This window comes from Arachis hypogaea, chromosome 18, assembly GCF_003086295.3.
Source record: "Arachis hypogaea cultivar Tifrunner chromosome 18, arahy.Tifrunner.gnm2.J5K5, whole genome shotgun sequence".
Taxonomy (NCBI): Eukaryota; Viridiplantae; Streptophyta; class Magnoliopsida; order Fabales; family Fabaceae; genus Arachis; species Arachis hypogaea.
In genome coordinates this window covers 9,526,243-9,598,331 of record NC_092053.1, presented here as the reverse complement: position 1 = coordinate 9,598,331, position 72,089 = coordinate 9,526,243, and the positions used below count along the sequence as shown (strand labels likewise).

At 32.5% G+C, this 72,089-nt stretch overlaps 4 protein-coding genes, 1 long non-coding RNA gene and 1 other non-coding gene across 7 annotated transcripts; 3 read left to right on the top strand and 3 right to left on the bottom strand.

Annotated features, from left to right (window-relative positions):
• Positions 1 to 15,940: 15,940 nt before the first annotated feature.
• Positions 15,941 to 18,938, bottom strand: LOC140181229 (uncharacterized). Its single transcript, XM_072224753.1, has 3 exons — positions 17,821 to 18,938; positions 16,448 to 17,095; positions 15,941 to 16,124 (listed from the first exon to the last, which is right to left on the bottom strand). The coding sequence occupies exons 1-3, from the start codon at positions 18,936 to 18,938 to the stop codon at positions 15,941 to 15,943; spliced, it is 1,950 nt and encodes a 649-aa protein (XP_072080854.1).
• An 18,926-nt stretch (positions 18,939 to 37,864) lies between these two features.
• LOC114925869 (uncharacterized) lies at positions 37,865 to 38,962 on the bottom strand. Its single transcript, XR_003815706.2, has 2 exons — positions 38,885 to 38,962; positions 37,865 to 38,182 (listed from the first exon to the last, which is right to left on the bottom strand). It is a non-coding gene; the product is annotated as an uncharacterized lncRNA (long non-coding RNA).
• Positions 38,963 to 50,089: 11,127 nt separating this feature from the next.
• On the top strand, positions 50,090 to 50,162 carry TRNAA-AGC (transfer RNA alanine (anticodon AGC)). The gene has a single exon. It is a non-coding gene; the product is annotated as a tRNA-Ala (tRNA).
• A 559-nt stretch (positions 50,163 to 50,721) lies between these two features.
• On the bottom strand, positions 50,722 to 59,316 carry LOC112769000 (diacylglycerol kinase 5). Of its 2 annotated transcripts, XR_011876700.1 has the most exons (15): positions 59,086 to 59,316; positions 58,659 to 58,917; positions 58,255 to 58,377; positions 57,989 to 58,117; positions 57,435 to 57,520; positions 56,893 to 57,016; positions 56,431 to 56,479; positions 56,030 to 56,112; positions 55,775 to 55,842; positions 55,556 to 55,630; positions 55,031 to 55,118; positions 54,586 to 54,702; positions 54,129 to 54,425; positions 53,504 to 53,627; positions 50,722 to 51,491 (listed from the first exon to the last, which is right to left on the bottom strand). XR_011876700.1 is itself a non-coding variant. In XM_025813386.3 (14 exons), exons 2-14 carry the CDS (start codon positions 58,860 to 58,862, stop codon positions 53,598 to 53,600), a joined length of 1,473 nt encoding a protein of 490 aa, XP_025669171.1. In that variant the 5' UTR covers positions 58,863 to 58,917; positions 59,086 to 59,316; the 3' UTR covers positions 53,313 to 53,597. The 2 variants fall into 2 exon arrangements, 1 of the variants encoding a protein (XP_025669171.1); XM_025813386.3 differs by lacking the exon at positions 50,722 to 51,491 and having other exon boundaries at positions 53,313 to 53,627.
• On the top strand, positions 50,723 to 53,518 carry LOC112769001 (protein THYLAKOID FORMATION1, chloroplastic). The gene is made up of 5 exons (XM_025813387.3): positions 50,723 to 51,320; positions 51,752 to 52,019; positions 52,464 to 52,677; positions 52,809 to 52,924; positions 53,123 to 53,518. The coding sequence occupies exons 1-5, from the start codon at positions 51,110 to 51,112 to the stop codon at positions 53,241 to 53,243; spliced, it is 930 nt and encodes a 309-aa protein (XP_025669172.1). The 5' UTR covers positions 50,723 to 51,109; the 3' UTR covers positions 53,244 to 53,518.
• Positions 59,317 to 65,515: 6,199 nt separating the features above from the next.
• Positions 65,516 to 67,009, top strand: LOC112772633 (coumaroyl-CoA:anthocyanidin 3-O-glucoside-6''-O-coumaroyltransferase 2). Its single transcript, XM_025817600.3, has one exon. The coding sequence runs from the start codon at positions 65,516 to 65,518 to the stop codon at positions 67,007 to 67,009; it is 1,494 nt and encodes a 497-aa protein (XP_025673385.2).
• The last annotated feature ends 5,080 nt before the right edge of the window (positions 67,010 to 72,089 follow it).

Sequence of the window (72,089 nt, the reverse complement as noted above, 5' to 3'; positions counted from 1 at the left end):
ACAAAACTCCTTAGAAATAATTGTCCAATCAAATAAGAATAACAGATTAGAAAAAAAAAAGAATGCTTTGATTCTTAGATTTAGACTCACTACTAACCAAAAAGAAATACTATATAAAAAATAATTATAGAAATTAATTATTGTAATATCAATTTACCACTATGAACGTTAGTATCATATTTATAGCAATTAGAATTATAAATTTATGTTTAATTTTTTATATAATTATAATTAAGATATTTTTAAATTAGTATAAATATGTATTATTTATTAAATGCTAATTGTAATATAATTCTAATAAAAATATTTTTTTAAATAAATTTAGAAGAGAGAATAGTGCTTTTATTTTGAAAAGAAAATAAATTCATGAGGAATTGACACCTTACTTTCATTAGTTAGGAAAAAATCCAATTTTAGTATATTAAGTAGTTTATTTTATATAATTATAATAAAGGTATTTTCCTAAATTAGTATAATCATACATTATTCATTAAATGCTAATTGTAATATAATTATAATAAATATATTTTTCTAAAAATAATTTTAGAAGAGAGAATAGTGCTTTCATTACATGAGAATAGTACTTTCTAAAAATAAAGATATTTTTTCTAAATTAGTATAATCATGCATTATTCATTAAATGCTAATTGTAATATAATTATAATAAAAATATTTTTTTAAAAATAATTTTAGAAAAGAGAATAGTACTTTTATTACATGAGAATATATAGTACTTTCTAAAAATAAAGATATTTTCTTAAATTAGTATAATTATGCATTATTACTTAAATGCTAATTATAAAATAAACTTTAAAAAAAAATAGTACATTCATTTTAGCAGGAAAATAAATTTATAAGAAATCGACACTTCACTTTTATTAGTCGAAAAAAAATCCAATTTTAATATATTAAGTAGATAAATAAAAACCTTAATTGATTACACTTCTATTTTTGTTTATTTATTATAATGTCATGATTGACTCATCCCTTAAAATAGCGCATTAATTTGAAGACTCGATCGCACCGAATATATAATGTATCATTCTTGAGTTTTTCACCCACCGTCACTTATTCAAAATTCTATATCCGTATTGATGAGTTTTATTATGTATATCTCAATTATATCTTTTAATTGATTATTTCTATAAATAAAAGGTTTAATTGACTACATTCTGATTTTTCTAAAAATATATACTTGGCAATCATTTCATTTTTAAATGGATTTATATGAGAGAACTAATTTAAAAAACAGGCACTAAAATACATCAAATCATCCAATTTTGTGTGCTGCTTTACCTAGTTATTTAAATCTTTAAACCAACAATGATAGATTGATTATATCTCAAATTCATCTCATATTTCATCTTTTTTATAAATAAAATCTATAATTAATTAAATTATATCTTTTTAATTTTTTATGATTGAATCATTCTTAAATATAGAACGTGTACTTTAATTTTGTCTCTTAAATGCACTCCATATATAAAATATTCATCATGTACCATTCTCAGAATGTGACATTTTCAGCTGCGCCGCTTTGATAGCAAAAAATATTACGACTTCATATACTTAATAATAAAATAAGAATTTTTAACTCGAAACCGTATCGCTGTTTTTTTTAAAAAACCAAAAAAATACTTTATCTTAAAAACAGACAGCCATATACATATGTATAGAAGTTCTTACATAAGTAGTTTGTATGATTATATTATACATATAGAATGTACAATTCCCATCCCTCTTTTAAAATACAATATTGATGGCGAGAAAAAAATAAATAATAATTAAACTAATATAACAACAAAATCGTATAAACAAAATTGTGATTAAACTCTTCATAAGCCTCTTCATTCGTCTTCTGAAAAGATAAAGCTGTAGGAGGGTGAGAACCTAACCACACGGGCTCACCTCGGAGTTTCAGAATTGTCATAAGAAGATATTTAATAAGAAAATCGTTTTCAAACTCAGTTATTATCGTTGTCTTATGAATCCTTTGAAAACCGATAGTGTAACTATCAAAAATTCAAAATCAAATTAAAAAAAATACTCCCTTTTCAGATAAAAAAATCTTAAAAGTTTCCTAACAATATAAATAACCAACCTATTCCAAACATAGGTTCAATAAGTCTATGCTGAACCAGCTTGATATTTCATACTTTACTAAACCACAACAGAAACCAATCACGGCCTCCGACCAATCACATAATCAATCACGGCATCAAGCCCAAATAACTCAATCAACATCCAATTCACCACAACTCAACGAATTTCAGTCACAAACACAAGTAATGAAGTTCAAACACAATCAAGAGCAATTACATCAAGTATAGAAATTAGTAATTAAACAGAATTATTCACATAGGCAAATCAATTATAATATGCACACCTAAACAATGTCACATAGATGCATATGATGAATGTCTGTCCTATGTACACTACTAGAAAACTAGTTATTACAGACGGATATTTCCGACGGATTTTATCCCACGGAAATACAGACAAAATTTCAGAAGAATTTTTTGTCGGAAAACAAAAAAATGAATTAGCATAAATTACAGACGGAAAAAGAAATCCGTCTATAATTCTGTCGAAAAAATTAATTTTTTTCGTGGAAAATAGTTACAGACGGAAAATCCGTCTGTAATTAAATAGACAAAAACACTGAGTTTTATTAAATTATTACAGACGGAAAATCCGTCTGTAATTTAAAATTTTCCGCCGGAAAAAAAACACTTAAACCTAATCTAACCTCTCTCTTTCTCGGGCTCCATTCACAAATAACTTAAACCTAATCTACTCCCCATTCGCAATGCCTCCGTCGAAGAACCCCTACCCCCCTCTTTCTCGAGCTCCATTCGCAATGCCTCCGTCGAAGATCGCAATGCCTCCGTCGAAGAACCCCTAACCACGACGAAGAACCCCTAACCCTCCTTTGAGTTTCTTCGCTCTTCTCTCGCCACTCTCACCCTCAAGCTCACTGAGTCTCACCACTCTCACGGCTGGTCTCGCCGTCGACCTCTCTCTATCTCTCCGGAATATCGCTTCTCTCGCGGGCGTTTCAGACTCAAGGTCGTCACGCTCTGTTTCCGCTGCTGCTCTGTCACCGTCGCTGCTCTATCATGCTCTGTCACAAGTGAATCAATGGAATTCGACCCGATCCCAATCGGTTCCTGCTCCAAAGAGAACCACAGCATCTACCAGCAATTGTTTAAATTACGCCGATTCAGGTATGCATTATTTAAATTACGCCGATAAACTTTAGGGCTCAATTTTTCTACGCCAGTTTAGCTAGGTTTATCATACTCTGCTTTTGTGGCTCAATTGTTTAATGGTTCCAACTATTATATAAAGCAAAACAAAAAGTATACAAAATTAATTGAAGCAAAAAAGCTTGATTGAAGACACTGTGATAGTCAAGTCCAAATAAAGAGAATGTGACTAGTAATGAATAAATTAAAGTTGCATGATATTTCGTTAAATGTTAAAATATTTTTTAAATATATATAAGGCAATTTTGAACTATATAGTTTGCACATTTGTTTGAACTTCTGCAGCAAAGCATTGCCGTATGGAGTTACTCATGCAGCAAAGGTTAGTGGCTTGCCCATGGTTTCTTGATCAAGTCCTCCTTTAGCAAAATTCTTAGTGTCTTATTTTTATATCTGTAGTGTAAGTACCGCTGGATCAGCTTTAGAGCATATGAAGATGACTCATGAGGCTGTAAATGAGAAAGAGTCCAAGCATATTTCTGCAACAGTGTTACTAATCAGGTATCTAGTGAATTGATTGTGAGAAACTAAGTGTTTTTTTTATATTTTTTTAGTTCCCCTTTCATGTGAGAAATTACCTGATAGCTATTTTAAATTTTAGCTCTACAAAATTGAAGCTAGGAAGCTCAGCAAGAAAGGCCGGTGGCCAGAGATGAGTGTAACAGAAGGTAAATTATAATATAGACATCTTCAGAGAGAACGTGGTAAGTGTTATTATAGGCATGAACATTGAGTTTTGAGGTAGAGAGGAGAATGAATATGCCATGCGGCAATACTCTGTAAGTTTTGTTTTGATATATTTTTTTTTAATTTTATTTTTAGATAAAAGGATATTCGTTTTCCATAGATGGCATAATAAGGTGCCTACAGGATTCTAAAGTTATGAGGACAGTGAAAGACGTTTCCATAATAGCTGCCAGTGTTAAGAGTTTCAAGTAAAGCTTGAAGACTGTTCTTGTTGAAATTGAATAAGCTTAATGAGAGAATGACTTGGAAATAGCAAGAAGCTAGTTTCTTATTCACCTGAATCACCTGAAAGGCAGAAGATTTTACAGCAAGAACAGGAAAGGCTACTTCAATCACAAACGTTGCTCAATATGAAATATATACTGATGGATGCCACTCTAAGACAAAGAGAAGAGGTTCGTCTCTGAAAATTCTTGGTCTAGATGAAATTAATATGAAATATATACTGTCTTTCTGTTATTCATGTTTGGATTTGCATTCTGTAAATATAGGTACTTGCTAAACAGGATTTGCATTCATGTTTGATGTAAATGTGAGTCTATGTTTTTGTTCTTTTATTTCTCAAATCACAGTCAATGATTTTGATAAATTAATTCTGTGCAATTTCTGGTATGTAAGTAGAAAACTGATACCTAAATATACTTTTCATTTTTCATTAATACAAGTTTAAATTATATATAGCATTATATAGTTTGTGAAAATATACTTGTTCAAAATAGAAGGACATAGTTCCACACATATATGCCATGCTTAGGAAGATTGCACATATACTTGTTCAAAATATACTTGTTCATTTTTTTTCTCTGCAGAGGCACCCGCACCACAGCTCGACGGCAAGTCTCGCAACGATACTTTCGATCTTGACTTTGAAGAATGACTTCAAGCAGTTAGAAGGTACAACTTTAGTTCTTCTCAATTCTGACTCATCTTTTCAACCGCTATGAGGTGCAAAAGGGCGTTGTCTATGTGTTTGTTTGTTTGAATCTTTGTCTCTGGTTTCTTCTGTTCAAACCTGAAACAACAGCAGATAGGCCATTTTTGGCGTTTGTTTCTTCTGACTATTTTTGAGCTTTTAACATGAATCAATGTTAACAGCCACAACAGATTGTTCTATTTTATATTCACCAGATTTTGCGGACATGTCTTTGACTTCTTCTATGGCAATCAAAATCTATTGCTCAATGATATCAAAGGTTATTTATTAGAATAATCTTTATAAACTGTGACGTGTATAATGTAACTTCTTATATACAAAATTTATCACAGCTATCTTCTTTCCAACAATATAGCGGAGGGGGAGGAAGAAAGAAAAGGAAAAAGGAAAAACCATGGACTCAGTGGAATTAAAATGCTAAAATGTCAGAATTTTATATATATAATTTTGGATTGAATTTTACACACGTTCCAGTTTTTGCTAATCTCTTTTTGACACTTTTTTTGTTGGCATTATGCTTTATTTATTTATATATTTTTTGCTGTTGTAAAGATTAATTTTTTATTCAGAAATTGAATACTGCTGAGTACTTCTGTGACAGATTCAATCTCAAGCTGCACACTGCTGGGATCATTGCTGCCAGTTTCGGATTGGCGAATCTTTTCTCCAGGCCCGGTGGAGGGTTCATATCTGATGCAGTTTCAAAGAGGTTTGGAATGAGGGGTAGGCTCTGGGCCTTATGGCTTTGCCAAACATTCGCTGGTGTCCTCTGCATAATTCTTGGGCTTGTTGGATCTTTGAGTGTTTCTGTTGTTGTTATGATCATATTCTCTGTGTTTGTTCTAGCTACTTGTGGCATGACCTTTGGAATTGTTCCTTTTGTCTCAAGACGGTTTGTGTTCTTCTTATTCTTTTATTCTCTTTAGAGTTATCTTTAGTTCCATTGAATTGCTTTCCATTTTCTCCAGAGTGTTCTTTTAGTCAAGTTCAGACTCATTGACACAAAGAGGACAAAAATAGAAGTAAAAAAAAAAGTGGAATAGGATAGCTTAGAATTCAGCTGTCTCTCTGCTCCAAGTGACAGTCAGTGAGGTTAGCAAGCACACCCTGATTCTCAAAAAATTCTGTGTGATTTGTTTATCTATAGTGGTTGGATTAGGTCTTTTCTTGGGTCTTCTGATTGTGATTTTCCTATCAGAACACTTGCAAGGGGGTATTGATAATTGGTCAATGTCTGATCTATCTGCAGAGAAAATTTCTAATATAGAGGCTGATTGCTATTGGTGCTTGTCAAAATTACTGGATGGTATGTAAGACCATTACACGTTTGCTCAACCAGGAATTCAGAGGCTTGTTTTTAAGTTGAAGGAATTGGTCAAGAGGATTGATGGTAAGCTTTTCTTCGGGCTCATTAATTTTTCCATAATATCTGTGTATAATTACACGAACTTAATGCCTCATCATCGCACGTGGTTTGTATCTGTATTATTTCACCATGCCTCTAAAATAGTAATACAATCTGATATGTCCTAGTGAAACTTTTGAACCGTGCCAGAGCCTGTTTCAAGCCACATGGAGCTTCAAGGACTAGAATTTCTTCAGTTTGCTTTCTGCTGATTCAACTGCCTTCTAATCCGCGAGGTTTACTCCGAGAACTACTATTTTGTCTTTATAAGTGCTTATTGATTATGAAAAGCTTCATAAATGAATCTTAAAGTGATTTAATATCAAGTCCCAAGCACTTCGAAGTCTGATGGTGAAAAACTAAAATTAATAAACTACACAAATTTTGCATGATTTAACGATTTTGCCTAATCTGATATCTGATTTATGTAACCAGATACCCTTCCAACTTGTCACACGTCTCTGGGACACGTATCTAGTCGAAGGAGACGCCTTACCAGATTTCCTTCTGTATATATTTGCCAGTTTTCTTCTAACGGTGAGCAGCAATATGGGGTAGTTTTCTGTGTTCCCTTGAGACAAAAGAAAAAGAATCATTTGTTCATTGAAACAGTGAACAGGCTCTCTGTCCCTTTCCCTTTTGTTGTTTTGTGAAAGAGAGGAAGGGGTGAGAGAGAAGGGGATTGATGATTGTGCTTCTTATAATATAAATTGTAAAATAGATGTCAAGTAAATCTGGAAGTCTTCCAACAGCGTATATGCAAATCAAGACTGTTGATATAAGCCGTTTCTATTGGAAAAAAATGTTCATATATAACTTGTTCAAAAGGATTAACTTAAGTTGTTAAAACAAACACAAGTTCTTAAAATAACAACTATCATATAATAAAGTGTTTTCTTTTCTTTTCTTTTGTTTTTCTTTTTGTTCAGGAAATAGAAGCAAGTAAAGGTTGGAGAACATGGAAAGAGTACCAAATGAAAGTGAGATGTGAATGATAGACTTATGATGGCTGAACGTGCATTCACTGACAGAGATGGCCTCTTAGGAATGACATGGCATAAGCATTTGGTGAGTATATAGTTTTTTACTCTAATAAGCAAGTGTTTTCTAGGCCAGTTCCCTCATTCTTCTTCTGACTTATAATATCACATAGTCTCATTAACAAATGCCATGTGAACATTAGATGAATTCTACTGTTTTGAATGAAACCAGGGTTGATGAAATTGAAGAAACCAAGCAAGCAAAGCAGAGAAGAAACATCAAACATGGCTGCTACTGTTGGAATCACAGAACCACAAGGAGATCCAGAAAGTGTATTTGTCAATGGCTCTGAGCAAGTCACCATTATGCAATCTAAAAGTAATAGGATCAATATAAAATCTTGTTTGTTTAAATTGTTGAAAATGAGGGAACTAGTGGTGTCAATGAGTAATGTAAATAGTTATAGTTCTGTCAATGGTTTATTTTTTTGGGTATCTTTTTATTGAGATAGTGAGATATTGGTCAATGATGTTGAAAATAACATCCAATTTTATAGGTATCATGTAATGAATATTATGTTTATCTATATGATTTTTGGCCTCTTTTTTTTCAATTTACAGTGTGTTTGATGGAGGAAATTTAAAAAATAAACCTAAAGTATTCATTTTGCAATGGAAAAATTTAAAAAAATTTCTATTTTACTTTACCGACGGATTTACAGACGGATTTTCTGTCTGTAATCATAGTCTGAGATGATTTTCCAATGTTCAAATTACAGACGAAAAATCCGTCGGAAAATCTGTCTGTAATTACAGATGGAAAATCCGTCTGAAAATCTGTCTGTAATTATAGACGGAAAATCCATCGGAAAATCCGTCTGTAATTACAGACGGAAAATCCGTCGGAAAGTTTGTCGCCTTTGGGAAATGGACAGAAAATTTACAGAGGGAAAATCCGTCAGTAACTCGTAAAAATCCGTCTGTAATTTTCCGACGAAAAAAAATCTGTCGGTAAATAATTTCCGACGGGACTTTTACAGAGGGACAAAATCCGTCGGTAATTTCGTTGGTAACCAAAAATCCGTCTGTAATAAAGACTAAATCCGTCTGTAAATCTGTCTGTATTAATCCATTTTCTAGTTGTGGTAGCTAACCATATTGGACAGTCCTCTATACACGCATCCCAAAGCTCAATAATATCCATAGAAAAAATCCAAGCTCATCCATGAGGAGAGACAAAGTCCCAAGCTCAAATTCATATTTTTGCATGCCCATGCGAGAACTCAGGGAGTTATATTACCCAGTCACATCTTACGTACAGAGCGTCAACAATTTGTTTCAATTTTGCAAGTCTCATTTACTTTTTAGTTCATTTTCATCATCAATTCATATCTCATTTTCAAATTCATTCAAAAATCATACTTTAAAACCAATCCTCATCATCCTTCCTCTCATTCCGTTCATCAACAATCCCAATTCAAAACATAATTCATTCATTTCTAAGTAAATCAAATTTAAAACGTAACCATTTTCTTAATAACTCGAAATCAAACCATATAACCCTTAAATAGAAATCTTTTAAGTAACCATCCAAACAAAATCTCTAATTTTTTATAAAATTTCGATAACATTCCCTCTAAAACTCGGACTCTGCCCGACTTTTCAAATCCCATTCAAACATTCCTCAAACTTTTTTAAATCATTTCCAAAATCAAACCAATTTCAATATCTCAAATCATTTTCAATTCGCAAAAATCATTCCCGATAGATCAACAATCCAAATCCAATGTCTCAAATCCTTTTCAATACATCAAACTCATTTTCAATATCAAGACATTTCCAAATCTCAAAAAAACAAATTCGGCAACCACTAATTTAACAAAAATCAATCAGAAACCCAAATTATTCAATCTTCTCAAACAATCAATAATTCAACCACACAAACAATTACAATCGTCCAAAGTAACTCAAACCAATCCCTTAGACTTACGAATTCACAAAGATATACATTTCGTATTAATATCGATTTATAATAATTCTCAAAAATAAAATGAGTTTAAGTAAAGCACCTCTACCTCGATTAACCAAACTCAGGAATCAAACCCGACAACCCACTTATTCCGAATTAACAGCAACAATGGCAATGGCATTAGAACCAGCAGGAAACGGAAGAAACACACCGATAGTACTAAAACAAAGATATATTGACAGATGAAATTAGAACTTGGCAGGGATCAACAAAATTGGAATAAAACAAAGGTAAAAGCATGGTAGGTTCAAGAATTACAGAATTGAGACCAAGACAAGAAGGATGGTGATGTTGGTGGCTTTGATGGCGGTAGAGGCTCCGGTAGCAACTCTAGCAGTTCTCTAGTATCATTAATACTGTTCGGTAGGTCGGTTACCGGACGGTTCGGGTTAGGATCTGTTGTGAAGGAAGGGGCTCGTCGGGTCACAGTCTTCCAGTCCAGGGGGTGCGAGTTCCCGAGCACTTCGTGTGAGAAAAAAGGGGGGTGCCACCTGCAAAGACACTCCGACGCTCTTGTCAGAATATGTGCAGGCGGAATGAGGGTGGTGTAGGGATGTAACGTACCTTGGGGGAAGAGCCAGTCTTCCCCTTATATACATGTCAGTAGTGGGCCCCTCTGGAGGGCAGGCCCATATTTTCAAGGACGCTGTCCCATAGCTGCGGGAGAGCCGTACGGGACGCGTGTCTGGGTCGGTTGAGAGGCGCGTAGTCGGGCCGGGTGGAGCTCGGGTCGGGTTGACCCGCGGGAATCCTGGGCCGTAACAGTGCCCCCGATGCGTCAGTGATGGTCGTGAGGCGATCGGTGGCGTGTGATGTCCTTGTTCGTGCGTTGTCGCCGAGTCGGCTGACCGTGGGAGAGGCGCGTCTCTTGTGCGCGTGTCTCTTGGTCTGCTGAGGCGTTCATTCGCCGCTTCGTTCTTCGAGCTGAGCATTAAATGCTCATAATGAGTTAAAACCCCGTGCGTAAAGACCATTTTGCCCCTGTCTCTTTTCGCGCTCCTTGTGGTGGTTTTTAAACAGTTTCTTTCTCTTTTCCTCCTACCCTTGCTATTTTCACTTTCCTCTCTCCCTGATATCCAAAATTCCTTGTTCGAGCCCTCTCGTGCCTCCTTTTTTCTCTCAAGTTCCTACAACTAATTCAGGTAATTTTTGCTTCCTATTCCCTTGTGTTTACGCTATGTTTTACTGCTGCGTAGTTGTTATTTGCGATTGTTGCATGCTTGGTTTACTTTTGCCGAATGACCTTCCAATGGTGGGGTAGACGAATTAAGGGAGGGGTACCATTCCTGGGTAGGTTTTAGGTGATTTGCGTGATAGGCGTAGCTTTTAACCGTATTCGGCCATGATTTGAGTTTGAAAAGGTGTAGTTTTTGGGTTTCTATGGACTCCCGACCTCATAGTCGAACGGAGTGGTACCCCGCTGTAGGTATGCCTCGCATCGTTTCCCGGTCTTCTGGATCTGGCACGGCCTACAACCCGTACGCCTGGGTGACTGACGATATAAGGAGCTCGCCCAACCAAATGGATTTGGAGGAGTTGACCGAGTTTCGGCGAGCCGGCTACTTATGTGGGGGATGGACGAGGAGGCCAACTATGAGACCATTGTTCCCGCCCCCCACGAGCGTATTTATGAGCTTAACTTCCACTCTCCTCGTGTCCCCGATTGGATTTGGTTTTACAAGTCCATGTTCACACAAGTTGGCGTTCGGATACCGTTCTCTGATTTTCAAATGGCGCTGTTGAACCGGATATCCGTCTCCCCCTCTCAACTTCATCCGAACAGCTGGGCCTCGATCCGCTGCTTCGAAATGGTTTGCGAGCACCTAGAGCTGCCGGTGTCAGTGGACGTCTTCCTCTTCTACTTCAGCCTTACCAACCCTTCCAAACAGGGGAAGGCGAGGAAAGGGTTTCTCTCTTTCCGTTCCGCCCAGGGTAGGAGAATTTTTGGCCTTTTTGAGGACTCCTACCATGGTTTTAAAGACAAGTATTTCAAAGTTCGTCCCGTCAAAGGTCGTCACCCTTTCTGGTTGTCGTTGGAAGGGGAGTGCCTTATCCAGACTTATTGGAGTTTTGGGGCGGGGTCGAATCCCTTCATCAAGGTGACGTACAAGAGGTTGTCGCCTGTAGATAAGCAAATAGCTGACGTACTTTTTGCCATTTTTGAAAAGAACCCCGTGAACCCTCATCTTCTTATGGGTGAACGGGAGGCCGCCAGGAGCTATATCCGTGAGTTGTCTTCTTTGTTTGCTTACGTTTGTTTATTGTTGTTTTCTTTTCCCGATCTAACGACTAATGTGCCTGTTGTTTGCTGTAGTGGAAATGTCTGCCACTGTGACTGGTCTTGAGAATCTGATGAAGACCTTCTTTGAAGCGAGTGACGATGAGAATGCCGAAGAAAAGGATGCCAGTAAGTCGGGGGGTCCTTCTGGGGAGAAGGAGAATCAGGCTGTGCCTTCTCCCCAGGATACCGGCGTGTCGGAGAAACAGACTGCAGGGGTCCAGGCTTCCCCTATTCGTGAAGAGGGGCCCGCTGAAGGGCACGCATCCTCTACCTCCAAGCCGGATAGCGACGTGGAGCTCATCCATACTCCCAAGAGGCAGAGGATGTCTTCCAGCCCGGAAGGGGCCCTTACTATAATAGAAAGGAACTTTGATGCTACCAAATTTATTGAATCACAGCTGATACCCGGGACGGAGAAGCATTTTCATGGGACCGATCTGTCCGGGCAGGCGAGGTGGATGTACCGGACCTTGCTTCGTGGAGCCGTGATAGCTCGGAAGGCTGAATTCGAGTTATCGGGGATGGAGGCGCTCCGGAGGAAGCTTCAATCCTCTGTTAAAGTGAACAATGACTTCAAGGCCCAAGTTGAACTCCTTCAGGGTCAGCTGTCCGAGATGGGGGAAAGCTTAGTGCTTCTGAGGAGAAAGCGTCATTCGTTGCGGAGAGGTTGAAGGCGTCCGATGAGACCGTGGCCCGGCTGCTTGAGCATGAGATGACCTTGGAGGGTCAGCTAAATGCCGCTCAGGGTCGGGTTGCCGTCTTGGAGAAAGAGCGGGAGCAGGCCGTCTCAGAGGCAAAACCGCTAAAGCCGAAGCCGCAGAGCTTAAGAAGAAGCTTAAAGTGACCAAGGAGCAAGGGAAGAATGCCATCTCGATGACCGAAGATGCCCTGAAGGCTCAGCTAAAGATCGCAGCTCCTGATTTCGACACATCGTCAATTGGCGTTTTCAAGACTATCCAGGACAGAAAGATTGTTGACATGCCGAGGAAGTGAGGTCTTGTAACTTGGGATATTTTGTAACGCATTTGCTGAACAACTTATTGCTCGTTTTTTGTTTTGACTCTTTATAAGTTATACTTATTCAGTCGTTTGGCCAGGTTGCCGTTTACTATATTTGTTGTCGTTATTTCTCTCGGGGGTGGGCTCGCGCCCGTTTTCCCGTTTTATGTTTGTTATGGCTTGGATCGCCGTGGTCGTGTTGTCATCGTAGTTAGCTCTGGCCATAAGGAAGATGGCCCCCGGGGTGATCAGTCCCGGTCTGCCATTTTAAGGCGCGCTCATGTGCGGCGCACGTAGGAAAGTAGTGGACAAGTACGAAAATTTTTGACAAGTATGAGTTAGTCGTTAGCTAAGCAAATTAATCAATATGGCGAGTATTTGATAAAATAAAAAGGCAGATCATCATGCGAACAAAGCGAGTATTTACTATTTGTTTGGGTTCTCAGGTCGGCGAGTCGTCTGGTCATGAGTAGAACCTTCTTAGGCTACCCGCATTCCATGTTCTGGGTATTTCCTTGCCGTCGAGTCTTTCGAGCTTGTAAGCACCTTTGCCGAGTTCCTCCCTTACCCTGTAGGGACCTTCCCAGTTTACCGCCAGCTTGCCTTCCCCTGGGGTCGGGACGCCGACGTCGTTGCGTCGCAAGACGAGGTCCCTTTCCTCGAAATCTCGTTTGAGGACTTTAGCGTTGTAACGCAGGGCTATTCTTTGTTTCAGCGCCGTTTCTGATAAGCGAGCCATCTCCCTTGTTTCCTCGACCAGGTCCTTTTCGACCGCTTCGCTCATGCCCGCGAGTAGTAGTCGGGGGCTCGGTTCGCCGATTTCGACGGGTATCACTGCATCGACCCCGTATGTTAGGCGAAAAGGAGTTTCCCCCGTGGCGCTTTGCTCGGTTGTCCGGTAAGACCATAGGACGGAGGCGAGTTCGTCAGCCCATGTTCCTTTCTTATTGTCTAGGCGCTTCTTTAGACCAAGAAGGATGATTTTGTTTGCAGCTTCTACCTGCCCGTTTGTTTGGGGGTGTTCTACCGAGGAGAACCTCTGTTTTATCCCTAGGCTAGAGAGGAACTCCATGAATTTCTTGTCTGTGAATTGGATCCCATTATCTGAGATAACGACCTCCGGGATACCGAAACGGGTTATCACCTGCCTCCACATGAACTTCCGGCAGTTGGAGGACGATATCGTAGCCAGCGATTCAGCCTCCACCCATTTGGTGTAGTAGTCAATGGTGACAATGAGGTATTTGACTTGTCCTGGGCCGATCGGGAAAGGCCCCAGGAGGTCGACTCCCCATTGTGCGAAAGGTCGAGTAGTCGTCAGAGAGCTTAGCTCGGAGGCTGGTGCCTTGTGGAAGTTGGCGTTTTGTTGGCACTTTATGCACCTTTTGACAAATTCCCTTGAGTCTTTCATCATTGTTGGCCAATAGTACCCGGCTCGGATGAGCTTTCTTGCTAGGGCCTTGCCCCCGATGTGGTGCCCGCAACACCCCTCATGGACTTCACTAAGCACGTAGTCCGTTTGGTCGGGGTGTAAGCACTTCAATAGGGGCTGGTTGAGTCCCTTTTTGAATAGTTGTCCCTGTATGATTGCGTATCTGGCCGCCTCCCTTCTTAAAACTTTGGCCGCTTTCTCATCTTCAGGCAACTTGCCGAGTTCCAGAAAGTTAGTGATGGGGTCTAGCCATGAGGGGCTTGACTTCGTCAAATGGAGGGCGACCGTTGGTTCCTTCACCATGCCTTGGATGAGGGACCGGTTACCCGATCCTGGTTTTGTGCTCGTCAGCTTGGACAGGAGGTCCGCACGTGTGTTCTTTTCTCTTGGGACGTGTTGGACGATGACTTCCTGGAACTGACTTGTTATTTCTTTAACCTTTTCCAAGTATTTTTGTAGGAGAGGGTCCCGGGCTTGGTAGCTCCCGTTTACCTGCGCAGTGACAACTTGTGAGTCGTTGCATACTTCGACCTCTGTCGCTCCGACTTCCCGAGCTAGTATTAGTCCGCCCAAGAGAGCTTCATATTCTGCTTGGTTGTTCGACACTGGAAACTCGAACTTGGTTGATTGCTCATAGATGACCCCTGCTGGGCTTTCTAAGATGACCCATGCTCCCCCGGACGTTTGGTTGGAGGCCCCGTCAACGTGGAGCCTCCACCGTGTGCCCGTTTCCTCGGGGGGGTCCCCCGTCACCTCTACCAGAAAGTCTGCCATTGCCTGGGCTTTGATTGCATGTCAGGGCTCATATTGTAGGTCGTATTGGGAGAGATCGACGGCCCGGGTCATCATCCTACCGGCCAAGTCAGGTTTTTGCAGTACTTGGCGAATCGCCTGATCCGTCCTCACTACTATACGATGGCTCTGGAAGTATTGTCTTAACCTTCGGGAGGAGACTAGGAGTGCTAGCGCCAGTTTTTCCAGCTTGCTGTATTTCAGTTTTGGTCCTTGGAGGACCCTACTCATGAAGTAAACGGGTTGTTGGGTCTTCCCCTCTTCTCTAACGAGCACTGTGGCAAGTGCTTCCTCGGTTACTGATAAGTAGAGATAGAGCGGTTCTCCGGCCTTGGGTTTTCCGAGAACTGGTGGTGCCGCTAAGATCTCCTTGAAGTGGTTGAACGCCTCTTCGCACGCTGGGGTCCATTCGAACGTCATTCCGTTTCTCATTAGGTTGAAGAAAGGTAGGGCTCTCGCTGCCGACGCTCCGAGGAATCGGGATAAAGCCGTTAACCTCCCGGCAAGTCGTTGGACGTCCTTGATACAACTCGGGCTCTTCATCTGGATAACTACTTGGCACTTCTCGGGGTTGGCTTCCACTCCTCTTTGAGTGATCATGAATCCTAGGAACTTTCCGGCCTCCATGGCAAACGCGCATTTGAGCGGATTAAGCCTCATGCCGTGCTGCCTTAGTGACGAAAAAACACCATCAAGGTCTCTCAGGAGGTCGTCGGGTCGCGCGGTCTTTGCGAGTATGTCATCCACGTAGACTTCTACTGTTTTGCCTATGAGTTCACTGAATATCTTATTCATCAGCCTTTGGTACGTGGCCCCAGCATTTTTCAAACCAAAAGGCATTACCCTGTAACAATAGATTCCCCCTGGCGTTATAAACGCCGTTTTCTCCTCGTCGGGTCAGTGCATCGGTATCTGATTGTATCCTGAGTAAGCATCCATGAAGCTCAGATACCGGTACCCCGCCGCTGCGTCGACGAGTGCGTCAATGTTAGGCAGGGGGTAGCAGTCCTTGGGGCACGCCTTGTTGAGGTCAGAGTAGTCTACGCACATTCTCCATCTCCCATTGTGTTTTTTAACCAGGACCACGTTCGACAACCAAGTCGAGTAGTCCAATTCCCGGATGAATCCTGCTTCGAGGAGGCTGGCCGTCTGCCTGGCTACCTCTTCTGCCCTTTCCTGCGACATCTTTCTCCTCCTCTGGGCCACTGGCTTGGTTCCCGCCTTGACGGCCAGATGATGCGATACGAGCTGGGGATCTATCCCGGGCATATCGGCAGGCGTCCAGGCAAAGAGGTCGGCATTAGCCCTGATCATTTCCATCAAAGGTTCCTTCATCTCATGGGGGAGGTTTTTGTTTATGAATGTGAATTTATCGTCCTCCTCGCCGACCCTGAACTTCTCCAAGTCTCCTTCTGGCTCTGGTCTGGGTTTGTCGTCTATCCTGGCGTCCAGGTCAGCAAGGAAGACCCCGGATGCTTCTTTGGACTTTTTCCTGAGAGAAAGGCTGGCGTGGTCGCAAGCGACTGCCGTTTCCAGGTCGCCTTTGATGGATCCTACGGATCCATCATCGGTGACAAACTTCATCACCAGTAGCTTTGTACTAATGGCCGCCCCCAGGTTGTTGATGATTTTTCTCCCCAGGATGATGTTATAAGCCGTGGAATCTCGTAATATTACAAAGTCCGCCATGACTGTTCGTCGCTTCTGCCCCTGTCCCACGGAGGTCGGGAGTGAGATGATTCCATCCGGCATGATGAAATGGTCCCCCAACCCTACCACACCGTGCTGGTGGGTCGTCAAGTCGGCGTCTCTTAGTCCCAGGGCATCGAAAACGTTTCGAAACATGATGTTTGAGTCTGCCCCCGTATCTACCAGGATTCGCTTGACGAGGCCCGTTCCAACCTTGGCCGTGATGAACATGGGCGGGCTTTCTGGCGCCTCGTCAAACCATTGGTCCTCTGGCCCGAAGAAGATGGGTGGGAGGCCCCGGGGACCCCTAACAGACGAGGTGGAGACCGCTAGGACCTTGGCGTCTTTTTTCCATGCCGACCTTGACCTTGGGGCAGTGTTCCTGGCCGTTACCACGTTTACCACCGTGAGGCCGTGGTCGTCACCCTCTGGTTCCTGTCGTCGCCTTGTTGAGCGGGGTCTGTCTTCGCTATCGTGGTCCTGGTTGCGTCTCCTCGGCTCCCGTATAAGGTGGGAGAAGTCGGCAAGTTTTCCATCCCTGATAGCTTGTTCCAGGTAGGGGTGGAAAACGGGCCTAAACCCGTCGGGCCGGCCCGCGTAACCCGCCAAAAAAGGCGGGCCAGGCTGGAAAATTGGGACCGCCAAATAGCAAAAGCCCGCTTAACTCGCACCGCTTAAACCGCTGGTTTTGGCGGGCTTTGGCGGGGCGGGGCGGGCTTCCCCGCCGGGCTTAGTCTTTTTTTAGCAAGGGCTTTGGCGGGCTTAGTCTTTTTTACCAAAACCCAACTTCCTCAACCCAATTTACAAGAGAATGAAGATGAAAATTGGGTGTTTTAGATTATGTTTGTTTTGTTTTAGAGACAATATTGTTAATTATGTTTTGGATTATGTTTATTTTGCTTTGGAAACAATATTTATAATTACAAAGACTTTAATGTTTGTGAATACAAAAATTATAATTTGTTTATACTTTTAGAAATTATAATAGTTAAAAGTAAAAAACAAAAGAGATTTTTTTATATCTTTATATATATTATTTAATAGTTAAAAGTAAAAAAAAAAAGAGGATATTTGGTGGGCTTAGCCCGCCGGCCCGCCAGCCCGTCGTTAGGCGGGGCGGGCTAGGATTCTGGGACCGCCTCACTAGGCGGGGCGGGGCGGGCCAGCCCGCCAAATGGCGGGCTTCTGGCGGGGCGGGCTTCCCCGCTTGCCACCCCTAGTTCCAGGGCGTCTTTTAGGTCGAAGCAGTCTTGGGTCTTGTGCCTGTAACCCTTGTGGTACTCACAGTAGAGGTTCTTGTTTCCTCCGGTCCTGTCCTTCAGAGGTCGGGGCTTTGACAGTATCCCCTTTTCCGCTATCTGTTGGTAAACTTCGGTGATTGATGCCGTGAGGGGGGTATAATTGGTGAACTTCCCAACTCGGGGGAACGGTTTGGGTGTTTTACTCGGACCGCCGTCCCTGGCGTGTTCCTTTGGTCTTTCTCTGCCTTCATAGTGCCGAGCTTGGTTGTAGGCGGGCTGCCGTTTATTGGCAGCCACGACCCGGCTGACTTCTTCGTCATTAATGTACTCTTTGGCCACGCACTGGATCTCTTGCATTGTCCAAACGGGCTTTGTGGTAAGGTGTTTCCTGAAGTCCTCATTGGAGAGCCCGTTCGTCAAGCACAGACTTGCCACCGAGTTCGTTAGACCGTCAATTTCCAGGCACTCATCATTGAAACGGTCCAGGTATTTCCTGGTCGGCTCTCCGGGTCTCTGTGTCACCCCTAGCAAATTGATTGGGTGTTTGGCTTTGACAATCCTGGTCGTGAATTGAGCCAAGAAGGCGTGGCTGATGTCGGAGAATTGGGTCACCGAGCCCTGTGGGAGGTTGTTGAACCACCGTATCGCTGGGCCCGCCAAGGTGACCGGGAAGGCACGACATCTGACCTCGTCTCCCACCCCTTCCAGGTTCATTCTGGCCTCAAAGGCCGTTAAGTGTTCCAGGGGATCTTGTGTTCCATCATACTTCATGTCCGTTGGCTTGTCGAAGTGTTTCGGCAGCCGGACCTCGAGTACGGAACGGTGGAAAGGGGTCGCTCCTATTATCACTGGTCCCCGGGTAGTTCTCCTCGGCTCGTCATTCTCTCGACGGGCGTCCTCTTCGCCCCTGTTCGACGCACGCCGCCTCTCGTGTCGGGAGTAAATGATGGGGTCCCGACTTCTTCTTCTGGCTCGCCCCCATCCCCCGGTGCTCTCCGACTCGTATTGGGGGCTGGGTGAGCGCCTCGAGCGGCTCCTTGAACGGGAGCGAGTGGGGCTCTGCTCCGGGGTGCGTTGGTCGCGTTCTCTTTCGGCTAGCCGGCATTCTAAGTCTTGCATCCTATGGCGTAGCTCTTGCATTATCTTGGCGTGGTTGTCGCCAGTCCCTCCAAAGGGGCGTCTTTCGTGAGTTTGCGTCGTGTCCCTTGGAGGCGACCTCTATTGTTGTCAAGTTTCCGTCGGGACGGCGCCTCCTCCAGGCACAGGGGGCGCGGCCTCACAGCCTGTCCTAGTTTGGACTAGCACGAAGTCCATGGACGAGTCCCCACAGACGGCGCCAATGTTCGGTAGGTCGGTTACCGAACAGTTCGGGTTAGGATCTGTTGTGAAGGAAGGGGCTCGTCGGGTCACAGTCTTCCAGTCCAGGGGGTGCGAGTTCCCGAGCACTTCGTGTGAGAAAAGGGGGGGGTGCCACCTGCAAAGACACTCCGACGCTCTTGTCAGAATATGTGCAAGCGGAATGAGGGTGGTGTAGGGATGTAACGTACCTTGGGGGAAGAGCCAGTCTTCCCCTTATATACATGTCAGTAGTGGGCCCCTCTGGAGGGCAGGCCCATATTCTCAAGGACGCTGTCCCATAGCTGCGGGAGAGCCGTACGGGACGCGTGTCCGGGTCAGTTGAGAGGCGCGTAGTCGGGCCGGGTGGAGCTCGGGTCGGGTTGACCCGCGGGAATCCTGGGCCGTAACAAATACTATCCCCTATGATAGTTCCATCAACAAACAGGGAAGGCAGAGCAGCAGTGTTAAAAAGAGACATAGGTTTTCCTTACTCAGAACAGAAAAAGAGTAAGAAATAAAATGGAAGCAGAGTAAGGATTAAGCTTACAGGTTCAAGAATAGGAGAATCAGAATCAGAAGAAGAAGGCTGGTGCTATCTTCGACTCTGATGGCGGTGCACGACTCACCGGCGACCGTGGCAGCAACGGCAAGGACGGTTGCTCCTCTGGCTCGCACGGCTCTGTCTCCCTCTCTCCCTCGCGTCGTTCTTCTCTCCACGGTGGAATCCAACAAGGATGGTAGTAACATCAACTGCGATGGATTGGCTGCGACGGAGGTGGCTTCAATCAACCGTGGCAGCGTGCACGATGGCGACGGAACCGTTGGCGGCAAGACGCGACGGCTTCGTTCACCACCTCTCCTCTCTCGCTCCCTTCCTCACGTGACAGCAATGACGACCATGGAGATGCGGCGGGATGGGGTTGAACGGCGGCGCTACAGCTCACGAGGATGACAACGACGGTGACGGCGAAGAACCCCAGCGACGGCTCTGGCTCAACGGTGACACTTCCCTCTCCGCGATACTCTCACCCTCACGTGCGTCGCTCTCTTCCTGGTGACACAATAGCGGCGACGGTGGCAGTGATGCCCACCGGCGCTGTCTCCGTTTCCCTCTCTTCCCTCTTTTTCCCCGATTCCCCATTCTGCTCTCTTTTTCCTTTCTTTCTTTCTTCCCTTCTGTTTCCCCTCGAGCTCCCCTATTTCCTTTCTTTCCCTTTCTTAACGTAGGTTTAGGGATTTAGGGTAATAAATTTAGGAATTTTGTGAAACTAGGTTTTTATTTAGTAATTTTAGAGTTAAGATAAAATATATACGAATAAAATAATAATTTTATAAAATATTTATAATAGAATAAAAATTTAGAATTTAAATATAATATTATAAAAATTGTTTTTTAAAATATATAAAATTTTATCTATTAGTTTATCAATAAATTTAAATAATTATTTTTAATTTAAATTATAAAATAAATATATTAATCATATTTTATAAAATACAGTTTAAACAAAAAAATTAATTATTTAAATTAAATTATATAATTTTTTATTATTAGAATTTTAATTTTAACTTATATAAAATAACTATTTATAATAAAAATTGTATATAAGCATTAATTAATTTAAATTTAAAGTATTTAAAAAAATTAATTTAATTATTTTTAATAAATTAATCTCTAAGAGTTCAATTTAATAAAATAAATCATAATTTATTCATAATAAAAATTACTTACATTAAATTATATAATGCATTCATTACTAAATTTTAATTTCAAATTATATAAAATAACCAATTATAAAAATTACACAAGAATATTAGTTAACTTAATTCTAAATATTAATAAAATTAATTTAATTACTCTTAAATTATTAATTTCTAAAAATAAAGAGTTCATATTAATAAAATAAGTCATAACTTATTCATAATAAAAATTAATTAAATTAAATTAAATTACACAATTTTTTTTTATTTTTTAATTATTAAAATTATACAAAATATTCAATTATAATAAAATTACTTAAGAATATTAATTAATTTAAAATAAAATTATCTTTAAATTTATTTAATTATTTTTAATAAAATTTCTAAAATTATAAAGTTTAAACTTAATAAGATAAAATTACAATTTATTCATATTTAGATTTTAAAAAATGTGAGATGTTACACATCACCAATGTAAAAAAGAATAATAATAATGATTATAGAAGAGTAAGGTTAGGAAAGTAATAATTTAAAATTATCTTATTTAATTTAATATCTTTAATGTTATATATATATATTTCAAAATTAGGAGTGAGATTGGAACTTACTACCTCTAGATGAGTATAAAAAAAGATATCATTTGAGTTAAAACTCATTGGCCTTTAATATAATACTAACTTTTCTATTATTTTTAAAAAATTAATTTTTATGTTTTTATTTTAAAATTATAAATTTAATAAAATAAAATATTAAAAAATTTCATTATGTTGTTATTATGTGAAAACAAAAATCAAAATAAAGATTTAAAAATATTATTTATAAAATAAATATTTATAAATGTTATTATGTTTATTTATTTATTTATAATAGTATTTAATTTGAATTAGAGACAAAAGATTATATTTAAAGTATTCTTTATTTTTATGCATAATTATAATTAATAAAAAATATTTTTTTAAATTTATTATTCATTTTTTAAAATTATCTTTAATTTTATTTTTTTTAAATTACTAATTTATATTTTTATTATTGTCTCAACGCCACTATGATATTGTATTGTTCTCCTTTCTCATCTTCTTCTCCTTCCACCTTCTCTTCACTCGATGGTTATTAATTATCACCAAATATCATTATCACAACTTTTAATTTTGTCTATCACTTTTATTTATAACCAACTATTTTGTTAAATTTTATAAGTTGTTTAAGTTTTGCTAAAAGAATTTTTTGTGTCTTTTGAATATTTGAATGTATAAAAATTATAATTTTTTTCTTGATGTGCGTGTTAGTTGTCTTATTTTGTTGGATTAAGAAGAAATTTAAGACAAAAAACACTCAAAATTTTTGCTATATTAGCAAAATTTGATGTTAATAATTCTAAAAAATAATATTAAAATATATTATTTTTAACTAAATAATAAAAAAATAAAAATACATCATTGTAAGTTTTTTAATTAATAATTATAAATTAAAGTTGCAGTTTAATATAGTACATTAATTAAATTGTACTTTATTATTTCATTTTGTATGTTTTGAAATAATGTCATCGTATTATAAAGGTGAGATTAATTTATCATTTGAATATTATCGCTAAAAAATAGTTACTTAAAGTGAAACGCTATATAAAGATAAATAGAAAAATTTTGTAATTAGTTAGAAAATTTTATATCTCTCTCTCCAAACTCAATTTTGTTATGAAATTTTTTTAGGTAAAAATATTTTTAACTTCCTGTATAATAAGTATCATTTAAATTATCTAATGTATAAAATGTCACATTTTTTTATTTATCTTCAAAATTAAAGTTAATTTTTGTTACTTTTTTACTTTTTTTTTGGTTTTCTAAATTAGCCTATATATTATCAACTTATTTCTGTTATTTATGCAATAATTTTTTCTTCTAGTAGTTATTCATTAATAAATGCTAAATTACCCAAATTCAAATCTATTCTCTTAAACCACTTTTTAATTAGGGGTGGCAACGGGGCGGGTTTTTGCTCTACCCGACCCCGTCCCGCCCTACAGAAAATCCGCATCAAACCCGCCCCGCCCTACCCGCGGGTTGTAAAATGTTAAACCGTAACTCGCCCCTGCGGATACCCGCCCCGTTCCTACTCGCCCCTATAATTATTAAATCCAACAAATAAAATTAAATTTTAAAAATTATATAACCACCATTTACATACATAATATAAATTAAAGTAAAAATTTATATATGATATAATATTATTAATCATTTTACTAATTATTTTATATATGTTACATATATTATATATTAAAAATATATATATTTACATATATATTATATATACCGGGGCGGGTAGGAGCGGGTTCAACCTAAACCCGACCCGCCCCGCCCCCGCCAAGAACCCGCCCTGTTAAAATCCGCCCCGGCGCGGGGGCGCCCGAGCGGGTAAGAGCGGGGTGGGTACCCGCGGATTCGGGTAGTGTTGCCACCCCTATTTTTAATCATCTGGTTTGAATCGTTTGATGAATAGGAGTTCTTTAGACTCTAAAATTTTTAAAATAAAAAAATACAATAAAATAAATTAAAATGCCTAATAAAATAAAATAATCCAAAAAATAAAAGATATATAAAAAACTAATAAATTAAAAAATTAAAATTAATTAACAAAGTTCTTATTTTATCCATTTTAATGTTATATGGAGTTTGTTCACTTTATCATTGATATGTGCATATTTTTTGTGTTTCCTGTATGACAAATACAATACTTTATGTAATTAAATATCAAATTTAATACTCTAAATAATTAATTATTTAGAAAATTAGTATACAAATATTTTAAGAAATACTTGATAGGTGTGATTTTCTTGCATACATTATATACCAATTAAATAACTAAGTCAATATGTCAAACAAATAATATTGTAAAAGGCAAAATTAATAAATTTTTTTGTAATATAATTTATTTATTTTAGTTTAATTTAAAAATATTTATATACTCAAATTTTAAATACAATATTCTAATTAATCAAGTATTTTAGAAAATAAAAAAATTATCTCATTAAAAGCAATTTAAAAAGAAAAATATTAAAAAATATTTATAAAATTTTTTCATCCCATCATTGACAAATAGTTAAATACAGACATGTCAAAAAAATAAATAAAATGTACATATAAAATGTTAAGATACTATTTTTTTTATCAAATCAAATTAATGAGAGAAAAAGACATAAAACTATTTGTCTACGTGAAAAATTGGTAACAAATTAAAAAAATTAAAAATGGATTAAAAATATAGATTGAGTAAGTAAATTGAAAAAAAACATTTATAACCGCAGTGGAGGAAGGCAAATGAGTAGGATGGAGACAATTTAACTGAGAATGTTAAAGAAAGGAGAAGAAAAACATCAAAAGAAATATAAAAATGATAAATTTTTTTAAGAAACTACAACAAAAGCTCTAATAAAATAATTAGAGTGAAGCTACAGAGTACATTATACTTAGAACAAAATGGTACAAACTAAAATTAAGATAAAACTAAATAAAATATAATTTAAATGAATATCACAAAATATAATAAAATTTACCAAAAATTACTTATCGCTACTATTGATGATAATTGAACACTTTCTCCATCATAAATTATTCTTTTGTTCTTTTCGTACATGCTTCTAAAACCAATATTTATCATAGTCATTGTCTATTTTAGGAAGTTATCTATAAGAGTTATTCAAAAGGTAAAAATGTTAGAGTTGAGTAAGAGAAGTAAAGAAAATTAAAGAAATGAAAAAAAAAATAGATTATTTAAGTGGAGGATTGAGAAAGAAGTTACGTGTGAATTTTTTTTGTAACTGGTAGTGAAATGCATAACTGTAAAGTTAATTTTGGATTATGTTGACACTTAGCAGGGTTAAAATAGGAAAGAAAATTGGACACCAAACTTGAGGTTTTCGCATTATATATTGTTATAGATGATAAAAAAAAATAGATTATTTAAGTGGAGGATTGAGAAAGAAGTTACGTGTGAATTTTTGTTGTAACTGGTAGTTAAATGCATAACTGTAAAGTTAGTTTTGGATTATGTTGACACTTAGCAGGGTTAAAATAGGAAAGAAAATTGGACACCAAACTTGAGGTTTTCGCATTATATATTATTATAGATTATAGATTATAGGTATAGATTATAGATTATAGATATATAACTAGTGTATGTTTCCGTGCACTACACGGAATAATACATAAAATTATATAAATTTTTTTATTAAAAATTTAAACAAAAAATATATATAGTAATTATTATTATTATAAATATTTTATATTTTAAAATATTGAAAATAATTAGTATTTATCTTAACTAATTTGAATTGGTTAAATGGTCATCTTTGTCTGCTTAAGTAAGCATTTAGAATTCAATTTTTGCTTTGTGTGTGTAACAATTTATTGGTTAGCAGTAGAGCCTTAATAAATAGAGTATAAATATGTGATGGATTAGTCTTTGACCTGTCGAATTAAGAAATCTATAGAAAAAAAAATTGTATTTGTTTTTAAAATAGATTAATTTTTCATTATTAATAGCAATACCTATGAACTTTTGTCTTTGTTAAAATTTACCTGGGATAATTTTATTTGTTGGTATCTTATTTATTTTTGAAGTCAAAACAATATGATCAACATTATTTTTTGTTAAAATTTAAAACTTCACATTTTATGAGATAATTTTTAAATTTTCAAACTTATAGACTTATGTTATTATAAAATTTATTAGATTGATTAGTATTTCTTGGTAACATGGTGTACCAAAATATCATCGTTGAGTATTAATTAGTGTGAATAGAAGCCAATAATTTTTGTTTTTCAATATATAATTTATTCTATTAAAAAATAAATTAATTTTTTTTTGAACTGGTAAATACATTTCTTTCTAATTTCTTACACCATTTTATTTGACAATGTTTTCCGTGAAAGAATAACAAATGATCACACTATCCTACAATACTATATACAAAATAATTTTTTATCTTAAAATTAATTCTGATTAGTGAGATAAAATTTGAAATATTTTTTTATTTTTTTACTCATATTTAAATTTAAATTTAAATTTAGAATTGATAAACAACTTATTCTTTTTTAATTTCAATAAAAAAATTAAATTAATTAGGTGCAAAATATTCAAAATTTAATAATTTCAATCATTTAAATTTTAGTTACCAAAATTTGAGTTAAAAATTAATTATAAACTTAATAATCGATAATAGATATTATAAAGGTGGTTTGGTTGGCGTGTCCCACGGTATTTTGCGGTCGTGTGATGGACAATACTCATATGTGGTGGAGGAGCTAGAGGGGAGTGGATGCTTGATGTGGAAACTCACACTTGAGGGGGAGATTGTTGATGTTGCAAGTGTGAGAGTGTATGAAATTAGTTCCACATTGAAAAAAAGTATGGAAGAGTAAGGAGTTTATAAGATGAGAGACCCTAATACTTAGGTGTCATCTCATCTTATGTTCTCTCGCTTGATTCCTCTCCGAAGTTTTTCCGATAGTTGAGAACTCCCCATGTATGGTAGCCCAACAACACCACATTCAACTCAAAACTTTAAGATAGTAAGTTAATATATTTCTCATCTTATAAATCTCTCACTCTTCCTTACTTTCTTTAATGTGGGAGCAAATGTATGTAATTTTCCCTTTTTTTTTCTCATTTTTTTTTTCTGTTCAATTCCTTTCATGTAGTATAATTCAAGTTGTAAGTTGTCAATTTTGTGTCAAAATTGGCAACTTAAGAGAGAATGTCACTGATATAAATTGTTGTCCAAGTTAGTTAGAGTTCAACTTTCAAGTTAGTTAGAATTCAATTTCCATTAGTTAAAGAAATTGACACGTGAAGAAGTTAGTTTGGAAGTCTGCATGAGAAGCTGGCTTATATAAGCTGGTTCCTTTATTCTAAGGGGGTTGAATTCTCTGATTTTTGGATCAATGCCTAAGCAATAATAATTTCCTTTCTCTTTCTCTTTATATCTCTGTTTTTTCAATCTTCAATTCACACTTTTAACACGTACTAATATAATATCTATTATCGATTATTAAATTTATAATTAATTTTTAACTCAATTTTTGGTAATTAAAATTTAAATTATTAAATGTTGAATATTTTTTACTTAATCAATTTTATTTTTGTTATTAAAATTAAAAAAATAAATTGATGAACGTAATAATTAATTCGTTAAGAAGAAGAAGCAATATAGAATTGTATATTATTTTTAAATTGTAAGCCCTCTCAGTTGTCATATACTCGTTCAGTTTTTTTATGATCATCCCTATTGTTAGCATTTTTTGGTTTGTGACGTAGAGTTATTCTAGACACTCAGTAAATTTTTAGACAATCAAAGTTTAGGTTATATCATCATATATCTTTGTTATAACAATATTAATAGAAGATAAATAGATAAAGACTAAATAAGTCATATTTTTCATATATATAACAATAACTAATATCACATATTATAACTTGTGAAATCATAATACTTTGAGAAGTGATGTATATAGATAACTTAAATATTGATAAGTCTAAAAAATTTTAAGAAAAAAAATAAAAATATAACAAAATTTCATGTTGATTCATAAGATTTTTTTTAAAATTTGTTTATAATCTATGATTAATAACTTTAAAATTATATATATTTTTTATTTTATACAGATTTATAATTTTTATCGGCGATGTTAGCGGTTATACAGAGATTTTTACTTTTAAATAAAATTATAAAGAAATTAAAAATAAAATTAGTTGCTATTTTTCTAACAATTTATTTAGTTTTTAGTTTAAATTAAAATTAAATTATATATTCAATTTATATTTGTTTGTTATTCTAATGATCGTATATAATAGATAATATATTTAAACATGCTTTGAAAGAAACTATTCAATTTTATATAATTGAAAGTTAACTATGAAATTGAGACTAAGAAAAAGTGAAATACAATAAACATATGAGGAGTAAAAGTAAAATAACAATTAAAAATAAGGTAACAAAATAATTAAAAAAAGACAAAAAAAAACAATGCATATAGTTAATAAAAACATATTGTAAAAAAAATTTAGTATAATCAATGAATATAAAGAAATAAAAAACAAAAATTAAGATATATTTTATTAAAAAAATTTAAGAAAAACATTATATATGAAGAATAATCAAGTTCTATAAAAATATTATAGAAAATTTAAAATATTAATAAATAAAATAATAACTCCTTTAAGAATTATTAATCAAAATATATGAAAACACATTCTTATTCATATATATATATATATATATATATATATATAATAAAAAAATAATTTAAATTAAATTTATTTATTTTATTTTTTATTTATTATTTATTAAATAATTTAATATTTATTTTGGTTAAAATTAAATAATATAATTAATTAGTCATAATTAATATTGTTTACTCTAGTGGTATAATTAAAACTCTAAAGGTAAAATTAAAACTAAATGTTAAGAATAAAATTAAAATAAAATAGCATTTGCTATCTTGTAATTTTTTTTTATAAAAATCTCATTTATACACTTTTAAAATACATCACTTTAATACAATTATATTTTTTATTAAAAATAAAATTATGATAAATATCTCATATATTTGTTAGTAAATTATATACAAATATTTTTTGAAACATGTCACTTTTATTATATAAAAATAACTTAGATACCTTTAAATGTGATTATGATAATTAACTAAGTATTATATATTTTTTATTAATTTATATTTAATAATTTACCTCTAATAATATATTTAATAGTGTAACAATTAGCTTGTTGTATCTGTAAAACTCTTACTTATAGTAAAAATGTAAGATATAATGCAGAAAAAAAAAGCTAAAGCGACACAAATATTTTACTAAAAAAAAATATTTTTTGTTCATTTTTTAAACACGTATCTATTTTTTTCAAGTTATAAATTTTAATTGATATAAGTTAATGACAAGTAAGTGTACAAAAAAAAAAATAGCAATCAATAAGAAATAAAAATTAAGTAAGGCATATATGGTCTGAAAAAATTGAAATAAAATAAAGGCTTTCAATTATAATCATTAATTAGAATTATATATATTTACTTTAAAATTTATACTTCGAAAATTCAAAATATTAATATTTTGTATTTTTTATTTTCTCAATTTTAGACTATCACAAACGAATATTAGTTACTCTCGAATAATGACAATACTTTTAGAAAATAAATATAATTAAAAAATTCTAAAAATATATAGTAACTTTTAAAATAATAAAAAAATGTACAATTACCTAAAATATTACATTTGTGCAGCAATTTAAATTTAATTGCCAATATAAAAATCATATATAATATCATATTGTCAAATAAGTGTTTACTCAAAGAACTTAAAATTTATATAATATGACAAAATAAATTGAAATTTGAATTTAACATAGTAAACACTAAAATTCAAATTTTTATAAATCAAATTTTATTATTTTTTCTTTTGTCAAAGTGAATTATGCAATAAAAAATATACAAAAGGCATTATTGATATTCAAATAATAGAAATAACATCATATTAATTATATTTATACAATAATCCAAAATTATAAAATTAAATATTCATCATATATATATTAAAATAAAAAATAATCTATTTATAAATAAAAAATTAAAAAAAATTCTTAAAAATTGAATATATAGATAAAAAAATAAATTATAACTTACAAAAATTATTTCTAGAATTTATTACAAAAATAGTAAAATTGTAAAAATTATGTATCTTTATAAATTAAGTTATATTAAATTATAAGATATCTAGATATTTAATCAACTTAATTAATTAGTTCGTTGTGATACATTTGATTTAATAATTTAAAAAAATTGAATAACACATTTAAAAAATATACGAATCTAAATAATCTAGATTGAATACAAGAAAAATATAACCAAATTATATAATACAGCATAATATTTCTAAAATTTTTTTTCATAGCATATCTAATGTCAAGATATTTATCATCATATGTGGTATAATCTAATTTTACAATTATTTAAACTTTATTTTTATGAAATAATCGCATTATTTATTTAAAAAAAATATTTAACCACTATTATAATTTAAATAGAATATAAATAGATATTAAATTAATTTCTTTTAATAATTACTCAATCACAAATATTCATCAGAGACGTGAGATTTAAAAACATACAAAATAAATATAACACCTACAATCTTTACACCAATACGATAAGATGATCATCGTAAGCCTTTTTAGCACAAATTAAATAAAACAACATATAATAATAAAGAAACAATCAAATCCAAAAAAGTTATAGAATACCTATCATGCACTACAACTGATAGCATTGAAGAAACTCTAACCATTTATTCTTTTATTAGCCATCTTCTTATTTACTATATATTTCATCTACGAATATGTCAAAGACTAAACATATACTTATTAAGCCTTTTAAAATCTTATATATTCTTGCCAAATACAATATTATTATACGTCATCTATACATACCAAAGAATTAAAAATAACAAAGTCATCCATTTTTTTTTTATAAAAACTACTAAATGGAAGAATCGTTGGTAGAAAAATAAGGTTTTCTTATAATATATATGACTTTTTATGATGATAAAATAAAAATGAAAGACATAAGATAATATTGTGTATATTTAAGTTAATTTTAATTTTTTTAATAACCAGATTTGTCATACCGTAACTGATAAATAATGATAGTTAATACATATTAGATATGTTTTGAGTATAATATATGTTTTATTATTGTGTACGAACAATATTAGTTTTAATTTATATATTTATTATTGGGTATTAAAAATAAAAAGTATTTGTATTGTTAGCATTTTTCTAACCTTTCTCAATTCCAACCGTAATTAGGCCTAAAAGCTCGCACACCTCATTGAAAATAAATGTAATCTAATCTGTTTTCATTTGATAGTGTTATACATTGGCATAATCATAGGATAATTAACTTTAGCGAGTTAACAATACGATGTTTAATGACCACAGGAGTATTTTTATACATAGAATTGTCAATCAATTATGTATGACTTCTGATGAAAATAATATATTAAACATAGATATTATTTGTTAGGTAAAAGATAACAAAGATTGACAAAGAAAATTAATTATAATGGCTATATTCATTTTAACAAATATTCTTCTATCCAATAGTATAAAAAATACCATGGCCATCCTGAATTATTACAGGTTCAACTTTCATCGGCAATGATAGAATGACTAAATTGAGACATTTTTGGGCTATAATATTCTTCAAACAAACAATATTTGAAACACTCATTCATGTATTTTCATTTTGAGTACATTTATACATAAAAGAAATTATACCTAAAGAAAAAAAAAAAAGAAAAGACCATGATTATTATCTGACAAAATTAATTTATATTTATTGCATTTAATTTGGATAAATAAAAAATTATCTTATTTTAGTTTAATCTTTAATTCGTATGATTTGAATTTAGCTCAATATATATGATTTGATTTGATTTAATTATTAGTAAAAAAATATCTCGGTTGTCTATTTTATTCATAAATTTATTATTTTAATAATTAATAAATTAATTAAATTAATTAATTAATACAGATAAATAGGACAATTAATTTGTTTTAATAAATTAAAAAGAATAAATTAAAAAATACGAACAGAAAATAAGTTAAGAAATACTACCAAATAAAATTGATATAAATTATAATAAATTATGTGGTATTTAAATATATAATCAAATCAATTAGTTGATATAGTTAATTTATCATAATAAATTATATTTAATGAGTTAAAAGAAAAAAAGCACTAAACACTAATATGATAATAAATCACTTAGAAGCTAAATATGGTATGTCAGTTCCATTATCAAATGTAGAAATATGATTTTTATATAATAGAATAGATGAGAATATGATATGTGATATATTTTAATCATAAAATTGATAATATATAATAGATTTTTTTTATAAATTCTTATTGTTTGTTCGTTGTTAATTTTTACTTTATTACTTAATAATTTTCACTTATGAAACTATTAATTACCTAATATTATAGTTTAGTTAATAAAAATGATGACATTAATATTTTTTAAAGTCTTGTTATTATTTATAATTAGGAAAGAGTCATAAATAAATTTATTTTCTTAATGAATGTTAATTTTGTTGTGAAATTTTATATTACTTTTAAAATTTTAGCGTAATTGAGTCTAATTCTTACATTTCAAAATAAATTTATTCAAGAAAATTAAAATATAAATCACATTATTATTACAAAATTATTTTATTAACATAATTAGTGGTGCTTATTTGAACAATTAAATTTAGCTTCTAATGATATTAAAATCAATCTATTTTACTGGCTTGTGCCTTCAAAGAATTCACAAGGCTAACATAAAAATCTAACAACTGAGAAATAAAATTCATTACAATGGGTATATTCATTTTAATAAATATTCTTCTATCCAATACTATAAAAAATACAATGGCAACTTTAAATTACTACAAGTTTAACTTCCATCGACAGTGATAGAATGCCTAAATTGAGATATTTTTGAATTATAGTATTCGTCAAACAAACAATAAATAAAATACTCATCCGTGCCTTCTTATTTTGAGTATATTTATACATAAAAGAAATTCTACATAAAAAAAAGAGTTGAAATAACAAAAACGATCAAAATGATGTGTGACCATCTATATATAGTAGACCAAAACACTATGATTATCTAACGAAATTAATTTGTATTTATTGAATTTAATTTGAATAAATAAAAAATCACTTTATTTTAGTTTAGTCCTTAATTTACATGATTTGAATTTGACTCAATATTTATGATTTGATTTGATTTAATTATTAGTTAAAAATATTCCAATTGCCTATGTTATTCATAGATTTATTATTTTAATGACTAATAAATTAATCAAATTAATTAATAGACATAATAAATTTAGTTTAATAAATTAAAAGAAATAAATTTAAAAAATATTAATAGAACATTAAAAGAAATAAATTAAGAAATACTACTAAATCAAATTGATATAAATTATAATAAATTATGTGATATTTAAATATCTAATCAAATCAATTTGTTAATATAGTTAGTTTATCGTAATAACTTATCTTTCTACTTAATATACTAAAATTGGGTTTTCTCCCGACTAATAAAAGTGAGATGTCGATTTCTCGTGACTCCGTTTTCCCTCCAAAATAAATGCACTTTCTCTATTCTAAATTATTTTATAAAAAATATTTTTATTATAATTATATTGTAATTAATATTTAATGAATAATACATAATTATACTAATTTAGAAACATATCTTCATTATAATTATATCAAATCAATATTTAATACATTATTAAACTACTTATCAATTATCAATTAAAAATACTTTTAATCATTTTAATAATAATAATAATAATAATAATAATAATAATAATAATAATAATAATAATAATAATAATAATAATAATAATAATAATAATAATAATAATAATAATAATAATAATAATAATATATGATAATGATATAATAATGGCACAGATCGTGATAATCATGATAAGAATATTTTATTCTAATCATAAAATGATCAAATCTTATGATATTAATTACGCATGTCGATTTTAAATATTTTTAGTCATTTTAATTATATTAATTTTAAAACTATTGATATAATTCTAATTCTTATTTATTATCCAATAATAATAATAATAATAATAATAATAATAATAATAATAATAATAATTTACTTAATATACTAAAATTGGATTTTCCCCCAACTAATAGAAGTGAGGTGTTGATTCCTCATGAATCTATTTTTTCGCCAAAATGAATGCACTATTTTCTCTTCTAAGTTTATTTTATAAAAATATTTTTATTATAATTATACTATAATTAGCATTTAATTAATAATACATAATTATACTAATTTAGGAAAATATATTTACTATATATAGTTATATAAAATTAATATTTAATACATTATTAATCTACTTATCAATTATCAATCGAAAATATTTTTAATCATTTTAATTATATGATAATGGCACCGGTTATTAATAACCAATTTATATTTCTCTAAATAAATTTATTTTAAAAAATATCTTTATTATAATTATATTACAATATTACAATTAATATTTAATGAATAATGTATAAATATACTAATTTAAGAAAATATCTTTATTGTCTATCTATTCTATTCTATTCTATTCTATTATATAAAAATCGAATTTTTGCACTTAATGATAGACCTGATGTGGCACGCTCTTAAGGTGTTTCTTGATATATTTCATTTAATTCGTTAAAGCAAATGAATTATATTTAATTAAACATTCAAATCCCACCATTTATTATAATTTATATGAATTGATTAATTATAATTAATTATATCAATTAATTAATTTGGTTAATTATATTAATTATTTGATTTGATCGGAGTAAATATCAAATTATTTAATAAATAATAAATATGAATAACGAAATATATGAATTAATTTAATTAATTTATTTTTCTCAATACCATCTATTTATACAAGATCAAATATTTTTTACTCATTCACTCTCTTTTCTCTCTCCCTCTCTCCCTCCCTCCCTTCTTCTCTCTCTCATGTTTTAGGGTACAATTTTTATAATTTATTTAATTTTTATTTCTTTTATCTTTATTTATCTCCCTCTCTCCCTCCCTTCCCCTCTCTCTCATGTTTAAAGCACAATTTTTGTAATTTATTTAATTTCTTTTATCTTTATTTATCTCCCTCCCTCCCTCTCTCTCTCTCTCATGTTTAAGATACAATTTTTGTAATTTATTTAATTTTTTTATTTTTATTTATATATTTTATTTTATCAATTCTAATATAGTTATTAATGGTTTTTGTTAATCTACTTTTTTTTCTAAATTTATGATTTAAAATAACAATTATAAATATTAATAATTAAACAAATTATTATATTATAATTATTTACGTTTTATACACAAAATTAAAAATATATTATTTATTTTTTATTTAATAGTTTTTTTATTTATACTACCAGTATATATTGATCGATTAGTCAATAATTTTTTTATTCGTATGATATATTTATTTATTTTGTTTAAATAATTTTAAATCTTTCTTTATTCAAGTATACATATATATTAAGTCATATATATTAATTATTTTTTTATTTTTTTATTATAAATATATTTTTAGCCTACAATCATTCAATAATTTTGTTATTCCATTAATACCATTATACGCATAATAATATTCATAAATCATACTAATTTTCGTATTTATTTATATGTATATATATCAATTGTTTAGTTAATATTTTTTATTTTTAGAATATATTTATTTTGTTAAATAATTCTAAATACTTCTTTATATATATATATATATATATATATATATATATATATATTAATTGTATGTAAATATATTTAAATCGCATATATTAATTATTTTCTAATCATGATTAATTTTATTTTGAGCCTACAATTATTCGATAATTTTTTTATTCTTTATTATTAATATCATCATAGGTGTAATTTTCATAAATTATAACAATTTTTTTATTTATCTATACATATATAATAATTTTGTTTAATAATTTTAAATATTTGTTTATTTATATATATTATACATATAAAAATTTAAGTTACATATATTAATTATTTTTTTGTTATAATTTTTTTATAGATATATGATTATTTTTTATTCTACAATCGAGTAATAAGATTAAAATAATTTTATCTATTCTAATGATAATTATAATTCAATCTGATAAGAATCCACGAACAATATCAAGATGAATGCACGTTTTTCCTCCAAAAAATTATAATTCAATCTTATTAATAATCAATTTTTATTAATAATAATACCAATTATTAATAATCAATTTATATTTTTTTAAATAAATTTATTTTAAAAAAATATTTTTATTATAATTATATTACAATATTATAATTAATATTCAATGAATAATGTATAAATATACTAATTTAAGAAAATATCTTTATTATCTATCTATTCTATTCTATTTTATTATATAAAAATTAAATTTTTGCACTTAATGATGGAACTGATGTGGGCATGTGGCACACTCTTGAGATGTTTCCTGATCTATTTCATTTAATTCGTTAAAGCAAATCAATTATATATAATTAATTATATCAACTAATTAATTTGATTAAACATTCAAATCTCACCATTTATTATAATTTATATGAATTGATTAATTATAATTAATTATATCAATTAATTAATTTGTCTAATTATATTAATTATTTGATTTGATTGGAGTAAATATCAAATTATTTAATAAATAATAAATATGATAACGAAATATATGAACTAATTTAATTAATTTATTTTTCTCAATACTATCTATTTATACAAAATCAAATATTTTTTACTCATTCACTATCTTTTTTCTCTCCCTCTCTCCGTCCCTCGGTCCCTCCCTCCCTCTCTCTTTTATGTTTAGGGTACAATTTTTGTAATTTATTTAATTTTTGTTTCTTTTATTTTTATTTATCTCCCTCTCTCTCATGTTTAAGGTACCATTTTTGTAATTTATTTAATTTTTTAATTTTTATTTATATATTTTATTTTTTTATATTTTTTTAAATTTTTATTTATTTTAATTTCTTATTATTAGGTGCATACTTTTTTTTTCTTTTAGCTTCTGATTAACAAAAAAGACGTGTTATCTTTATGTTGTTTTTAAATAATCTTACTATAATTTTGTTTTATAATATTCTATTTTGTCATGTGTACTTCAATTCATATATATATATAAAATGAGACGTGCATTTTTATATATGTATTTTATTTTATTTTAACAAAAAATTGAGACATGCATTTTTAATTATTGATAATTGATATCAATTAATTGATTGTATTAATTTGTAAGAAGAATAACGTATAATAAATGTTGTGAAATTAATTATAATAAATTAATAATTAATAAATAAAAAACTAAAAAAACTTTTTTATTGCTTTTTAATGGCTACACGTTTTTATAATTTCACTTTCTCTTTATCTCTTCTTTTCATATTTATTTCTTTTAATTTATGGAACTAAATGAGTTATACTAATTATTTGTATTAACTAATTAAATAATTTTTAATGGGTTATTATAACTGTGCCTTTAGACCATAGGTATGACGTAATTAAGCTTATGATGTAATTAAAATTATTCATTTTTTCTTCAAAATGAAAGCACTATTCTCTCTTCTAAATTTATTTTAGAAAAATACCTTTATTATAATTATATTACAATATTACAATTATATTATAATTAGCATTTAATGAATAACACATAATTATAATAATTTAATTAGAAAAATAAAATAAAGTCCAGTAATTTATGTTCCGATTGCACACGTGTGTAGAATAACTTTTAAGAATGAGTCACGTAGTAAATACGGTCGATAATTGTAAAACTGTATACTAACATTGATATAATATTATTTCAGGTATATATTTTGCAGGTATCAAAGAAAAGTGTTGAGTTATTTTTTGGTAGGTTTAAATTATTTATTGTTTATTAGAGAATTTTGTACATTAGAATTCTCTAATAATTTATTATTTATTTTAAGCTGATTTTGATATGTTCTTACTTGACAGTAAAATAATATATAAAAATTTGTTAGTGGGTCTAAGTATTACTAGGTTATTTATGGTCACATTGAGAATATATGTTTGATTTATTGAAAAAAAGTAGATTATTAAAACCAATTAATAACTATTTTAGAGTTAATACATTTAACACTAGATTAAGAAAAAACAAACAATATATAATATGTTACATTTTATTAATCAAATTATCATAATTCAAATTAATCTTAATAAAATAATTTAAAATTATAATTTCAATCTTATCACGTGCATGGCACGGATTATTATCCTTGTATTTAATAAATTAAAAGAAATAAAACAAAAAACATTCTTAAAAGTATACCACATCAATTTTATTATTAAGTGCTGAAATATGATTTTTATAAATCATAGTACAACCACTGTTTAATTATTATTTTGATAGATAGATAGATAGAGAATATAATACAGCCATCATTTTATTCACCATTATTAGAACGCCACCCAAAAAAGGATAAACAACTAATGTATATCACTGTTCTAGTTATAACAAATTAAACATCATATGGTGGACATGGTTTAGTTTTATCTGGATTATAAAAAGTACACTGGCATCCTTCTGGAACACATCCTCCATATATCAAACTGTGAGCACCATGAAGAGACAGGCAAGCCTTAAAACATTTATCCTCCTTTGTGTATGGACAATATTTTCCCTTGACAATACTAAAGCATATTGTTGTTTCTTCTGTTACCTGCATTTGGCTATTACCTACAAACATTCAGACATAAAATACACAGTCATTAGCCAAGAAATTAAAATCATATAACAATTGCTAAAAATAAAACATGTTATAACTAAAATCATAAAGGGTTTAGCAAATATTTGCTATTACTAATTTGAAAATATTTTTTTGAAAAATATATAAAATTTAAATTTTTAATACATTTGTTATACGTGTATTAAAATAAAAAATTTAAAAACTTCTATTGGAAATAATCTTGATACATGTCCTTAGATTCTATTTGTTCTAAAAAAAAAATATAGACAGACAAATAGAAATAGAAATACAAATACAGGAATAAAAATATTTAAAAAGAAGGATATGGACAAAAATTTAAGAAAAAGATTTTAATTGAGAAACAAAAATTTATAAAATTTTTTATCCACTCAATATATAGGAGACATAATAATGTATAAAGCCAAAAACTTTAATGGTCAACACTCAAGAATAGTGGTAGAAGAAGTTAGTTTGTTGAGGATATTAACAAAAGAAGAAAACAAAAATAATTTTTAAATTTTATTTTGTCTGTGTATCTTTATTTTTAACAAACAAGATTTAAAGATGCTTTTTTTTTTTAAATCTCCATTTTAAATATTTTTTCTCCTATCTTAAGACAATATCTACACAGAATTTTCATGGTATGTTAGCTAAATTTTATATTGAATTATTTTGATAAATTTGGTACATACCAAAACACATGAAAAGAATAAGTAAGAAGACGAGGAAATGAAAATATATTTTCATATCAATAAGTTCAGAAATTTAATTCACACACTGTAAAAGAGATTCAATATTGAATTATTTATAGGCATTCAACGACAATAAAATTTTTTTATAAAATTATCATTTACATTAATTTAAAAATAATTTTCGCTTTATGTATATTTATGTATATGTATATTTATTACTGTAAAATGTAAATGGAATTTTATTTTAATTATGTCATCATTTAGCTCTTTAATTTGTGCATATTTATTTACTATGATAAACGAAAAATTAATTTTTTTTCCAATCATGCATTCTAAATCTACTATAAAAAAATTTGTGTAGATATCTACGTATCGTACAAACAATATATATTAGAATTATATCTTTCTAATTATTTTTAAATTTTTTAATCAATTTAATATATATATATATTTCTGTTTATATCACATTGAATATCCCATATTCAACAAAATATTAAATGATGAATTAAAGAAAAGTAATAAAATCTGATTGTTCTTATCCCTATAGACAGTATATTTGGGAATTAAAAATATATGAAATAAATAAAAAGAATATCTAGTACAACATTTATACCAGAATGTGTCACATACCATAATTGATAATCGCTATGTCTATCCTAATTTTAGTTTATTCAAATAAATAAAAATCTTAATTGATTACACTTCTAGTTTTGTTTATTACTTTATTTATTATAATGTCATGGTTAAGAATTTGATGGTCCCAAAATGTTTGGACCATTAAATGGTCTCATAACAAAACATATTTTTTAAGTTTTTTTAACAACTGCTAAATAGTTCTTTTTTAATTTTAATTACAAATGAACCCATATATTTTATTTAATTATAAAAATTATTTTTTATTTTATAAATTATTATTTTATCATTCATCTATTATGTTTATTAACAATCAAAATAAAAAACAATAACGAATTAGATCTTTCATTGATCGTTTGGCAATTCCAATCGATTAAAAGTTTATATTTGATCCGTGACGTTCGTCCAGGACTGTGAAATCGTGTTTATTTGAAAATCAATCGATTGGATTATCAAAATAATCGATTGAATTTTAGGTTTCCATAACTCAATTGATTGGACTACATGTTATCACAAAACAATCGATTGAAAATTGCAAGGCAGCATGGTTTTCGCAAAAATCAATCGATTGGTCATATTACCCAATCGATTGAACGATGACTAAAATATTGGTCTTTTAAAATTCAATCGATTTCTTATACTACCCGATCGATTGAATGCTCCAAAGCAACTTGAGGTCTCACAATTCAATCGATTGGTTGTATTACCCAATCGATTGAAGTCATCAAAGCAATATGGATTTGCCCAATTTAATCGATTGGTTGTCTTACCCAATCGATTGAATTGTGTACTACGCCGTTTTCAATTTTCTTATCATTTTTATAAATTATTATCTTATTATTCATCTATCTTAACGTTAAAAATTCTATTTTCAATTTTTAAGACTTTATTTTGATTTAGATACTCTAATCTTATCTTTTCTTTAATATTAACATTATAAATTGGTGAATAATCTATCACCAATTATTCAATTCCACCATTGGAATCGTGTATCAATCTATTTATGTATCATGAGAGAGTGGTGCAGGCTTATGACTGGATGCCTGGGTAGTTATAATGTCTCTTGACTTACCCTTTTTTGAAATCATGTATTGGCTGGTAATGAATGTTCTTTTTTTTATAGGGAATTCGTTGCTTGAAATGTTCCTCCTTTTTGAGAAATTCATATCAAACACCCCCAACTAGAAATATTGGTGGTGCAGGGGATATCGGTGGTGCAGGAGATATTCAATATTCCCCTGTTTTTAACTGCTTTTTATGTCTGCTTAAATGTTTTGTATTGAAATCCAATTATCCTTTTGTGCTCTTCATCGTGCAAAATGGCGAATTGCCGAGTGATGCTGGTGTCATTTCTGGAGCTGTGAAACAGATGTTTGATATATTGGAGGCTCAGAATGTAGAGCACAACATGAAAGTAATGTTATTAGAGCTTTACAATGAGAAAATAACGGATCATGTGCCTCTTGAGGAAACTGTAAAATCTAAAGATGATAAGTCTAAAAGTTCTATCGCTCTAATGGAAGATTGGAAAGGGGACTTCCATTGTTAATCTAGGAAGAATTAGATTAAAAATTTGTAATATATATACTTCGTATATATCTTAGCAATATATCAACAGATTATTAAAATGCTTTGATATATAGTGCATGGTTTGTTTTTTTTTTTCTAGTCAAGATTCAATAGAGAGGTCAAATCTTAAACAAATGAAAAGAACAAAATAGAATGCAAACAAATAATAAGATATGGAATTTTTTTACATAAATTAATTATATAAAATAAAATATAATTCACAAGACATAAAATTTGTATGAAATTGTTGTTGAAATAATAAATAAAAATGACATTACTTCATCATAAAAATATGAATTTTTTACACTAAAATATCTCTATAGTGCATAGAAATAGAGAAAAATTGTAAAAGCTTTCAATCGATTGGGTAACACAACCAATCGGTTGAATTAGGCAAATCCATATTGTTTTGATGACTTCAATCGATTGGGTAACACAACCAATCAATTGAATTGTGAGACAACCAATCCATATAAATATATTTTTTCGCCAAAATGAATGCACTATTTTCGCTTCTAATTTATTTTATAAAAATATCTTTATTATAATTATACTATAATTAATATTTAAATAATAATGCATAATTATACTAATTTAGAAAAATATCTTTATTATAGTTATATAAAATTAATATTTAATACATTATTAAACTACTTATCAATTATCAATCAAAAATATTTTTAATTATTTTAATAATAATAATAATAATAATAATAATAAAATATGATAATTATATGATAATGACACCGGTTATTAATTTTAAATATCCACTCACTCTCACTTCTCACACATACGCACTAACACTTCTCACTCACACTCTCTCTCAATCTGAAACCACAAGGAAAGAAAGAAAGTCGAGAAAAAGAAACAGAGGAAGAGGGGGAAACGGAAGATGGGAAGAAGAGAAGATGGGAGGGAAGAGAGAGACCACACGACAAGGCTTGGTCCTGCTGCCGCCGTTGCCATTGCCGTCGTGTCGTTGTCACAGAGGAGAGAGATAGAAGAGGAGCCCACGCACGAGAGAGAGAACGAGACACTGCAACAGAGAAGAATGGAGTTGTATCGCTGTCACCGCCGAGCAACTGCCATCGTCAGAACTTGCCATTGAGGCTACTAGATCCCCTGCCTGCCTGCTTCGCGTTCTGCCCTTGCTCTACTTCACTGGGGGTTGAGCCCTGCCTCTCCGCTGTTCGTCAAAGCTTGTGGTGCTGCTGCTGTGGGAGTCACTGCTAGAGGAGAGAAACTGCTGTCACCACTGTTTTGCTGTGTCCTTTACCGTCTACGCTGGAGAGGATCACCGGAGCTGCTCATGCTCCATCACGTTGTTTCCTTTGGGCTGCCAGTGATCATGTTGCAATTGCTCCATTGATTTATGTATATATTGGTAGGAATGAAGCTTATGTTGTTGCAGCCGCAACTTTCTGCTGCTCCGGTTCAAATTCTGTGTGCTCTTTCGTTCATTCCATTCTACTTCAACCTTCTTCACCTTTTATCTTAGAATTCCGGATTTGGTCTCTTCGGTCCCTTGGGACCAATTTGTGAGTAGACTTTACATTTATAATTGTTTGGTTTTACGTCTATAATTAGTTTGATATACAGTGATTTAAACTTATAGTTATACTGACAAAAAATTACTATCAAAGGATTTAAAATTAGTTTGAATAATCGATTTATTAAAACTAAATATTTATCCTTATTAAGCTCATTTTAATATGCACATGAGACTATATGTTTTTATGAGATTATATGTATGTTTGAAGAAGTTTTATATTATTTTGAAGCATTTGATTTTATTCGAATATGTATTTTTGAAGCATTGAAATATTTGTTGGTGAAGAAAATTTCATGCCCTAAGCTATTCAAGCTGTGATGTTGATGACCAAAAGGGATTAAGAGAGGGAAAAGAATAAGTTGTTCTCATTTTGAAAAGAATGAAAAATCCCTTAAAAAATATTTGTTGAGTTATAACCCTTTATATACTATGTACTCCTTATGTACTCCTACTATATAAAAAAAATATAAATAAAAAAATAATCTAGGTAACACCCTCCCGCAAGCTAGAATTGTATAAATCTAACAATCCTAGCTTGGAAACATTAGTAGAGAAGGGACCTGGTGGTAGAGCTTTGGTAAAAAAATCAGCAAGTTGGTCTTGGGATCGTTGGCAATATGAATAGCTGACTGGTTGTCACAGAATAGGGTGATAGATTTTTGAAGCGGCAAACCAAGAAAATCCATTAAGAAAGACAACCAGCTAGCTTCACAAGTGGCAGCTGCAAGAGATCTGTATTCAGCTTCTGCAGAGGACTTGGCAACAGTGGTTTGTTTCTTACTCTTCCAACTGACAAGAGAGCTTCCAAGCATGAAGCAATAACCAGAAACAGAGCGACGAGTATCGGCACAGGTAGCCCAGTCAGCATCGGCAAATCCGGTGAGATGCATATCAGAAGTAGGGGAGAAGAATAAACCAGTTGCAGGTCTACCTTTTAAGTATCGAAGCACACGAAAAGCAGCCTGCAGGTGAGAGGTGGTTGCACAGTCCAAAAACTGACTCAAACGCCCCACAGCATAGGAGATATCGGGTCTAGTGTTTGTGAGGTAAAGGAGTCGGCCGATGAGTTGTCTGTAAGTAGTGTTGTCAGTTAAAATAGTACCCGACTCCTTCAAGAGTTTCTGACTATAATCAAATGGAGTGGAGAGAGGCTTGCAATCCAAATAACCAAAATCCTTGAGAAGGTCCATGGCATACTTCCGTTGATAAATGTGAATTCCCGAGTTGGAGCATGCGACTTCCATTCCCAAGAAGTACTTGAGATCACCAAGGTCTTTTATTTTAAACTTGTCATCTAAAATCTGCTTGATGGAATTAATTTCACCAATGTTATCACCGGTTAAAACCAAATCATCCACATATACTAGGATGGCAGTGAAGCCTTCAGAAGATTTCTTGATGAAGAGGGAGTGATCATCAAAAAACTGCTTATAACCAGCATCAACAAGAGTCTGAGTGAGCTTAATATTCCATTGCCTGCTAGCTTGCTTAAGTCCATATAGAGACTTTTGTAATTTGCAGACCAAACCTGGTTGTGACACATCCAAACCGGGCGGTATTTGCATGTAAACTTCCTTGTCCAAATCTCCATGAAGGAAGGCAGTGTTGACGTCCAGCTGTTTCAAATGCCATTTCTTTGCCGCTGCCAATGCCAATATTACTCATAGAGTAGTCATTTTGACAACTGGACTAAATGTATCACCATAATCCACTCCTTGCACTTGAGTGAATCCTTTTACAACTAGCCTGGCTTTGTGCCTTTCTATGGTGCCATCGGGATTGAATTTTACCCGAAAAATCCATTTGCAACCCACAGCTTTCTTGCCTTTTGGGAGTTCAGTGAGACACCAAGTTCTATTCTGATCCAGAGCTGCTAATTCAGCTTGTATTGCCTTTCTCCAGCATTCATGTGCAGCCACTTCCTCATAGGTGCTAGGTTCTGGATTTGAGGTGATAACTAGAGAAAGAGACTTATATTTTGGGTTTAGTTTATCATATGACAAATATTGTGAAATAGGATATAAAGTGTTAGAGTTGGCAAAGTTGCTAGGATGCGTTGTGTGAGTTATCATACAATGGTAGTCCTTCAAATAAGCAGGCGATCTCTTGACCCTTTCAGATTTTCTAGTGATGCAGTCATGCGGGATGATGTAGTTTTGTGATGCAAGTGCAGTGTTGGTGTGTGGGGTGCTAGTGGGTGCAATGGTATGTGAGGAAATAGGTAAATGCATTGAGCTTGAGAGATCTGCAGTTGAATCTGTGAGTGTGGTATATGTAGGTGATGGCAAATGATGTGTGGATGGTGTATCATATTGAAAAATGTCAATGCATTGTGGAAGAAGAGTGGGTGTCGTAGTTTCAGTGCTTGTGGAATGTGAAAATGGAAAATGAGTTTCATAGAAAGTTACATTTCTAGATATGAAAATCTCTTTTGACTTCAAATCAATAAGTCGAAAACTCTTTGTTCCAAATTTGAAACCGAGAAATGCTGCTTTTCTGGCTCTTGGGTCCAATTTTGTTCTTGAATTTGTTAACGTGGAGGCATATGCAAGAGAACCAAATACTCTTAAATCTGAAAGATTGGGTAATGTACCATACAAAACCTTATAAAGACTGACATTATCCAATTTAATACTGGTGTTTTCTCTCTACAATTCCATTTTGCTCTGGTGTTTCTACACAAGAAGTTTGGTGTAGAATGCCAGTTGATGCAAAATAGGACTTTAGAGTGAATTCTGGTCCATTGTCAGTTCTTATACACTTAACTTGTTTTTCAAATTGTACTTTGACAAAATTTACAAAGTTAATAACCAATTGTGATGCTTCAGATTTTGTTTTCATAAAAAAAGTCCAAGTAAATCTACTCTTGCCATCCACCACAGTAAAAAAATATCTATGTCCTTCATTGGAAGGGACAGAAATAGGACCCCAGATATCCATATGAACTAAATCAAAACAATTCTTTATTTCAGTTGTGCTAAGATCAAAAGATAGCTTCTTTTGTTTTACAAAATGACATGAATCACAAGGAAATGTTGAAGCAGTGCAATCTATAAAAGGATAATCTTTTTTCATTAAAATCAGTCTATGCATAGGTATATGTCCTAATCTAAGATGCCAAATCTTGTTATGCTCAGTTTGTGAAGATGCTATGTTATGAGTAGTGGTAGAAGCTGCTGCCAATGAAGCTTGCTTTATTGAAGGGGGTTGAAGGTGAAAGCATTCTATTTCTCTACTCATTGTATATAGCCCTCTTCCTCTGCCTCTATTAGATGAGGAATTGAGCACTTGTGATGCAGTTGTATTTTGAGTGGAATTGAACAAAATTTTATTGTTGTCCATGTTGGTCAACTGTCTCTCTTGCTGTGTTAGCATAGAAAATACTGTGTTTAGGTCTGGTAGAGATGACATGAGCATGATTTGTAATCTGACGATAGAGTATTGTTCGTTCAACCCTCTCAAAAGTCTGACTACTTGATCTTCATCTCTGTATCCTCTTATTTTTGATAATCCGCAAGAGCATGACTCTGCACATCCGACACAGTTTGGAATGGATCTGAAATTGTTGAGCTCCTCCCAGATCTGTTTGAGCCTTGTGTAATAATCAGTGATGGTCAGATCACCTTACTTGATGGCAAAAAGTTCCTCCTGGAGTTCTGCAATTCTGAACCTGTCCCCTTGGTAGTACCTGTGCTTAAGTTCCTCCCACAAATCAACAGCAACATTGTTCCACATAACACTATCATGAATTCCAGGACTTAATGAAAGATTGATCCAAGAAACAATCAAATTGTTGCATCTTTCCCATGCCTCAGATTCAACATTATTATTCTTAGATTTTCTTATGGTACCATCAATAAATTTCAATTTGTTCTTCGAACTCAGTGCTCTAATCATAGCATGACTCCAACTACCATAATTGTTAGGTGTTAACACGATTGAAATAATCGGTGTACCTGGATTTTCTTCCGGATGGATAAAATAAGGGCTTGATTGATCTTGAATTGGACTTGTGTTGTTCTTCGAGATCTGAGACTGAAGAGTAGTGAGTTGATGGAGAAGATTGGCTAGTGCGTTTACATCCATCTGTACTGCGTTGCTCTGGTTGTCAGCCATTGTTGAGAAATCAATGAATCACAGAATAATGGGGATCCAGATCTTCTTCCTTTCAACTCGTTGATCGGAACAGCTATGTTCAATAAGAAAGAATCTTGTGAAATAGCCTCTCATCAAACTCTATTGGGTGAGTTTGAAGGAAGAGGTAAGAAAAGGGAAAAGAAAATTTCGAAAGAAAAATTAGGAAAAGAAAGAAAATGGCAAAATTAACAACTAGATTCACAGCTTGATTGTTTTCCACGCTCACTGCACCATGAAGAAAATTTCATGCCTTAAGCTATTCAAGCTGTGATGTTGATGACCAGAAGGGATTAAAAGAGGGAAAAGAATAAGTTGTTCTCATTTTGAAAAGAATGAAAAATCCCTTAAAAAATATTTGTTGAGTTATAACCCCTTATATACTATGTACTCCTTATGTACTCCTATTATATAAAAAAAATACAAATAAAAAAATAATCCAGATAACAGTTGGTACTCACTTATTGTAAAATTGTGAAATATATTTAAAATGTTTTAAGATTGAAAAAATATGATTGGAAATATAAGTTATGGAAAGAAAAAAAATTGAGAACTGATAATTGAAAAGAAACGATTAAGAAAAAAAGAATAGAGAAAGAATAAAGAAAGGAATTAAAAAGGATTTTATAGAAAAGGAAAATTGAGAAATAGAAGTAGACTGAATGACTATGTCATAAGACTTCACAATCGAGAATTGATAAGGATAAAGGGAATGGTAAAATGAAAATTGAATATTTTATTTGGTCTTAGTGCCAAATGTATATTAGGAATGCCCACAGACTGAGAACTGTTTTCCATGGTTATGCATATTTGTAGAAAGAGTTAAAAGTCAACTGATGTGACTTTGGCCATATGACTTCAAGTCAATGACGAGAGGATTCTTGCTAGTAAAGAATTTTATAAAAATAATCGCGTTGTAAGTATAGTTTCTAAACCAACAGAGAATCCTTTCGTACAAAAGTTTGGTTGTCACTTAAACAAACCCAATAAAATTTATAACTGAAGTATTTAAACCTCGGGTCGTCTTCTCAAGGAATTGAAGGGAAGTATGATTTATTATTGGTTATGGAAAAAGGTATATTTTTGGGTTTTTGAAATAGGGGACAAGTAATTTAAATGGCAAGAAAGTAAATTAATTATCATGAACACCAGTGCAAGGCACAAGAACTGGAAATCCCATCCTAGTTATCCTTATCAAGTGTGATGAGAACTGTTTATTACTCCCACTTAGTTAACTCTTACTAAATAAAGGAAAGTCAAGTGGACTAATCAACTTGATTCTTCAAGTCCTAGTCAACTCTTATGGAAAGACTAACTTTAGAGGGATCCAAATCGATCAGCAATTTCTAATTTTCAATCAACTGCTGAGTTTGATAACTCAAGTGTCACCAATTACTTAACCAAAGGGGGATAAATCTAAATTAAATTAAAAGCATTAATAACATAAATTTGAAGAAAGCAATCTTAATTCTGAAATACCTCAATGTGCATTAAATAGAATATTCAAATCTAACATGAGAAGGTTCGTAAGCCAATTTGGTAACATAAGTCAAATACAAGTAAAAGCATTAGAATAAATAAAAGTAGAAGAGAAACATAAATTAAAGGAACATTGAACCTGGAATTAAAAAGACGGAGAAATCATAATCCTAAATCCTAAGAGAGAGGAGAGAGTCTCTCTCTCTAAAAGCTACATCTAAACCTAAAAATTGTGTATATGAAAGTTGTCTCAATGAATAGATGCATTCTCCCACTTTATAGCCTCTAATCTGTGTTTTCTAGGCCGAAAACTGGGTCAAAAACAGCCCAGAAATCGCCCCCAGCGATTTCTGATACATCCAGCACGCGGCAAAGTCATGCGTACGCGTCGTCCACGCGTTCGCGCGGATTGAGTTTTTGCCAGGTCACGCGTGCGCGTCGCCTGACTTCGGGGCAGCTATGAAAAATTATATATCGTTGCGAAGCCCCGGATGTTAGCTTTCCAACGCAACTAAAACCACCTCATTTGAACCTTTGTAGCTCAAGTTATGACCATTTGAGTGCGAAGAGGTCAGGCTGGACAGCTCAGCAATTCCTTCAGTTTCTTGTATTCCTTCCACTTTTGCATGCTTCCTTTCCATCCTGTGAGCCATTCCTACCCTGTAATCTCTAAAAACACTTAACACACATATCATGGCCTCGAATGGTAATAAGAGATGATTAAAATTAGCTAAATTAAGACCAAAGAAGCATGTTTTCAATCATAACACAAAATCAGGAAGGAAAATGTAAACTCATGCAAATCATATGAATAAGTGAGCAGAGAGTTGATAAAAAGCACTCAAATTAGCACAAGATAAACCATAAAATAGTGATTTATCAGTCAACTTATGTGGTTTCGGCCGTACGACTTGTATATGCAACTAATGCAATTGGAAAGTCATAGCTGGGGCTTGTGCTTAGGTAACGTCGGGTTGTGGGTAGTCAACTGACGCATGAGCTCATGACCTGCGTAGGATAGACATACATTATACTTGTTTGTTGCATATATTCTTTGATGTGCATTTTGTACGTGTGTGTGCTTTTCTTGTTGTATTTTATATTTTCTGCTTATTTCTCTATTTTTCTATTTATCTACTATTTTCTATATATTATATTTAAGTTCGGTTATTGGTATTAATAAAGAATTAATGAACTTAACTAATAATTCTGATCTTACTAAAAATTCCCACATTTTTACCCCTTTCTTTTCCCCTTCAGATAGAGCTCCAGTGGCATAGTAATGATGTCTAATCATGCGGAGAAGCGATAGGCAATATCTGCGACATTTTGATGGCGTCAATTTAGCTCAAATTTCTGAAGATCTAGAATATTATTCTCTCGCCTTTGTAGTTTAAAAAGATCACAGGACGTCATATATATATATATAGTTAATAGCTACTTCTAGTAATGTTAATCAACGTGAGATGTATATATATAAAAATTTTGATTCTGCTTGATTTTTTATTATCTGTGATTTTATCTTAAAATATTTTTCCATCAGAATTCATCTCTTTCGATCTCCATAATAGTATATATATATTTATACTATTACACACATTCACTCCACACACTAAAAAAAATTTATATTCACTACACATATTAAAAAAGATTTTATACTCTACTCTTATTACAGCTTGAGGAGAGACTTACAAATCTTCCATCTGTGTCAAGTCTAAACTGCTTCATAATGGTATATTAAGATTGTAGTTGATGATTTTGTTTTCTGGGTTATTAATTACAATATCACCTAGGCTCTTTATGTAATGTTAAGAAATAATGAAAAGCACACTCATCTTGGGGATGTAGCTCAGATGGTAGAGCGCTCGCTTAGCATGCGAGAGGTACGGGGATCGATACCCCGCATCTCCATTTTTGCAATGTTTTGTTAATTATATGAATTTGCAGAAGCAGACAAGTTTATGCGACTGAAACAAAAATGGGAGGACCACTGTAACTTGTAAGCAACAACCAACTGAACCAAGTATTCTCATTCCTATTCCACTAATGAATTTTCTTTCTGTGGTGTTGTATATTGTGATAAGGTTTTCATTACTTGTGAGGAAAGGCATCAATCCTCCACTTCATGTTTTTCTCTTCCAAATTCACATCCTTACGCTATTACTACTAGATATTTGATACTTCACCAATCAAAAGTAGTAATATAATCTAATCTAATAACATGTCCTTTGAATTTCTCACTGATTTAATTGGACTTTCTAATCTAATCTACCAATGGTACATGTCACAATTGGAATTTCTTAAATGTCTTGTACATTTTTCAATTTTTACTACAATAATTCAATAACAATCAAGCAGTGAGCATGACTGGTCCAAAATCAACCAGCTGTTTCATCTCCCTTTCAGTTTCAGCCACAAGTTGGTGAGACAAATATCAAATATCATAGAGTGAATGCAAGGTGTCTTCTTCTAACAAATTTTGTACATGTTGTCTAAATACAAATAGTTACAATTTTGGAGGAATGTTTTATCTTAGTTATGATTATAAAATAATGAATCTAATTATACAATTTATTTAGCTTAGAAAAACCGTTGTGATGTCAAAATTTCAACGTGTCATGAGAGTAGTGGCTCCTTGGAAAGTTGACAAAAACAAAAGGCTTTCAGTTTCAGTTTGAGACTTCACAGTGTGGATAAGATTTTCTCTTTTCTTTTTCACTTTTCTGCAACAAAAACCTTAGAAACCAAATGAGGGTCATCACTGAAACTTGTCCTCCCATGGTGGACACCTTCTGAATTTGCCTCTTCTCTTTGTGTTGTGTGTTGATTATTTGCATTCCACTCTTTCCTTTCCAACTATGGCAGCTCTCACTTCTTTGTCCTTCTCATCATCATTCACTCAGTGCTGTGAGAGAAAAGCAACTGTGTCTTCATCAACTCATCGTTTCTTTGTCTCTTCAAGTTCTGAAGTCTTCGGTTTTAGGACCATTTTGTCGTACCATTATGGGGGTGTTCGAGCTTCTAGTTCCTCATCCAAAATGGTTGTCCAATGCATGTCTTCTGCCACAGGTTCGTGGGGGCTTCTTTGGTTTCTTAATGGTTTTAAATTGTGGTTATAATTTCGCCACAATATGGAAATTGTAGAAGAAATGTACATGTTGCATCTGCAATTGGAGTTGCATGCTACAATTTAGAGCAATAAGTGATTGCATCTAAGTTTCGAACGAACTTATTATGCCACTGCATGTTGGAAAGTTTAGAGAGTTTGTTTCATTAGAAAGACATAAATTTTTTGAAGTTTTTGTTCCTAAAGTTTGAAAAGATAACTAAAAGTATCATATACAAATTGAGGGTACTTTCTATTTGTAAGAAGTAAGAACCTTTATTGAGATATATGAATGCACTATGAGTGAGATTAAGCTGATTAGTTGAACATGTTTCCACATTAGGTTCTTTCATGGATTCTTGTTTAAATATTTATATACCTGATATATATGCAGATGCTCCTACTGTTTCTGAGACAAAGTTAAATTTCCTTAAGGCATATAAGCGACCAATCCCAAGTATCTACAACACTGTTCTGCAGGAGCTCATTGTGCAGCAACATTTGATGAGATATAAGAGATCGTATCGCTATGACCCTGTGTTTGCTCTTGGTTTTGTCACTGTTTATGATCAACTCATGGAAGGGTATCCTAGTGATGAGGACCGAGATGCTATCTTCAAAGCATATATTAATGCTTTGAATGAAGATCCTGAACAATACAGGTTAGAAATGATTGAGAAATTTCACTATTTAAGTTTATTGTTTCTTATTTCCTTGCTTGGTTCTACTTCAAAACTCTTGATTCAATGATGGAAAACTAATGGTTGTAAAGTGTAAATCCTTGGAGATTAGACTATGTTAACTTTGGTTCGCAAGATGCTAGTTGTGAATTTCATTTCGTATTTAGAAACGGCGAATTAGCTGTGCTTGCAACATGATTTTTGAGAATCACATTTGGTGGCTCCAAGGCCATTTCAACATACAAGCTTCAGATTCTTATTAAGCTAATTCTGGGGGGGCTTTTTGAACAATTTTATTGTCTTTGAATTAAGCTACTATCATTTTATAGCCTCTTTCTGGATATTTATACAATGATTTTGCTTATATTGCATCTGAGTTACATTTTTATCTTACATCAGATGATCTTTCTATGTTCCCCTCTGCAGAAAAGATGCTCAAAAGTTGGAAGAGTGGGCGAGGGCTCAAAACCTAACTTCCCTTGTTGAGTTTTCATCCAAAGATGGAGAAATTGAGGGGATCTTGAAGGACATAGCAGAAAGAGCAGGAAAGGGGGATTTCAGCTACAGTCGTTTCTTCGCAGTAGGACTATTTCGTCTTCTTGAGTTAACAAACGCAACAGAGCCAACAATTTTGGAAAAGGTTAACCAATTCACTTAAGACACTACTATGGCTTATGATTTGAATTTGTTCTTATTATTAAAGTATCTGTTACTTGCATCTTAAGGAATTTTTCATGTGTTATCAATTAATCTTTATGGTCAATCAAACAGCTCTGCGCAGCTTTAAACATCAACAAAAAAAGTGTTGATCGGGACTTGGATGTGTATCGGAATCTGCTTTCCAAGTTGGTTCAAGCAAAGGAGCTGCTAAAGGAATACGTTGACAGGTAAAACATCATAAAAGCTTTCAATGTTGTTCCTTCTCCTTCTCTACATTCTAATGGCTTTCAATTTTATGACACTACCTTCTTGCAAATCTATTAAATATACATTCTTTAGCCCCTAAACTGAAGATTGAATAGATATGCATTTATATTGCTGGTTCTCCTCAGCGAGATTTTGATTCTATGATCTCTCTGCTTCAGGGAGAAGAAGAAAAGAGAAGAAAGAGCTGAACCCCAAAAGGCTAATGAGACCATTACAAAGTGTTTGGGACAACAACTGTCTGGTCAGCAGCTATGGTCTTATGAAAATAACATCTACTGATAATTCGGTGTCCTTGACAATTTCTGGTTATGCAGAGTTTGGATAATCAGTAGAGGCAACTCAATCGAGTTTCGATATGCATATTTTATTATGTGTAAATTTGTAATATTCTGTGTTGGTGATCAACATGAAATCCTTGTATCACCTAGAGTCAACCATTGTTAATTCCAAAATCCAACACGATTTACATGTATTAGTTTTCTCCTCATGATAACAGACTATTCTCTATTTTTTACATTTCAGTATATACATATACTCACCTTTCATTTCATGTATCCATTTTGCATTTGAACTCATCCCTTTCGTTGTGACTTTGTTTGAGGGGCTACGGGCAAACTTGTGATTAGATCGATACTATTCAGGGTTCTTATTGGATTTGACAAACTGAAATGAAATTAAAATTAAAGATAAATAAATTGGTTTTCTTGTTTTGGTTAACTAGTTCACTTAAAAGTTAAGACTACACAGAGAGTAGAACGAGGAGTAAACTGAAATCTAATCTATGCGTTTCAACTGTAATAACATTTACAACAAAGTTTGTCTCAATTCTTAATTACACAATAATGAATTATCATGTTTGCAGTAGAGCTGCTAGAATTAATCAAATTGGTAATATACCTTGATAGGGGAACACAATATCAACCGCATAAAACCAAAGAATGGTTCAAGAGTTAGAGAAATACTGTATATACTCATTCTGTCTGGTACACAGTCAACACATGCCCCTTTATCATTGGATGAAATGTGGGATTTATCTCGCGAGTCCCACACTATTCAATAGTATAAGAGGAAGTGTTGGCTCGGTGAATCGGATAAGAATAAGTACAATAACACATCTTTAATGGGTGAAATGTAAGACCTTTAACTAAGCTGAGAAATATCTACCTCATCTGGGATTTTAAATGTATCAGCTGCACCAAACTTTCGAAATTCATCTGCTAAAGAGTCTCCATTGCTACTATCATCTTCCTCAGCATCATCATTGTAATGTGTTGAAGGATCATGCACACTTTTAGACTTGCATTCATGAGTGGCAAGCATGTTAACCTGGCCATGGTGAGAAATCTCTACTACAACCGTGTCATCGTCTATTGGGAGGGGTTGCTTCCAAGGTTCCCCATCAATCCTCATGTATGTATGATCTGTTGCACCTTTGTGAAACACAAAGCCAATTCTGCGAGCCTGATGTTGAGATAATTTCAAGGCAATTGTAATATCAAAACCAAGGAAAAATTAAGGTTGGTACAGAAACTTAATGCTGTCATGTAAATTACAGCAAGAAATTTTTGGAAACTATCTTCAAAAGTAAAACAAGCCTAATATTTCATGGTACTGCACATACCTGAGCAAGTCGAGTTCCATGTCCATTTGGACCAAGCAAAGCAAGCCCATGCCAGGCATCTCTAAAGCCAACAACCTCTATTAGGCCATCATCTACATATGGACGTGTCCAGTCGTTCTGCATTTGATAGCATATTTAGAGTTTAGGTTTCAACAAAAATATTGCATAGAAGCATTAGTTTTGCCTTTTTTTTTTTAAATTACTATTCTTTATTTCCAGTTTACAGTTAAAAGAGATTTTGCTAAATAAAACAAATTTTAGTAATCAATGCCTTAAGGATCAAGAAAGTGAAAATTTGGCTGAACAATAAAACTTTGTAAGCTACAATTCATTTAACAATATGCCTTAAATGCATTGCAAACTTCAAAAACAGCTTTTCTTCTCTTCATTAAACAGGAAAATCCAATATATCAATCTATCAATAGTTTATGCATATGATATTTACTTGACGCTGTTGCCTCCTAGTTGGTGTACCCCAAGGATTCAGTCCACCAGAAAAGCTAGGCAAATTGAGGCATACAATTGACCGGATGCTGGATATGCGATAGAAAGAACACATCATATGTTATCAAGAAGTAAACAGGGGAGAAAACAACAGTTGGACAAACAAGAAATTAACTTTTCACTTTAAGAAGATATTAATCAACCAATAAAAGAACTAAAGCATCAGCGAATAAAAGCAACATAGTTAAGAGAACATGAATGAGAAGTTGAGTATAATGGAAACATCATGTATAACTGTGACTTTGGGATCATTGACAATTAATAAATGCAGGGAGTTATCCACCAGAACTTCTTATCATTGTCGCTTTCATGTTTCCTAAAGATATATGACTGCTAGAGCTTAGCTCAATTGACTGGTAGAACCCAAGTCTATAACCTTTAAGCCACCTTTTGGATGTCTAATCCTCCCTTCGGCCATTGAAAAGTAAAAAGATATAAATATATATGATTCTACCGAAAGATTTACCTGGAAGGAATTTGCAGGTCTTCCCACTGGCCATTCCTTTTCATGATTTGTACTTTTACAACATGTGCTATATTCCTGTGTTAGAAGATCAAATCACATTGACTTGACTGGTAAAGTGATAAAAATATATTGGAAAAAGGCTTATGTAGGACCCAGAAGCATGTATGCTTAGATATGTTTGCAATTGATCAATTTAATAACTGATCTACAGGAACTGACCTGGAAGGAGGATGGAATAGAGGAGCCAAAAACCATCCTTGCGTGCATCCAAGCCTAGCGTATGTAGTCTGTCATGATTCATGAATATTGAAATCAGAACAAAAAGCGGATGAAAAAATGACTGGTACAAAACTGTCCAGGTTTTCCATTCAATAAAAGATTGAAAAGTTCAAAGTCAAACAAGCAATGGTGTTATCCATTAATCTTCTGCAAGATGCTTTTATGAATTTTACTACTGCAGAAACACTAGTATACCTGATTAACCAACTGATTTTTGAATTTTTCAGGATGCAACTTTCGTTCAGAATGAAAAGCATAAGATATTTGAGCATCCATTCCTGTAGTCATGAATCATAGACATTTTTAATAAATGTTTCAATAAGATGAACTGATGGAACAAAAAGATGTTCCCCGATATAATTTATGATCTAAGACATTCTAAATGACTATTAAAAAAATAAATAAATAAGGTGGGAAATGTAAACATGTAATTGCCATTTAATAATTTCTGCATTGCTTTTTTGTAATTTGATATTTAGAAATGCTTAACCTAGATCAAAGGATCTACCAACTGACTCTTCCATGAGAAAAATAGAAATTCCATACTTTGAAATTTAAAGTTCAAGTATGGTACAACTCGGGAAAATTATGCTTACCCATGCTGAAGTAATTCCAAAATCCCCCACGAAAAGTATGGTAACCTTCCTGAGGAGCAGTAATCACACAAGGAAGTGCAGTGAGTAGGAAAAAAGCTAACTCTATAGATATTCAAACTAAAAATCTTGCCAGTTTTTATTATCTAAAACAGTTAAACTCCATAAGTCAAAAACAGCAATCAAATATGCAGAGGTTTTGTTGAACTGGTCTTAGGAAAACCAAAGTTCATTCCCAAGTTCAGAACAAAACAGCAATTCATGCCCATAGTCGGTGTAACTGTAATAATAAACCCTCCTGTCTCAACTGGTATTTTCTTAAATAAATTGTCAAGTAAAATGGATAACCCAAATTCAAGTCAAATCAGACTGTAGCATATGAAGCAAAGCATATTTCCTTGAAATTCCTATAGTTGCACCATGAACCTGATTAAAAGTGTACATAGTCAAAGGTACATATCTTACAATATTTTGTTCATCTGTCTCGGATACGCGATGGAAGGCATGCAAAGAATGCGGTAACTCAAGAGGTGCAATCGGATCACAGGGACCTTCTTTTGGAATCCTCATTCGCATAAGAATGTGCCAACTGATGGTTAAGAAAAACAAAGAACAACCATCAGGAATCTTAAACAACATGTAGCCCTTAAATATTCATTGTATATTTGCTCTGGATTAAGGAGCACAAGAACCGGAGTTGGGGAATCATGACAGATAAAATCAAACTCAATGTCCAAACAATAAACAACTCAAACCTACTAAAACAGAGATACTAATAACACTTTTCAAACAACAGCAAGCAAGACAGCTTAAGAACAGCATTAGATGTAAACACAAAACATAATATTTTTAAATGGTAAAAATGTATCTTTTAATTTAAAAAAAAAAATTGATTTATTTTTATCCCACAAGAAAGACAAACAAATGGGTGGCAGCATAACAAAACATATCGAATTACAAAAAAATAAAAATAAAAGGAAAAGAAGAATAGGACCAAAATTCATTACTTGTCTATTTTCATTGATTTAGCCTTCATTACTTGATCTAAAAATGACTTCACTGAATGCTCGTTTGTTCCTGGGTTCTTCTTTCCCTGTAATAAAGCAGCAGAAATTATGAGTCCCTTCAATTTTTTTTTTCACGATTCTGATGGACAATTTATCATCACAATTCTCAGTGAAGATAGGTGCTCATGGTGCACTTAGTTGGATTATGCTCATACAATTAATAAATTGTTATTTCAACTAAACAAATATGATAATATTGTAGGTCCTAGGTGAAATGTCGCTCTTAGTGTCAAGACTAAAGTATAGTCCACCTAAAGCTTTCTCCAACTTCTACTCAGAATTGAAGGGCCTTGTGTAAACCCCAATTCTTTATATATACATGGGAACCAAAATAATTCAAGAGTTAACTTAATCAGCATAAAATGATAGCTCCTTAAAACCCATTATATGTGAAAATGTAGCTATTGAACCATGAATTCATGGTAGAGTCAGAGATAATAATGCCCTACTTGTACTTCAATAAAAGCCCCCCAAAATGAAGCGTGATTTCTTACCCAGCCAAAAGCAAAAGGTAGGTTATTCCCTGTGCCCAAAGGAACCGTGGCTATTGGTGGCGGATGGGACAATTTGAGATCACAAACAACTCCAAGTAGCCAGCCCGCTGTTCCATCACCCCCAGCAACCTGAAATGCATATCAAATGTCACTGACGTCAGAAACTCATAAGATCAAGGACATCAAATTGTCAGAAACTCAAAAATTTTGGAGTTGATGATTGTTTAAAGATGAATTGATCAGGATCAAAGAGAATATCAACTCACAATTAATCTCAGACTTTCCATAATCCTTGTAGCAAGTTGATCACCTTGAACCTTGAGTCTCTCCAAGTTAGCATAGACTCTGCTCAGTACCTTCTCGGGAGCTTCTTCTCCTAAATCAAAAACCTGAAAATTCACACGCCCTGCTCAGTCTCTCACACACACAAAATCAAAGTCTCAAAATTTCTGCAAAAGGTGCCATCAAAATTTCTGTCCACAAATGCAATTGCAGCCACAATATTATTATTGATTTATTGTAGAGGTTTCCAACACTGTATTACAGCATAGAGCCCCCTAGATCAGTCATATTTTTTCGGCAATTTTACCCAATATTAATATTCAATAAATCACAAAGAAACAGTAACCGTAACCGGCAACGGCAATCAAAATAATGTCTACTAAGGCACCTGTTTTTCGTTGAGAAGAGCACGGTACGTTTTCAATAGGTCCCCTCCTAGCTGGCCACCGCTTTTGGAGTTCGCAAAAACAAGCACCGGGCACTCAGGTCCATTGCCACGGGCGATCTGGCTGCTCTCAGCCGCAGACTCCGGCACGAGCACGTAACTCGGGATCCAAAAGTTCTTCAAGAATTCGGAGTCGCGAGAAGCCATTGCTATAGTCAGCTTCCACTCACAGTATCGCGCTTTCCTCGAGCTTAGTAATTTGCTAACAACAAAGGATAACAAATTTTGAAGTCAAAATTGTCAAAATTTAAATGCAAGGTGACGTTGATCAGAAAGAGAGTATAGAGAATTCCATTTGAGAGCATAGCGAATGAAGTTGAATTGTGTATGTTCAGTGAAAAGGAAATGAAAACGAAGATGAATAATTTACCTGGTGGAAGGTGATGCGGATCACGGTGAAGATCTGAGAGCGTGAAAAGGATGCAGAAGATTCAGACAAGAGAGGAAGGTGACAACTGAACACGATAAGCGTCAAATAAAAAGAAAAGCGAGTTGACTCGGCGCGTTTGACGAGTCAGAGATAAAGGAGGCCAAAAAGACCCAATGGCGAACTGCAGTCACATTCGCCGCGGGTCCATGTGTTTGTGTTGGGATATTTCTCAATTCTCGACTTGTATCTTAGAATATTTATTTACTATTCTAGAAGATATCATTCATGGCGTCTTAGAACTTTCAAATGCGAATTTTCATTTCAAGAAATACTGCATTATGTTTTAATTTAATGATTTATTGCTAATAGGCACATGGATCAAATTAATGAAGAACAGCTTAGATGTTACTTAACAACAGCACAAAACTACGGTATTTTATCTATTATTTACTCAACTAAATTCAATGGATCAAACCAATCAAGTGTAATTTACACAATTTATTCTCCTATGAGTTTCCTTAGTAATATATTATAGCATATACGTATCCGCATGATGCACAAAAAAGTATTTATTTTTCTATATTTATATTTAAAATATATACTTTTAAAATAAATTATTTATAAATATATTATTTTATATAAAATAATTATATATATTTTTTGTTATTTATACTAATCCTAAATAACTTATAAAAAGTATTATATGCAATAAATAAATAACTCAATATCTATAAAAAAATAAAATAAAATATTTTAAAGTGGATTTTATATATATTCACTAAATACTATCAAATTAATAATAAAAATAATAATATATTAATTTGAGTTGTAAAAATAAACTTTTTTTTCAGAAACTCTCTAGCTTGAATAAAAAACAATTAAGGTATGTCTCAAAAATGCAAGCAATCCTCATGCCAGCAGTTAAGTTTTGCCATTACTTGTTGTGCTACAAGTTTATGATTCGCACCGATCACAAGAGCATTAAGGAGATACAAGCTTAAATTATACAAACACCAGAATAATAACTATGGCTTTCGAAGTTGTTGTGCTATGATTTTACTATATATAAAATATAAGAAAGGGAGCGAGAACGAGGAAGCGGATGCCTTGTCAAGATCATTCCTCTTCCTCAGTGATAAATTGTTCCTTCCTAGTTCCTACCTCAATTACGAGAGGAACTCAAGACATATATACCAGCAGATGAGTTCACTAAAGCTCAAATTCAGTCAGGTATCTCCTATAGCGACAAGACTTATTATGGTTAAGACAATTATGCGAGAGTATCACGATTTCTTACTTGGAGGACATGCTGGATATCAAAGAATTTTAATAATGATATCAGCACAATTTTATTGGAAGCGTATGGCCAAATCAATTAAGAATTATGTTGCCGCTGGTACCACTTGTCAACGAGTAAAATATAGTACTCAGCTACCAGCGGAATTGCTGGAACCGCTCCCCTTCCCATCTCATATTTGGCAGGATATTTCAATGGATTTTATTATTGGGTCTGTTATCCTGGTGGTGGTGGATCCCTTGTCGAAGGTCACTCATTTTATTTTCTTGCCGGCGGATTTTACTGCCCATAAAGTTGTGAAGGCATTTGTTCGAAACGTGGTGAGCGTACATGGCATTCCTCAAACCATTGTCTCGGGACAGAGATAAAGTGTTTACCAGTGAATTTTAGGAACAATGTTGTGGCAAGCAAGAGATCCTATTGGCTCGGAACTCTGTATCACCTAGAAACTGATGGACAGACTAAGAGCTTCAATCGTTGTTTAGAAATGTACTTACGCTGCTATACTCAAGAGAACTCCTGCGATAGATACCATCTCTTTTTTTGGGCAACTTATAATTACAATACGTCCTATCATTCGGCAATTGGAATGTCCCGGCCCCTTCAAAGCTATTTTTGGTAGGGATCCCTTCTCTCTAATTCATTATGAGCCTTCTGAAACTGATACTCCAGCAGTTCAAAAGCATTTACAGCAGTGAGATAAGATTTTAGCAGCCCTCAAGATAAACCTCCAACGAGCTCAACTACACAAAAAGTGGAATTCAATGTCGAAGACTATGTTTTTTGTAAAACTGCAACCTTATCGTCAACAATCAGTGGCATTATGGAAGAATCAAAAGCTTGGCACGAGATATTTTGGGACAGATTAACAAAGTTGTTTATCGACTACAACTGCCACCAGAGTAAAGATACACCCCGTTTTTCATGTATCATTACTGAAGAAGTGTAAAGGAGAACCAGGAGCTATTAATATTCCTATGTCATTGCTCCTGGATGAGCCGGGTATGAAAGTACAACCACAACTTATTTTGGGATGCAAAATGGTGAAGAAGCACGACTGTTGGCAGGAAGAAGTCCTTATCAAATAGCAAGGCTTATCCGAGGAGGAGGCAACTTGAGAACCATATATATGAAGTAATGCAACAACAATTTACTAAGTTCTACCTTGAGAACAATGCCATTTTTAAGAGGGGATAATGATACAAAGAAGGAAAATATGGCTATAGTTGAGGACTTGAGGTCCCATCACATGTACCAAATGAGGTGATGAAAAGAGGACTTTGCAACCCAAGGAAGAAAGGAAACATAATCGAATTGGTTAGTAGAAATGATCAAAAGGCGTGAGAAGGCATCAAGAAGGGTGTCGAGTAAATTGTGATTCTCTTCTTTGCTGAATCTCTCTTTTCCCTGACCTATCTTTATTAAACTTCATTTCCTTATCTTCTATGTTCTTGACTTGCCGGTAATCTCTCTAGGACAAATGAATAATACTCATGCATACAATTTCGGCGCTTTTTAATTTGAATATGGAAGCAAAGGAAGTGTTAGACTTGTGTATGGAGAGGAGGGGTGCTTCACCTCGTTGTGAGATCAGAGGAAGCAGAACTCGGACCATGCGATTTGTGAAGCAAAATTTCATGACCAAAGAACTCGCATGGTCTAAGTTGTGTACTCTGAGTTTTTTTAATTTTTTAACACAAATCGGACAATTCAGGTCTGGAGGGTCCGATTTATGTACTCCCATAATTTTAAAAAACACAAAAAATTACTATGTTAAAGTATATCACTTATTTTGTTTCTATATCAAAATTTTTTAGCCCAATTTTAGATTTCCCTCTTATGTTCCTTGTTTATAATAGACCACACTCTATACTTTTTCATACTTAAACACATGTTGCGTATATGTACCGAGACATTATTTTGCTGTTGTGATTAATTCCATTCATTAACCTCTGTTTGTATCATTTAATTTTTGCGATATTTTTTAATCTAATATGTCAATGATTAATCTTTTGTAAATCTAAGTTTTAAAAAAATTTTATTAGTTAATAGATTATTATATGCATAAAACAAAATTTAAATTTCTAATACTTAAATAAAGAAGTGAATTAATTATTTAATCCATTCTAATCTAAGGTTTTTTTTTGTTTCCTCTTTTTGGTCAAACCTAACTTCTAATTTTTACTCTTTTGTTTGGGTCAACAATTTAAGTTTTGTTTATTTCCTCTTCCTTGTCAAAACCGAAAATTTTTTATATCATTTTTTGGTTAAAAGGTAAGAATTTGTTATTTACAGGAACAAAGCAAGTTTTGTCCAGAAATTGGACCAAACAACAAGTACCGTACAAAAAATTAACCAAATCAGTTCAGGCCATTTACAACAAAGAAAAAGGAAAACCAAGTCCCAGTTTTGTTATTTTATTTTCCTAGAGTAAAGTATTGTTTTTGTCCTCCATTGGAATAAATCCTATTTGTGTCCTAACGTTTAAATCGTTTTATTTGTATCCCTAACGTTTGTAAAAGTGATTCAATGTTATTCTGCCATCAATTACACATCATGAACGCTTTAGTTTGAGTTTTAAAAATCTCTTTTTGAAGTTAGAATACAAATGTCTGGGATAGAATCGATGATCCACTCCGAAAAATAGCCCATCGAAAGTTGAAACTAATTCCTACAACATTCACATAATTCACTTTTCTAAGAACATAATTGAATCTAAACACAAATAATGAGTATAATATTAAAATCGAACACATCCAAGTGAGACCTAATTGAGAATGAATACATCCAAGTGAGAATAATTAAAAAATATAATCTGATTTATTAGTATAATTGATAGTAGGATAACATTGAATCACTTTTATAAACGTTAGGGATACAAATAGGACGATTTAAACGTTAGGGACACAAATAGAACTTACTCCAAATGTTGGGGACAAAAACGATACTTTACTCAACAAAAAAAATTCAAATCAACTCTTAAATTTTATTTTTATGGGACTAATTAATTTCTATGTTAAAAAAAATCAATATTATTTTTTTATAAAAAAATAATCAGTCCCTAAAAAAATTAAAAATCAAATTAGGTGTTTTTTTTTTTTTTTAAAATCTCATAATCTTTTCGAAATAATTGTTAACATCTGAGTGGGGTATTCACTCTTTCATAAATCATAAATGAAATTGCACATAGATTCTCTTCTGAGAACATACAAATTGCTGCCGCTTCTTCCACCGATGCATGTTACTTGGGAAGATGAATTTTAGATTTTAGTGCGAAGTTGGTATTCTATCTGAATGATGTGGTACTGAATCCTTAGTAAGAAATTAAGAATCAATAGTTGAATACCACAGCCACAGCATGTCCACCGCTTGGCGCAATGGCGCTCCTATCTATGTTCTGCTCTGGAAAAATGGAAATTAAACAATAAACTTATTTGTTAAATCAAATAATCATTATTAGTAGTCACCAAAAAAAAAAAATAATCATTTTTTTATGACTAAAAAAAAAAATCATTATTAGTTAAACAACGAACTAGATAATAATAATAATAATAATAATAATAATAATAATAATAATAATAATAATAATAATTAGTGTGTACTATATATATAAATTGTATTTTATTTTTATTATAATATTTTGCCTCAATGATTTCATTCATAAAAAAAGTTTAATAATTTATAATAGAGTTTAATTAATATATGTTTTTAAAAATATAATAAAATTATTAATAATAAATATTTTAAATTTTTTAATAAATAAAAAATAAATATATAAAAAATTTGAATATTTTATATTTTTATTAATTTTTTTAATTTATAATTTTAACATATATTTATAAAATATAAAATAAAAAAAATAATTTATTATAATAAAGATGAGACAAACTTCGTTATATAAAAAATTTGAATATTTTATATTTTTAATAAAAAAATTTTAATTTATAATTTTAACATATATTTATAAAATACAAAATAACAAAATCATTTATCATTTATTATAATAAAGATGAGACAAACTTCGTTGGTTAATTTCCATATATAAGCATGAACTGAGAGTTCACCTTCTAGCTATTCCAAGTTTACTTTCTCTCACTGTCAATCCCCAGAAGTGCTAAATCTGAATTATGAAGCCGCATGTATATGGACTTTAATTACTTTCAGTCAGTTTCTAGAGCTTGCTGACGGTATTATCAAAGTATGAATTTTAATATGTTTTGTCTTACATATTTTTGTCTCGTTGTTTTCTCGAATTTAAATTTTCTAAAATGATAAAATAAAAAATTAATCGTATTCTATAATTTTTTTTATAAGAAGTATGTTTTATTATCTTAATTTAAAAATAATTTAATTCTTTATTTTATTATTTTACCAATTTTTTTTCTTTAAAAATTTTAATCCCTCTTCTCTTATCTTATCAACACTAACCCTGCTCATTTATTTTATTTTATATTTGACCTATAATCAAAATAACATTAAGCCTGTTGGTAGTTGGTACGTTATTTTCTGTTTTTTTTAGACTTTAATATATAATAATCTCTTTGTAGTATTTCTTTCATGGTATAATTATTGTGTAAACCTTTTAATTTAGGAGAAATTTGAATATATATCAAGTAGAGAGGTTCTTATCCATAAAAAGTTAATTAAAAATTATGAAAAATAAACTCAAACAAGTAAAAATTATTTTATTTAATATTCATTAATTAACACTAAAATAATTATATAATTTTAGATATAATAAATATATATAAAATTACAAATATTATGTATATAAAATTATAAATATTATATTATATAAAATAATTTTAAATATTAACTCACCAATATTATTAAAAAAAATTTCAAATAAAAACAGATTTAATTAAACTCATTTAAAAATAAGATAAAAAGATCTCAAAGAATTACAGTACTTGCTAAATAAATTTATTAAAATTCATTATAATATAAATTTATTCTCATTTTCGGTTAACACATACAGAGAATAATTATTTTTTTAAAAAAAAAAATATATCTAATGCATTTATGGAATTTATAAAAGCCGTTGGGGTGAATTCATGAATGAAATTTTATATTATATCTCCTTAGCTTGTACCATATTGTATGTCATATCTAACAAAAAACAAGTGCATGATCATGTCTTCGAAGCATGAGCAAGTGAAGATCATAGAAGAATGTAAAGTTGCACCACCAGAAGGGTCTCTTGCCTCCACCACCACCATTGTTCCCCTCACTTACTTGGATATCCCATGGTTCCTATGCCATCCGGTTAAGCGCATCTTCTTCTATGACTTCCCTAACTCCACCAACCACTTCCTTCAATCATCACTCCCTCCTCTCAAACACTCCCTCTCCCTTTCCCTCCAACACTTCTTTCCATTCGCCTCCAACCTCATCGTACCTCCCTCCCCAAGTGTCCCCTTCATCCGTTTTCTTGACGGTCTTGACTCACTCTCTCTCACCATTGCAGAGTCTAAAGCAGACTTTTCCTTACTTGTATCTGATTCGCCACAAGATGTTCGCTTTCTACACCCTTTGATCGCTTCTTTGCCTCCTAAGGTTACCATGGAGGATGGCACGCTTGTTATGCCTCTCATGGCCATTCAAGTCACTGTTCTTCCAAACACTGGCTTCGCCATTTCTCTAACATTCAGCCATCTCGCCGCCGATGGCTACTCGCTTCATCATTTCATCAAGTTTTGGGCCAATCTTTGCAAGCAAATAATAACAAGAGGTAGTGGAACAAATGATGAAGATATTAAAGAATCTAGTTTTTTGTCTCTTCCTTTTCATGATAGAGACATAGTTAAGGACCCAAAAGGGCTTAAACATGTTTACATGGAAGAGGTAAGAGATTTGCTGAGGAAGAAGAACAACTTGATGAATTCTCAAGTCCCTGTCAATAGTAACACCATGGTACGTGCAACTCTTGTCCTAAACCATAGTCAAGTTGAGAAACTCAAGAAATTTGTGTCTCTTAAATACCGTGACACCTATGGTTCTAATACGTTATTACACATGTCAACGTTTGTGGTCACGTGTTCATTGATTTGGGTTTGTATGATGCAATCAGAAGAACAAACCGAAGGCAATCATCATCATAATAATAAGAATTTTGATGATGAAGTTTGCTATTTCATAATTCTAGCTGATTACCGTGGCCGTTCTGAGTTCTCAATACCTTCAAATTACTTTGGGAATTGCTTGTTGTCTGGGTATGTGAGACTCAAGAGGCGTGAGCTAGTTGGAGAAAATAATGGTAATTATTATCATGGGATTTTTGAGGCAGCAAGTGGAATTGACAGGGAGATTAGAAATCTGAGAAATGATGCATTAACAAGGGTTGAAAGTTTTGTCCCCTATGCTAGAGAATTAAATAAATGTCGTAGTATAACTGTGGTGGCAGGGTCCCCAAAATTAGGAGTTTATCAAACTGATTTTGGGTGGGGAAAGCCTAAGAAATCTGTAGCAGTTCATATTGAATCAGCAGGAGCATTTTCTCTTTCAGATTGTAGGAACAATGAAGGAGCGGTTGAGATTGGAATTGCACTTGAGAGGATCCGAATGAAGAAATTCATCAAAATTTTCGAACAACACCTCCAAAACATCGATCATGATTTCCCTACGTAGTTTATTTTATGTGGTCATTATATATGTACTTGCATTTTATGATGTTGGTTATATAGTTTAACTTTATCGGTATTCGGTAGGACTAAATATCCTTTAAATTTATCTTTTAAACAATTTTTTATTACACTAATTTAAAAAAGAGTAAAGTATCGTTTTGGGTAAGTCCTATTTATGTCCCTAACGTTTAAATCGTCTTATTTGTATCCTTAACGTTTATAAAAGTGATTCAATGTTATCCTACTATCAATTATACTAACAAATCATATTATATTTTTCAATTATTCTCACTTGAATGTATTCATTCTCAATTAGGTCTCACTTGGATGTGTTCGATTTTAATATTATACCCACTATTTGTGTTTAGATTCAATTTTGTCCCTAAAAAAGTGAATTATGTAAATGTTGTAGGAATTAGTTTCAACATTTGATGAGCTATTTTTCGGAGTAGATCATCGATTTTATCCCAGACATTTGTATTCTAACTTCAAGAAGAGATTTTTAAAACTCAAACTAAAGCGCTCATGATGTGTAATTGATGGCAGGATAACATTGAATCACTTTTACAAACGTTAGGGATACAAATAGGACGATTTAAACGTTAGAGACAAAAATGATACTTTACTCTTTAAAAAAATTAAAACAAATACATTCAAATAGATTTATTCAAAAAAATTTTAAATAAAACTAAAATTCGATAATTTAATTTTAAATTTTTTAAACCATGACACATCACAAAATACCCTTTAAATATCTCAAAACACAAATTTTACTCCATTAAATATTTTATCTGCTCGTAAAATTTGGATTTACAACACCTCATACTCCTTCTTCGTTGTCGCACTCCTCCCCTGTTCTTTCATGCCCTGCACTTCTCACTGCTCTGCACTCTTTCTTCTATTACTGGAGACAACATCGTCTAGATAGTGGGCTGCTGAGCGGATAAAGGCGGCGTCATCGAATTTTAAATTGATGATATTAAATATTATCTAAAACCTATTACTTCACATACTTTTATAAATTCAAATCAAAACTTTAAATTATAATCTGTATATATTACTAGACTTTATTTAAGCTAATATTGCAAATATGTATTTGTCTCTAAATTTAAGTTATACCAGACAATATATGATTTATATTGTTAATTAATTAGTTGATTATCTAATTAGACAACAAACAACACAATTTAAAATCTATTCTTAACTTTTAATTTATAATCAATTTAGAATCTATTCTAATCCATAGTCATCTAATATCAAATCATAACCAAATTTAAAAAGTGGGAGAAGGAGGTGCTACTTGGAGGGAGCAGCAGCAACAACAGAAATAGATTCGAATTTAGGCACACTTATCGTCGAATTTACTGGCAGATAAAGCTTTGCAATAATTGGTCAAAACACAACGTTTCATTAATCAAGGTATCGTCGGATTTATTTGCTTGTAACTCTGATGGTAATCGTGGTGCCAATATTTTGCTTTTCCTTCTAACTATTACCATTGGAAATTAGAATCTGATGGTAAATCTTTTACCTGACAAATTCATTGTAAAATCCACCAATAAAGCCGCCTTTAAACCCAACGCTAAATCCGACGATGGTATTCAGCGTTTTTCATGTAGTGTCTCTGTTTTTTTCTATCTCCTTCATTCCTTTACCTACTATATCTTTCGTATATCTCATGATTAATTACAAATTTGAGAATCAAAATATACAATATGACATTATTTAATTATAATTAAAATCAAAATTAAAATATAACTATATTATATTACTAATTTAATAACTAAAATGTATAACATTACACTCATTAAAATTGAGACGAAACATTTTTTTCCAAAATTAATAAACTATTTTTTCATCATTTATCTATCTTTCTCATTCTCTATTTTTTTCTACTCTTCTCACTCTATATATAACTTATAATTTATATTTTATATTACTAATTTGACAAACCAAAATATATCATAAGATTTTTTTTATTACAATTAAAATAATTTTTTCTTCAAAATTAATAATCTCTCTCCTTCTTCTTTAACTTTCTCTCTCATTTTCTATTTCTCTACATTTCTATTCTATAAAAAATAAAATTAATAAAATAATATAATACAAAAAAATTCATAAAATTATAAAAAATATATTAAATTTATAATTAAATATAATTAAAAATAATCTTATAATATTATTCACATAAAAATATATTATTATTACTATTATATGCATATTTTTTTATTTAGTTTTAAATTTTTATCGTGTATCTTTTTAATCTATATTTTACTTCTCTTCTTTCAAATATTTATTACATATAATTTGAAGAGAATATTAATATTGTGATTAATAATTAAAATCAAGATTTAATTATTTAAAAAATTAATTTTGTGTTAATTTTATAATTATTAATGTAAATTTTTTATATTAATATCTAATTATATATAGAGAGATAGAAAGAAAAAAAGAGAGAAAAAATATTTTTTTAAATAAAAGTATAAGTATTAATTATTTTTATTTATGTAATAGAATTAATATCTAATAAATATAAAAATATATATGTTAAATTTTTTTAAATTTTAGATAATAAATATTAAAATTAATTGTTAATAAAAAAATATAAAAATAATAATTAAATAACTTATTATTTAATTTTTTTATTTATAAAAATTTTGATCATCTTAATTGATAGAAATTTTTGTTTTTTTTATGATATTTTGTAAAAATAATTTAATTTTATAAATTTTATCTGTTGTAATTTATAATATCAAAACAGATTAATATAATTTTAAAAAAATTATATTTTTGTAATGTTATTATAGACAAAAATAATAATAATAATTAAAGAATCTATGCCTGTCAACCCAAAAAATAATAATAGTAATAAGAAAGAAGCTATGCCATGAGTTCTTCGAGGAGTAGGTAGTTGAATAATGTTTACGATAAGTCGCTATTAAAATTAAAATCTTCCAGACAAGGTGGGGATAGTATACTCTTAAAATGACCAAACCTCTCTATCGGTCACACGGGTAGATACTTAACAGGAGAGAGGGATCCGCGCTAGCCTATTTCGCGTTGGGAAACTCTACCGAAGTGTATGTGTTAAGGATATAGTCATTTCACCGATACGGATAACCGACTTGAGGAGGAAGACCCCTTTCATTTTTGAAGTACCTAGGGGTACTAATACTAAACAAAGGCAAGTTGGGAAGGATGTTTTTCCATTACCAAAGAGCCACAAAGGCGGATTAATAGCCGTCGGAATCCAACAAAGCAGTGTAGGATTAGGATAAATAGCTCCTAAATCCACTAACCCAGGAAGAATGCCATCAACTCCCTCCATCCAACAGCCGGTAAGCAAGGAATATTCCCAGTCAAACTGCTATTACCTGCTCGTCTATCCTCCAGGACAATAAGTATTTTCCCATCAACAGCCAATACAAAAAATTTCCATGATAGCCGAGGCTGCTAACAACCGAAAGAGGGACTGATAGGAGTTTGTTGCCGAAACCGTCTCGCTACCACAGGTTTCCCTTACCTACCGGAATGAAATACAGGAATTAGAACCAGAAACTGCCGGGATGAACAGATGGAGGTATTCACCCAATAGTAGCTACCCCACCACTGGGTATTGTTCCCCTACAACGCAGTGGTTAAGTTCTTTCTTTCCCCGATCTACTAGCTACACAGGGCCAAATAAGAGCTACACTGCTTCGTTGCCCTTATTGAATAGCCCTTGGTGCCTTAGGAATTTCGTATAGTATAAATCATCCGCATATCCTCGATACTCAATTTACTTTTACATCTCTCGTGCCACACAAACGGAATTTACTTAACTCGGTCAAAGAGAAATACAATTCGAAATGAGCGCACCATGAAAACGTTCTAATCCAACTCTGTCTGCTCTAAAGCATCCAGGCCATAAGCCAAGCATTGAATTCTTACCCCTTGGCTAATCCAACTCTAAACCTAAACTTCGGATTCAATCCAGCCCCAAGCCGGGGCTACCCTTTTTTTTACCTACCGGATCCAACGATTCGAGGTCTGCCCGCCCTAATGACCGAATGCGGCGGTCCCTCCCAATCGGTCATTAGGGCGGCACCCCGGTTTTCTGAGTGCCACCCGTAAACAGTTAAAAACAGAAAGTATCATGGTACGTCGTCCACGGGGTTTGGGAAGTGCCTTTGCTCCCTTTCCCAATCGTGGACGCGGTGACCTAATTCCAGATCGAGTCTGAAATCTCGACCTTTAAGGCTAGAATTCCATTTCATTTGTTCGAGAATTCTTAAGATTTGCTGCAGTTTGAGCGGAGAAGCCGTTTCCAGTCTAAGATCGTCAAAAAGCTTCTGGAGCATGTCCTTCCTTGGTTTCCTACCTTTTATTATAAAGAAAACTTTTTCAATGCGGTTTTTCAACCACATCGGATCAGGGGCTTCCGGCACCCCCATGGGGGGATTGGGAGCCTGTTGTGATGTGTGATGGGCCCACCACATTCTCCCCTGCTCCGGCAGCGTTCGCCGAATCCACTCGCTGCCTTACCGAGGAAGGCCCTATTTCTTCCCTGGGATCACTGTCTCGTGCCTCCGAGTTTCTTGAAGCGGGCTCGGCTTCGCTATTTTCCGTACCCTCACCTGATGGTGACCGGTTAAGGTATTTTAGCCAACTCTCCGAGCCACTGTTCCCTGAATTTGTCCCAGTTGCCATCCAAGGAACCACAGAGGCTCCTTCGGTAATAAGGAACAAAAATCCTAAACAAATAAGGAAGGAAAAACACCCGGGGAGGCCCAACTGACATAATGCAAAGGAGAGGGCCCGACCCCCCACCCTTCGCCTAATTCTTTTGAATCCCGGCCCGGTTTTTCCCCACTAACCAATTACGTTACGACCACTTAACAAACTTGGTTGACGAACATGGTTTATGCGCCGCTAATGTAGCGGCTTGTCGAGCATTTGCAAAATTCACACCATCCATTTCAAATAGGACTTGTCCCGTGGACACACGAGCAATCCAACCCGTAGGATTTCCCTTTCCTCTTCCCATTCTGACTTCTGTAGGTTTCCCGGTAATAGGGATATCCGCGAAAACTCTTACCCATATC

Excerpts from the sequence above, each read along its gene's own strand:
- LOC140181229 (XM_072224753.1), bottom strand. The coding sequence starts at position 18,938 with ATGCAAGAGCTACGCCATAGGATGCAAGACTTAGAATGCCGGCTAGCC. Across the intron at positions 17,096-17,820 it reads GAGTACCACAAGGGTTACAG|GGATGGAAAACTTGCCGACT; the intron begins GCACAAGACCCA and ends ACAAGCTATCAG. Across the intron at positions 16,125-16,447 it reads ACAAAGCTACTGGTGATGAA|ATCCCCAGCTCGTATCGCAT; the intron begins GTTTGTCACCGA and ends TGCCCGGGATAG.
- LOC112769001 (XM_025813387.3), top strand. The coding sequence starts at position 51,110 with ATGGCAGCTCTCACTTCTTTGTCCTTCTCATCATCATTCACTCAGTGC. Across the intron at positions 51,321-51,751 it reads ATGCATGTCTTCTGCCACAG|ATGCTCCTACTGTTTCTGAG; the intron begins GTTCGTGGGGGC and ends ATATATATGCAG. Across the intron at positions 52,020-52,463 it reads GAAGATCCTGAACAATACAG|AAAAGATGCTCAAAAGTTGG; the intron begins GTTAGAAATGAT and ends TCCCCTCTGCAG.
- LOC112769000 (XM_025813386.3), bottom strand. The coding sequence starts at position 58,862 with ATGGCTTCTCGCGACTCCGAATTCTTGAAGAACTTTTGGATCCCGAGT. Across the intron at positions 58,378-58,658 it reads CTCTTCTCAACGAAAAACAG|GTTTTTGATTTAGGAGAAGA; the intron begins GTGCCTTAGTAG and ends GTGAATTTTCAG. Across the intron at positions 53,628-54,128 it reads CATTTAAAATCCCAGATGAG|TTTGTCAAATCCAATAAGAA; the intron begins GTAGATATTTCT and ends ATTTCATTTCAG.
- LOC112772633 (XM_025817600.3), top strand. The coding sequence starts at position 65,516 with ATGTCTTCGAAGCATGAGCAAGTGAAGATCATAGAAGAATGTAAAGTT.